This window comes from Eubalaena glacialis, chromosome 4, assembly GCF_028564815.1.
Source record: "Eubalaena glacialis isolate mEubGla1 chromosome 4, mEubGla1.1.hap2.+ XY, whole genome shotgun sequence".
Lineage (NCBI taxonomy): Eukaryota > Metazoa > Chordata > Mammalia > Artiodactyla > Balaenidae > Eubalaena > Eubalaena glacialis.
The window spans coordinates 186,756,081-186,823,203 of record NC_083719.1 but is presented as its reverse complement, the minus strand read 5'-3'; the positions used below and the strand labels follow the sequence as shown (position 1 = coordinate 186,823,203).

At 60.4% G+C, this 67,123-nt stretch overlaps 5 protein-coding genes across 8 annotated transcripts in view; 3 read left to right on the top strand and 2 right to left on the bottom strand.

Annotated features, from left to right (window-relative positions):
• Positions 1–2,883, top strand: part of FGF22 (fibroblast growth factor 22) — a 3,176-nt gene extending 293 nt beyond the window's left edge. Inside the window, 3 exon segments of the mRNA XM_061189084.1 lie at positions 1–125; positions 128–211; positions 2,279–2,883. The exon segment at positions 1–125 is cut by the window's left edge and continues 293 nt beyond it. Of these exon segments, the coding sequence (XP_061045067.1) occupies positions 1–125; positions 128–211; positions 2,279–2,703 (634 nt within the window). The 3' untranslated portion in view covers positions 2,704–2,883.
• Positions 2,884–3,919: 1,036 nt separating this feature from the next.
• Positions 3,920–13,715, bottom strand: RNF126 (ring finger protein 126). 3 transcript variants are annotated; one of them, XM_061190958.1, is made up of 9 exons: positions 13,571–13,715; positions 7,124–7,182; positions 6,816–6,879; positions 6,556–6,719; positions 5,625–5,693; positions 5,481–5,550; positions 4,930–5,023; positions 4,687–4,802; positions 3,920–4,606 (listed from the first exon to the last, which is right to left on the bottom strand). In XM_061190958.1, exons 1-9 carry the CDS (start codon positions 13,643–13,645, stop codon positions 4,460–4,462), a joined length of 858 nt encoding a protein of 285 aa, XP_061046941.1. In that variant the 5' UTR covers positions 13,646–13,715; the 3' UTR covers positions 3,920–4,459. The 3 variants fall into 3 exon arrangements, with proteins under 3 accessions (XP_061046941.1, XP_061046940.1, XP_061046939.1); XM_061190957.1 differs by having other exon boundaries at positions 6,475–6,686; XM_061190956.1 differs by having other exon boundaries at positions 6,475–6,719; positions 13,571–13,714.
• An 8,694-nt stretch (positions 13,716–22,409) lies between these two features.
• FSTL3 (follistatin like 3) lies at positions 22,410–28,622 on the top strand. 2 transcript variants are annotated; one of them, XM_061188917.1, is made up of 6 exons: positions 22,410–22,574; positions 23,941–24,126; positions 25,369–25,503; positions 26,309–26,524; positions 27,055–27,282; positions 27,373–28,622. In XM_061188917.1, exons 1-6 carry the CDS (start codon positions 22,472–22,474, stop codon positions 27,444–27,446), a joined length of 942 nt encoding a protein of 313 aa, XP_061044900.1. In that variant the 5' UTR covers positions 22,410–22,471; the 3' UTR covers positions 27,447–28,622. The 2 variants fall into 2 exon arrangements, with proteins under 2 accessions (XP_061044900.1, XP_061044901.1); XM_061188918.1 differs by lacking the exon at positions 25,369–25,503.
• A 1,006-nt stretch (positions 28,623–29,628) lies between these two features.
• PRSS57 (serine protease 57) lies at positions 29,629–33,324 on the bottom strand. The gene is made up of 5 exons (XM_061188916.1): positions 33,246–33,324; positions 32,759–32,912; positions 31,645–31,789; positions 31,001–31,255; positions 29,629–29,865 (listed from the first exon to the last, which is right to left on the bottom strand). Exons 1-5 carry the CDS (start codon positions 33,322–33,324, stop codon positions 29,653–29,655), a joined length of 846 nt encoding a protein of 281 aa, XP_061044899.1. The 3' UTR covers positions 29,629–29,652.
• Positions 33,325–40,309: 6,985 nt separating this feature from the next.
• Positions 40,310–66,637, top strand: PALM (paralemmin). The gene is given in 10 exon segments (XM_061190955.1): positions 40,310–40,381; positions 40,384–40,670; positions 52,793–52,844; positions 53,333–53,413; positions 53,612–53,742; positions 55,304–55,466; positions 57,126–57,147; positions 58,557–58,616; positions 61,030–61,161; positions 64,530–66,637. Coding segments are annotated over 10 exon segments (1,530 nt in total). The 3' UTR covers positions 65,060–66,637.
• The last annotated feature ends 486 nt before the right edge of the window (positions 66,638–67,123 follow it).

The window sequence follows — 67,123 nt, the reverse complement described above, 5'->3', positions numbered from 1 at the left end:
ACGCGGCCGCCTGTGGCTCGGCCTGGCGTGGCTACTGCTGGCACGGGCGCCCGGCGCCGCGGGGACCCGGAACAGTCCGCGGAGACCGCGCAGCTACACGCATCTGGAGGGCGACGTGCGCTGGCGGGCCTCTTCTCCTCCACCCACTTCTTCCTGTGTGTGGACCCCAGCGGCCGCGTGCAGGGCACCCGCTGGCGCGACAGCCCTGATAGTGAGTAGCCGGGGGCGCTCCGCGGGGGCAGGGGTACAGGGCAGATAGGCGGACAATAACAGCAAAGGCAGCAGTAGTAGCAGCAGTGAGCTGGGCCCTCTCTCACTTGAGGGAGGGTCCGGAGGCTTCTCTGGCTGCGTGGCGTCAGCCAAGTCATTTCCTGACTGGGGCCTCAGTTTCCTCAACTGTAAAATGGGGTCCAACCCACTTGGAAGGAGGGTTGGACAGTTGGGGTGAAGGTCACAGGGGAAGCTCCCAGCTCCGGGCCTGGCTCAGCAGAAGGGTCTTTGTGAGATAGTTGAGGTTGGGGTCACGGGGCCCATTTACAGAGGGGAAGCTGAGGCTCCCGGAAGTGCCCCCGTGGGCCCAGTACATAATGAGATGGGGGCAGAGCTGGGTCTGAACTCTGAACTCCCCACCCTGCAAAACAAAACTCAGGACCTGCCGGAGTTGGGGACCCCTCTATGTCTTCCTAGACACCCATTTGGCAGATGAGAAAACTGAGGCACAGAGAGGGCAAATGACCTGCCTGAGGTGGGAGGTGGGGGCATGGAGCTGGGGCTCCAAAGTGCCCAGAACCTCATCGAATTGGAGTCATATCCCTGCTGCCCTGCCCAGCAAACAGTAGGTGCTCAATATGTGTTTGTGGAATGTATGAGGCAAGAGGAGATGAAGGGACAAAGAAAGAGGAGGAGGTTGGTGATAAGTGGGAGACCAGGGTGGTCGGTGACCCCAGGCCTGTCTCAGTCTCCCCACATTTTTGAGGCCGGGCAGGGGAACGGGGGAGCCGAGCCATTGCCGGCCACTGCCTGAATCACCACCATTAGGGCAGATAATCACCCCTGCCCTTCCCACCTGCTTTCATCTGGGGCTCTCAAGGCTCTCATTAGGCTAACTGGATGAGGGCAAGGACAGGGGGAGTGGCTGGGCCGGTTGCTCAGTGGTGGGCCTGGCCAGGAAGGGTGGCCTCGGGCTGGGGGTGAGGTCTGGCTCTGCTGGGTGACCTGGGACAGTCACTGCTTCTCTCTGAGCCTCAGTTTCCCCATCTGGGCAGCGATAAGTGTGACAATGAGGAGGTGGGCTTGAGTTGAGCCTCATATAGAAAGAAGGAGCTGGCTGTGCACAGGAGGAGCTGAGTGCCTGACCCAGGAAATAGGAGGTGCAAATGTCCTATGGGACATGAGGTGAGCTGCCCGTCACCTGAGGCATCCAAGTCCAGACTGAACACCAGAGGGCAAGGCCTTGACTCCAGATTAGGCCCCAGTGCCTGGGTGTGGCTCAGAGAGTGTGGGCTGGGGCTTGTCCCCCAGCTCTGCTTCACTGGACAGGAAACATCAGCTCAAATGGGGCAGGGCTCGCCCAGGGTCATCCATCCACAGACAGGGCCCGAGGAACTGGCTCTGCCACTTCTCAGGCCTCAGTTTTCCCCTGTGGGAAGTGGGCACGGTCCACACCTCCCTCCTGGGGCTGCTGTGTGGGCTTGGTGGGATACAATGCCTGGCATACAGTTGGCACTCAAGCAGTGTTAGCGGGTATCACTGATCTGAACACACTGTGCTTTAAACACCCTGTGTCCCACCCCCAGGCCGTTGCCTGGGCCGTACCTCCTGTCTGGAATTGTCTCCCCCATAACCGGACACGGCCGCGGCTAGCCGAGCTGTCATAGTCACTGCCGGGGGTCTACATCTGATAGCAGCAGCTCACCTGGCAGGCACTCACCTCCTCTGGCTTGGTTTTCTCATCCCTGACTAACGGGGCCCTCCCCTGGGCTCCCCATTGCCCTCCAGAGAAAAGCCTGAGCCCTCCCCACTGACTTCCCCCGACCCATCAGGGCCAGTCCCGCCTCAGGCCTTCCCCCTGGCCTGGTGTCCTTCCTCCCCCGCCCCCGGCCTCGGGGCAGATGCGGGCAGGACCTGCGTGGTCCCTGGTGTGCGTCCCCACGCCCAGCACAGGGCCAGGAGCACGGTAGGTACTTGGGGAATGTTCTCCACACGAATGAATGAATGAAGAGCGGGGTGGGTGGGCGAGTGGGTGGTGGGCGGGCCCTGACACAGCCCCTCCCCGCAGGCGTCTTCTTCGAGTTGCGCTCTATCCGCGTGGGCGTCGTGGCGCTGAAGGCCGTGAACACCGGCTTTTACGTGGCCATGAACCGCCGCGGCCGCCTCTCCCGGTCGGTGAGTGCAAGTGCGCGGGGTGGGCTGGGGTACGTGGGGCGCGCCCGGCGGGGGCGTGTCCAGGGGCGTGCCCAGGGCCGCTTACAGCCCGCCCCGCAGCGGGTCTGCGCTAGGTTCCGGGAGCGCATCGAGGAGAACGGCTACAACACCTACGCGTCCGTGCGCTGGCGCCACCGCGGCCGGCCCATGTTGCTGGCGTTGGACGCGGGGGGGGCGGCGCGAGGGGGGCGGGGGGGCGGCGCGGGGGCCCCGAGGCGCGGGGTCCGCACGCAGCGACACCACCCGTCCACGCACTTCCTGCCCGTCCTGGTCTCCTGAGGCCCAGGATCCATGAGTGACGGCTGGACCGAGATTCCAGGAGGCGCGCGAGCCGGGCGGGCGGCTGAAGACCGAGGCTGGGGAAGGCCCGGTCCCGGCGAGCCCGTGTCTGGTTACTCACTGATTTCACATGCGTTGAGCGCCTGCTGTGCTGGGCACTGGGGACACCGCCGGACCCCACAAGACGTGGCCGGCCCTCAGGGAGCCTCTGAGTCTGAGGGGACAGTGAGCTGAGCAGGGGCCATAGGAGTCCAGTCACAAGCTGGGGGGCAGGGAGGCTTCGACAAAAGCACCTGCCAGGCTGGAGACGGGGCCTCGGCCACGTGGGGGCCAGGTCTGGGAGGGCACTCCAGGCCGGGCACAGCCAAGCAAAGGCTCGGACCTGGGAACTCACTGGGGTGCCTGAGGCAGCGAGGAGGTGAGGGAGGCTGGGGGACACCGACCCGCCATAGACTGGCAGGACCTGGTCCTGGGCCTCTGAGCTCGTGTCACCTCACAGGGCAGAGGGGACTTCGCAGGTGGAATTGTTAAGGCCCCTGAGACGGGGACGACCCTGGATTCCCCGAGGGGCCCAGCGTCATCCCAGGGTCCTTATAAGAGGGAGGCGGGAGGGTCAGAGGCAGAGAGACGGGAGATGCTGCGCTGCTGGCTGTGAGGATGCAGGAGGGGCCGTGAGCCAGGGATGCGGCGCCTCTAGAAGCTGGAAAAGGCGGAACCGATGCTGCCCTGGAGCCTCTGGAAGGACCTGCCCTGCCCACCCTGCATTTAGCCCCTAAGATGCAAACTGTGACCCCAGGACTGAGATGATAAGCGTGTTGTTTTAAGCCACCAAGTTTTGGTGACTTGTCACAGCTGACCTTGGTGACACGAACACAGAGCCCCTCAGATCCAGCAGGATGTACAGGCTGGGGTGGGGGTGGGGCACGATCAGCCTCCTAGGGGTTGATCTTCCTCTGAGGGGCAGGGGTGGAGCCAAGAGGGTGCAGGGGAGGCTCCCACCCCTCCCAGCAGCCACCTTCCACTTCAGAGACAGAAGACCAATATGGGGGGCACTTCCCAGGGCACAGGCTGGACACTCACTGGCTGAGGCAGCCATGTGACCCTGATGGGGGACAGCCTGTGGATGACATGCCAGCTGCGGGGGCTCGGCCGGCTCACCTCCCTGACCCGGGGCTGCGCCCCCCGACGCACACAAGTAACACGCCAACCACCTGCATTTCTTTCTAAGTAGATGTATTTTTAAATAGCTTTCAAGATACACATATTTTCTCCTTTAAAAAACGTCTGTCAGAGCAGTTTCGTCCTTGTTTTGCTGGTCATCCTGGTGGTCCCGGGCCCCCGAGCTTGGGGTGGGGCTCAACGGCCTGTCCACGCGGTTGGGACCCCAGCCGAGCGACTCCACCCTGTCTCTCCACAGATCATGCAGGCCCGCGAGTGAGCTCAAACGTCCATTTATTTCAAAGCAGTAATAATTTAAAATTATAAAAACCTTTCTGCCGCCGAACACGTAGAGGGTGAGGTCAGAGACAAACAGGAAGGGGGTCAGACGCCCCGGGCGGCATGTGCCCAGCCCGGCCCGGCCCGTCCCTGGGGAGGCCGGGCTCCCTCTGCAGCCGGGAGGGGCGGGTCCTCCAAGCCTGTGCCGCGGTGGGCCCGGCGGCACCACAGTCCGTGGGTGCAAGGGGTGCAGGGGGGCCGCGGCGTCCGCAGTCCCGGCCCGCGGCCCAGTGCTCGCCCTGGGGGCCGGCCGGGACGCTCAGGAGCTGCTGGCTGGGTTCTCGTTACCGGGCGAGCTGGAGGAGGAGGACGAGGAGGAGGAGAAGCTCACGCCCGCCAGGCCCGGGGGGTCAGTGGCCGTGTTCTGTCCTGTGAGGCTTTTTCGGCAGACGGGGCAGCTGTCGTGCTTTGCGGGGACAGAGGGGAGAGGGGAGCCGTTCAGAGGCGGGCAGGGCAGGGAGGGTCCCGGGCTGGCCCGCCGCTCACCTGCTCCAGCCAGGGCACGATGCAGCCGTCGTGGAAGAGGTGGTTGCAGGGCAGCTGCCGCACGCGCTCGCCCAACCCGTAGTCGTCCTTGCACACGGGGCACTCCAGCCCGGAGCCTGTGGGAGCGGGCGGGCCGCGGGGCTCTCAGGGGGGGCTTCTCTGCAGCCCCCGCCAAAGGTGTCCCAGGGGATGGAGGGCACACTGGCCTCAGGACCACCGAGAAAGCTGGGCGCGGGCGCGTACCTACGTGCTCCTCGGTCACGGGGATGGTGGGGAGGGCCTGGATTTTCTCTTTGTCTGCGGGCGGGGGACCCGTGTTTTCAAACTGATTGAGGAGCTGAAAGACAAGAGGCCAGAGTGCCAGGAGCTTGTTGGCGGGCGGGCAGGGCCCTCGCCCCACAGGGCTCTGAAATGCAAGGCTGGGTTACCTGCAAAAGCACCGAGGCCCCGTTTGTCCTGGCCCGACCCCCTCAGGGGTCAGAGGTCAGCTGCCCCCAGGAGGCCCAGCCCCGGGCTTCTGCCCACTCTTCTGCTCATCTAGTGAGCGTCACTTCACAGCCGGGGCCGGCGGGCACCTCCCAGGGCCGAGGCACCTCCCTGAATCCTCACGCGGCTACAACCAGGGGGCCGGTCGCCAGTGACAAAATACTCAGTGGAAGGCCCCAAGGTGGTCACGTCCCCACCTCACAAGTGCCACCAGGGACGTGGAGGTGGGAGACGACACCCCGTCCTCCAGGGAGCACGGGCCTGTAAAGTCGTCGTGCCCAGTACCAGCCCCAGGGAGGCCCCTGTACCTGCGTGATGATCGCATCCAGGCCGTTCGCCCCCCAGGCGTAGTCCATTGGGTTTGAATGCAGGACGCCCCTGGGCAAAGAAGTCTGGGGTTCAAGTGGCAGAGGGGCCAGACAGGGCGCAGGGGGACCCCCCCACCTACTCACCAGGGGCCCAGGCCCAGGTTGGGGATGGTGGCCGGGGTGATGATGCCGTTGACCAGCTGCTGGATGATCCTGGAACAGAGCAGCCAGGCCCAAGGTTAGCGCCCTCCCAGGGAGGGGCCAGCGTCAAGGGGCTGGCTTTTCAACTGGTAATAATAAGAACCAAACACGAAAGGCGCCCCAAGGCAGGGTCTCCTTGAGGCCTGCATGGCGCCTGTCAATGCACGACTGCATCCAACTCTCATTTTGCAACCTGGGGAAAGCACCGTGGGGGATCCCAGGGGCTTGAGGAACTGTGGGGTCAGCCCGGCTGTTCGCGGCAGCCCTGAAACGTGCCGGCTGAGGTCACAGTGAGCCAGGCTGTGTCCTGAGCTGGACAGGCCTCGGCCTACCTGCAGTCAAGTTCCATCTACAAAGACCCACGAAAGCTCAGCCCCATCTCCTGCAGGGCTGGGACGGGCCTACTGGGTCTTCCTGTCCTCACGACCCCGCACACCGGAGGGGGCAGGGACACCGGACACCGCACACCGCTGCTCGCCTGCACCCGGGATGGCTCGTCTGGGCGTGGACCAGCGCATCTCAGCAGATGAAGATGCCCACGGGGCGGAGGCCCCTCTGAGAAGGACGATGGGGGGCGGGGGGGGGGGGCAGGCAGGCGGTGGGCACACAGCTCCTCGGGCCAGCCGGACCCACCGGGGAACCGCCCTGCCCAGAGGACGGCCCCTGAGCCAGCACCCACACCTCCGTGCCCACAGAACCTCCTGGAAGGATAGCTGGCTGCTCTGCCTGAGCCGGGTGGGGCGGGCTCGAAGCCCCGAGCGTCCCGCCCGCGGCCGCCCCCAGGCCCCCTCACCCTTCCAGCGTGGGGACGCCTTCGTGCCGGCCGGTGGTCCGCCTCGCGGTGAGGCGGGCGCGGGGCTGCCGGGCGCCGTACCGGTGCCGGGAGTGCTGCTCTCTCTCCCGCCGGCTCTCGGGGTCCCTGCCATCGTCGGCCTGCGCCCCGGGGGGGAAGGTGGGAATCTCGAAGCTGTCGTCAAAGATGCCGAAAGCAAAGTGCCCGTAGCCCTGCGGCAGCGTGAACAGGGGCTGGTCCACGTTCTGCGGAGAGGAGGGCCGTGACCGCGTGGATGGGGACGCGGAGGGGGCGGGGGCGGGGGCGGGGAGGGAGGCCACCGCTCACCGCTCACCGCTCACCTCGAACGGCTGCCGGCTCTGGTCCGCGGGGGCTGTGGAGGGGGCCGAGCCGTTCTCTGCACTCCTGGGAGGACAGGCGCCGTCAGCAGCGGGGCAAAGGCGGGACCCCCGTACCCATGGGCCTCAGGCCGCCTTCCGCAGCCCCTGCCCAGGGCCCGAGGCAGGAGGCTAAGGAGCCTAAGGGCGGAGGTCCAGCCCACCCCCCACCCAGGTCCAGCCGCCGGCCCTCGTCACGGCCCCCCCATCCCCCCTAGCAGGTTCGGCCAGCGCACCCTCGGCCCGAGGGTCTGTGCCAGTGGCAGCCTTACCTGGTCTCTTCCGGAAGCTCCTCGATAAAGCCAGACTCGCATCTTGGGCAGATGTAATCCTGCAGGAGGAGAGGGCAGCAAGCATGATCTCTGGGCTGTGGTAGGGCCAGGATGGACATCATCTCAAGGCCCTGGGTATGAACCCGCCAGGTCCGGTCGGGCCGCCCCGGGCAGGGCTGGCGCACAGACACCCTTGCCCGTGGCTACAGCCTCCGACGCTCCCCTCGCAGGTGGGCTCCGAGCTCCCCGGTGGCCTCTTCGACCTCCCATGTCCCCGAGTCCATCAGCCTGTGCTCCCCACAGTGACAGAAGTCACAGTTTCGGGGCCTCCAGTCAGCCGCATCCGTCAACAGGCTAGTTGACATGGGTTCAGCGAACTCTCCCAACTTGGGGGACACGAGAATGTTCTGTGACACCCTCACCCACACATGCACATAAGGGAGGACTGGGAGAGTGACTAGCGGGGCTCCAGGACTATCTGGGCCTCGGAGCAGATCCGCTCCCAGGAAGGTGGCCGCCGAGGGGGGGAGGCACCACCCAGGCAGAGGGACCGGCCTGCGGAACATTTTGGCAGCCCCAGCACGCAGCCCATGACACCAAGCTGGAGCTCTACTCCATCCACACCGGCCACCTGCCCTCCCAGCCCTCACTTTCCCCAGGCCGGACAGCCAGCGGGCAGAGACCATGATGTTCCAAGGGAGCGGAGAGCGGGACCCGCCCCAGGGACGGCAAGATGTCTGAGCACCAAAGCCACCACTCAGGCCCAGAACCGGGCCCAGGCCCCACGTGTCCCAAAGCCATGCAAACAGGGAGCTGAGCCGCGAGCGTGAGGTGCTTCCACCCGAGGCCACCCGCGTACCCACGGGGAGAGGCGCGGTTCCCGGGAGCAGAGGGCACCGCTGGCCTTGCCACCCTCTGCGGGGAGCGACGCCGGGGTGTGGCGGGCACGGTCCACCCTGCGGACGGCGGGACCACCACGGTGCATACTGTGTCCCCCCACCTGCCCCGCTCCAGAAAGCAAAGCGAGGTCAAGGATCAGAGGACACTGTCTGAGCCACGGGGAGGGCGGCTGGAGCTGCACAGGTGATGGGGACTTGTATGCAGAATATCTACAGAACTCTCACAATTCAACAACAAAAAGACAAACGCCCTGGTTAAAAAACGGCCAGAGAGAATGGTAGTGTGATGAATTGGGAGATTGGGATTGACATACATACACTAATATGTATAAAATGGATAACTAATAAGAACCTGCTGCATAAAAAAAATAAATAAAATTCAAAACTTAAAAAAAAAAACAAAAAACGGACAGAGGATCAGAACAGATGTTTCTCCCAAGATAGACAAGTGGCAACAAGCCAAGAACAGACACACAACACAGGCAACAGGGAAACGCAACCCGAAACCAGTGGGACACACTTCACACCCGCCCGGATGGCTGGACCCACAAAGCCAGCAGAGACCAGTGTGGGGAGGAGGTGGAGAAATCGGAACCCCTACACGGCCGGTGGGGGTGTGAAACGGGGCAGCGTCCTTGGAAAACAGTCAGTCACCCCACGACCCTGATTCCACTGCCAGGCACCCACCAGGGGCAACGGAGACACACGTCCACAGCAGCCAAAGGTGGACACAACCTAAGTGTCCAGCAGCGGATGACGGATAAACACGACATGGTCCCTCCACACACAGGAACATCACTCAGCCACGTAAAGGGGTGAAACCTCGACGCTCACGACAATGTGGACGGACCCTGAGAACACGATGCTCAGTGAGAGAAGCAAGACACAGGACGGACAGTGTGTGATTCCATTGATGGGAAACGTCCAGGACAGGCAGATCCACAGACACAGAGAGTGGACTAGTGGTTATCAGGGGCTGGGGTGACAGCTGATGGGCACAGGGCTTCTGTTTGGGGTGACGGAATGTTCTGGACTTGGACAGAGGTGACTGCTGGCTTCAGGACTCTGAGTGGACTGAACACACCAACGTGTACGCTTTAAGTGGGTGGAGTGTATTGCAATAACGCTAGGCCAGAAACGACAGCGATGGCAGCACTCTGCCCTCCTGAGCAGGGGCGAGGGGCCCAGGGGAGGCTCCCCTACACAGTGAGTGGCCACGACAGTTGTCACTGGCGTGGGATTTCCAGGGCCGGCGGGGGCATCACTCAGGGGCTCCTCCTAAGGCCCCCCAGCCAGCTCTCAACCTGTTGTTTATTTCAACGTTTCACAGGGTGCAAAACGTGGCCACAGGAGGCTTTGTGGTGGGTGACGCGGTGACCAGGGTTCTCACCCACTCCGGGAGCCCCCGGGGGGAGGGCAATGGACACGGGCAAACGTGGCTGCAGGTGAGTCTGTGGTGACCAAGGTTAGGAAGCTGGGAACCAGACGGCTCCTGAACACAAGCTCACAGGCAAGCTGGGACTCTGGCCTGCCCACACCACCAGGGTCTGACCCGGGTCAGCAGGCAGGTCCAGAACCTCACTGGAGCCTGGCAGAACCCCCGTGAGAAGCGTCTCTCTCTCTCCTGGGGACCCTGCCTGCCCCAGGCCCGCACCCTGCCCCGGGGTGAGCCTGGAAGAGCCAGGGCGGGGCTGGCGCCACACCCTCCTGGAGATTGGGCACCCCCTCTTCCACTCTTGAGGCTCGCCACTGCTCCTGGGTGCCTGAGAGCCTGTCACCTCGCCATTCTCTGGGGTCCCTGTGTCTCCCTGAGCCCAAGTGCTCCCCACCTCACCTTGCAGCCCCAGAACAACCCAGCCCGGCCACGCCCACTCCCAGCTCCGCCCATCTCTGGGCCTCTGCCATCCCCTGTCCCCTGTGTCCCCTCGATCCGAGCAGATATCTACCTGGCTTGCTCCCTCTTGGAAGCTGGGTCTGCTCAAACATCACCTCCCGGCTGCAAGCCTCGGTCTCCCCATCTGCAAACGGAGGGTGGCCTCAACCCCAGGCTCTGGAATCCGGCAGCCGCGGCCGTCCTGCGGCTCAGTGCTGGCTGTGGTCAGGCCCTGCTCTGCGCCCTCCGTCCTCGGAGAGCCCCACGCCCTGAGACTGAGTGGCCTGGCTGAGCAGTGCTCGCTCCACACCCAGGGATTCAGGCAGGACCCCGGGCTCTGCTCGCAGGCAGTGGGGGAAGGCCCAGACCCTGGTCTTCCAATGCTCTCCTCCAAGGGCGTGTCCCTGAGATTTTTATTACATCACTGTGTAATAAAAGCGGTGGAAACCCTGGGATGGAGTGCTCGCCCCCCACAGGGCAGGGCCTGTCTCCCTCGGCAGGACCCTAGCTCGTGAGCACCTGTTCCTAGCCGAAGACTCCTCATCTTGAGGAGACGGCCGGCAAGGGGGCCATCCTGTCATCATCACCACAGCAACAGCGGCCGACCGGCAGACGGCGGCGAGAGAGCAAGCGCTACATTCACTGAGCGTTTGCTCCTGTGCTCGGCCAGCTGGGGCCCTCAGAGACAGGCCTCGCCCTTCACGCGCCCCTTCACACCACGTGCAGACCCAGGTTCCCCGGCCAGGCGCGTGTGGCGAAGCCGAGGACACTGAGGTGGGAGCTGGAGAGACGCTGGCCTCGGCAGGCCCAGGCCCCCCAGAAAGGGTTGGGGCGCAGAGCTGCCGGGGGTATGTGAGCTCAGGTCCAGACACAGACGTGACGAGACTCCCCACGCCCCTGCAGCCCCTCGTGCTCCCAGCCTGGGCTCACCAGCCCACAGACCCCAGGGGCAACCCTCCTCAGATGTTACTGGGCCCAGGGGCCCACCCAGACCCCGTGGGCAAGTGCCCCCACCCCGCAGCACTCTCTTCTGCGTCTTAGCAGCTGCCCCGCAAAGCGCATTCACGCCCCTCTGTCCCCCCACAGTGTCTGTGAGCCCCACGCATGCCGGGGTGCAGCACTGTCCCGGGGCCTCGCATCACCTGGGGCCCGCTGAGTGCCGGCAATCTCCCATCGACGTGACACATGGGCCCACCCTGCCGGGGGTGCGCCTCACTTCAGCCTCCAACGGCGCCGGGAGGCTCGGAGGTGCAGCCAGGGAGCCCCACGGTGTGGCTCTGTCTGGTGCCCCTCGTCCAGCCACCCCTCCGGGGCTCAGCCCCCTGCTGTCCCCCCAGACTCCCGCCCTGCGCCGCACCAGCTGTCTCTGGAGCAGCCGTCGGGTCGGCCCTGTGGGGCAGCCCTCATCTCTGGGCCCCTGGGTCTCAACTCCAGGCACGGGGCTGAGCCTGCCTGGGCCTCGGCAGCAGCGGGGGAAATGGGTGCCCTCGGCAGCTGCACAGCACGCCGCCGGGCGGGCGGGGGCCCAGCCTGCTCCCCAGCGGCTGTGTGGAGGACAAGGTGCAGGTGCGTAAGCCTGGGGACACACACGGGCCTTCTCTCCTCACCCTGATGGCCCTCCGAGGCAGCCGCCAGGTCCTGTCCCCGTCCTCCGACCCTGCTCAGGGACACTTCTGAGAGGAAGGCAGGGGCCATCCACAGGACAGCAGGCCTCAACAAGGCCACCCATGGTGGTGGGCCGAACCCCAAACGCCACCTGGTCCGCCCACCCGCGGGCCCCGCCCGCGGACGCCCCACATCCACCTCGTCCCCGGTGCTCCCGTTTCCTGGGGGAATCGAGTCTGGGCCTGCGCACCTGCGCAGAGGCCTCCAGGTCGGCCAGCCGGTCCGGTTCCTGCTCCCACACGCCCGCTCCAGGCAGGCACCGGCCCCTCCCCAGCTTCCCGGGCCTCCCCTGCCCACGCGCGCCCGTCAAGCACAGGGGTGCCCTCGCCAACCCGTCTGACAGGCGAGGAGACCGAGGCCCAGGGCGTCTGGGCTGCTGGGAGGAAGCCTGCGGGCAGAGTGCCGCGACAGCAAGTCAGGAGGAGCATCTCAACACCAGCCGGCGTCTCACTGCACACCAACCTCGGGGTCAGTTTCCCGTGAACAGAAGTCCGTGCTGGCGGGGGGCGGGGGGGGGGGGGCTGGCGGAGAGCGCAAGTGCTGGCGGGGACCTCCCCCTGTCACCACGTTAAGAGCCCACCTTCCTGCCCCCGAGAACACCAAGTGCGCCCCTTACTCATAAACAGACACCCACTCTACTGGGCCTCGTCGAATCCCGTCCCAAACCCCACGCTGGTCCCCTCCCTGCCATTATTTGCGCTTAACAGAATTTACCAACGTTCCCAATCAAATATTTGCCAATCGCTTGTTCAGCGTTGGCTCCCTATAAACTGGGAGGGCAAAGGTCATGGCTACCTTGTCACCACTGGATCCTGTGACTAGGAAGGACCTCGCTAGACCAGTGACAGTCGGAAAAGGTCAGGGTCCTTCTGGGCCAGGACCCGGGCCCCAGGCTGGCCCCGGGAAGGGAGGCCAGAACAGCTAGCAACACAGACTGCTCGGCCCCAAGCTTCCCGATGGCTCTGGACAGGCCACTCTGGGGTGAGCCTGAGACCCAGGGCCTGTCTGGGGCTCACAACAGTTGCGAGGGGCTGCGTGCAGCTCCTCCAGGCTGGGGGCTGTCCTGCGACCAGCCCCTTCCTGCCAGTCGAGAAAACCAGACCCATTGCTGGGGCGCGCAGGAAGCCGGAAGAGGCAGGAAGACTTCTTCCGGGACGCTGGAGTGAGGGAGTGGGGCAAGTCTCAGCTCCTCAAGTCTGCTCATGCACCCAGGGTTTCGATTTATGCCCCCCCGCCAAGCCCCTTGCCTCTGGAAGCCACATCACCTCTACCCTTTCTCTCCTCCTGGGCCCAGGCACTCCTCTCCGCTCCAAACCCTGACTCTAGCTCACTCTCCTCTGAAGCTAGGATAATGTCCACCAACTCCTTCTCCTGCCTCCCCCAGGGAAGCCCACAGCTGCAAAGGCAGGACTAAGAGTCTGGCTCTAAAATCAACCAGGTGACCAAGGAGAGCTGGTGCTCTATCAATCGTTGCCACCTGCAGCTCCTTCCCCTGGTCAACCGCACCGCCCGCTTCTTGCTCCCCGGGAGCTAGCCGAGCGGCAAATGCCGGGAGCGGGGCCGCCCTGGGGCGCCGTGCCTTCAGTCTTCCACCCGTGCAGCGGGGGAGGGTCGGTCGGGAGCGGGGGCACTGATACCATCCTGGACCTACCGACTCGGAACTTCCGGGCTAACGGGTCTGGAAACCGAGCCTTTCACGAGCAGCCCTCCCGCGGCCTCCACCCGGGCGAGAGCGCAGGGCCCACCTGGGTGCAGGCCCCCACCCCCGGGAGGCAGAAGAACGCAGGCTCGGGCCGCCGTCGGGCCCGAGAGAGCGGCGACTCCCTCCCACGAGGCGCCCGCGGCGCCGACCGCGCTCGGGGCCGGCCCCGTTCCCTCCCGGCCGCCGGCCCCGCTGCGCCACCAGGGCCGCCCGCTTCCGGGCTCTCCGCGAGAACCTCAGTTTCCCCGTCCGAGCCAGCTAGCCTCAGGCTGAGGTAAAGGCCCCCGCCCGCCCGGCCTGGGCCTCACCGGCAGGCGCGGCACGATCTCGACCGAGCAGCAGTGGCAGAAGTACCGTCCGGGCTGCGGTGACGCCTCGGCCATGGCCACCGCCGCCTCCTCCGCGCCGCCCGCCCCCCGCGCGGCACCCGCCGCCCGCCGCCGGCCGTTTGCAGCTCCTTCGCCGGCCGACGCTCCCGCGCACGCTCACGCAAGGCACGCAGGGCACGCACGGCGTGAGACAGGGAAGGGCGGCGGAAGCGGGGCAGGCGGCGCACGCGGCGGGCGGTGGCTCGGGCGACGGTGGCTGCCGAGGGGCAAACTAGAGGCGGGCGCAGGGCCGGGGCGGGGCCAGGCTGTGGGGATGGCAGAGGGGGGCGGGTCCTGAGGGGGCGAGGCCGAGTACCCTTGGCAAACCTGGATCAGGGCCCGGGGTGGGGTTGGGGGCGGGGCCGAAGGCTGTGGGGAAGCCCGAAGGCTGCGGGGAAGGCCGAAGGCGGGTCTTGGGCGGGGCCGAGCCCCTCCTCTTATACAAATCTACAAAGGTCCCCGCTTCCCTCGTTATTGCTCTTATTGCCAAGTCCCACCTTTCTCTCACCTTTCTGTCCTCACTGTTCCTGGGACGCTCCTGAGCGCTCTCACCTCCGGGCCTTTGCACTGGCTGTGCCCCTACCCGGTGCACCGTTCCCAAGACACCTGCGTGGCTTCCTAACCCACGCGTTTCAAGTCTTTGCTCAAATGTCCATCTGTTGAGGCGCCCTCCGCAATAGCACTTATTTCCGCCTGATAAACTGTAGGGTCAGCTCCACAACAGAAGAGATTTTTGTATCTTGTTCCCGGCTGGACTCAGAACAGTGCTTGGCACACAGGCAATCCATAAACATTCGTTGAATGCATACAGACAGGAGACCCATTCCTGGATCAAGGAGGGCTGCCCTCCCATGCCTCAGTGTGGCACATGGGATAAGAGAGTCTGAGGCCTGCCAGGTGTGGCCTTGTTTCCATGATGCCTTCGGGTGAGAAGAGGGCAGAAAACCTAAACCCCCCCAAAAATTAATCAGCAGGCCAGGGTCATTTCTGAGGTTAGTTCCAGGCCAATCATGCACTTATTTCTTTATCCACTCGACAAACTTGCATTGAGCTCCTGTAGTATGCCAGACCCTTTGCTGGGTGCAAGGACACAGCAGGGGCAATCACAGACTCAACAGGCAATAAAAGTGGTTTTCTGAAGTACTCCATGTCTGGAGGAGACAGAGCTGGTTGCAGCTACCCCCCAGCCCCGTGAGGTTGAGCCGGAGGATGAGTCCCTAGGGTAGCCTTGGTTCAGCCTGGGGAGACAGACAGGACTTCCCAGGGGAGAGGACATTGGAGCCAGGGCTTTGAAGAACGAATAGGAGTTGGTTGGAGTTGCGCTTCCTGCTGAAGGGAGCATTGGAGCACGAGTGTCAAGGAATTACAAATTGGAGCCTGTGTATAAAGGATCTTGAATGTCAAGAGACTAGGAACAGGGACTTGTCTGCCAGCCACCATTTTGTACCCCTCAAGGCTCAGTGATTCCAAGCCATTCCTGCTCTGACCACCAGAGAGCGCCCCAACCCTGTTGCTGGGAAACCAGGCAACACCCACCCACCCCCGCCCCGCCCCCCAGGATGGACCTTTTGCCTCAGGCCGTTAATGCCTAGCCCTGGGCTTGTTTCACACCAAAGACATATATTCATTCATTCATCCTGCAGAAGTTTGTTTTTGTTTTTTTGGTGTGGGTTTTTTTGTTTGTTTGTGTCTGTTTTGCCGCGCAGCTTGTGGGGTCTTAACTCCCCAACCAGGGATTGACCCCTGGGCCCTCGGCAGTGAGAGCACATAGTCCTAACCACTAGACTGCCAGGGAATTCCCCATCCTGCAGAAGTTTATGAGGTATTGCCCAAGAAGCCTTGGAGTCAGCGGGCATGCGTTCAAATCCCACCAAGTCACACTGGCTCTGTGGCCCTGGGCAACTCGCTTAACCTCTCTGGGCAGGTGGCAGAAACTGCCTCTCAGGGTTGTGAGATTGGATTAAGCTTGGGGCACCTGTGGGTACCCAAAACACCTCCTCACTGGGCCCTGCTGCCTGCCCTGAGTTTATCTGCCCCTCTCCCACCCCTCCCCAGCCCAGTCTCATTGGCCCCCATGGGTGGGCCAATCTGTATCCCACCTCAGGGCATTTGCCTGGTCATGCCCTCTGCTGGGAGTGCCATTCCTACCTTCCCTTCTCTTTCCCTGCTTCTCAGGAGGCTGCCGCGACCCTGTCCTGGGGGAGCCCACATCTCCTGCTGCACCCGGCTGCCCAGGGCCTTCTTCCCTCTCTCCCCACCACGGCCACCCCTGGATCCAGGAGTTATCAGTGGTGTCTCCCAATATGTGAAGCCAATACCCTGCATATAGTAGGTGCTCAATAGCACCTCAGCGCCAGGCCCGCGCAGGGTGCTGGGGATACAGTGGGAACAAGAATATGGGGTTTTGTATATTATAAAACTAAGAGCTCAGGATGTGCCAGGCCTGAAGTTTAATCCTCACACAAGCACCATGATGTGGGAAAAATGAAGACTCCCATTTTACAGATGAGGAGACTGAGGCTCAAACATGGTCATATAGCAGACTCCACCATTTGACCTCTGGGTCTGGGCTACTTGCCCCGCTGGTCACCCTGGGACTGGGGCATCTGAATTCAAGAAATCGGGCCACTGTCTGCATGTGATCCAGTGTTCCTGAGGTTCTCGGGCCTCAGGCATCCGTTTGTGACTGGTGGCCACCTTGCTGCTGTCACTGATGGGACAGACTTGTGAGGGGTGCCCTGGCCACCCCAGGGCTCTCTGCGGGGTGCAGCGAGACACAGGTGCCTCCTGATGGGTTCTCAGCATTTTCTTGAAAAGTCTTTGAAAGTGGATTATGAAGTAACCCCTCAGGACAGGACCATGTCACACACCCCCCCCAAGTCACTGACTTGGGTTCAAATCAAGCCTTTGGGAGGGAACTTTGGAGGCTTTGGAGCTGGAGAAAGCAGTGCTGTTACCCACCTTGCAGGCAGGCCACCGCCCCACCGGGCATTATTTCAACAGGTATGAGTACACTGCTATCTGCTCATGCATTTTTGGGTTTGCTTTTTATTCTTTTATTTAAATGTTTTCTTATGTCTTTTTTTTTCTTTTTATTTATATTTGTTGGTTTGTGTTTTTTATTTCTATTTTCTCATTTGCTTTTTTAAAATTAATTAATTTATTTTTGGCTGCATTGGGTCTTCGTTGCTGCGTGTGGGCTTTCTCTAGTTGTGGCGAGCGGGGGTACTCTTTGTTGCGGTGCGCAGGCTTCTCATTGCGGTGGCTTCTCTTGTTCCAGAGCACAGGCTCTAGGTGCGCGGGCTTCAGTAGTTGTGGCACGTGGGCTCAGTAGTTGTAGCTTGCAGGCTCTAGAGTGCAGGCTCAGTAGTTGTGGTGCACGGGCTTAGTTGGTCCGCGGCATGTGGGATCTTCCCAGACCAGGGCTCGAACCCGTGTTCCCTGCATTGGCAGGCGGATTCTTAACCACTGCGCCACCAGGGAAGCCCCATTTGCTTTTTTGTTTGTTTGTTTGTTTTTGATTTCTGTTGATACTTTTTGAGTTGTGCTTTTTCCTCTGTTTTTCACTTTTTAATTCATATGTTTTAGTTTGTGGAATGGGTTTGTTTTTTAACTTTGTTTTTGATTTGTTGGTTTGGAGATATAAACACACACAGTAACTCCTCAGAGTTCTGTTCAAATGGCCTGACGTGGACCCCTGAGTCACCCATACCCAGACCAGGACCCAGGATCCTGCAGCCCCAGAACATCCGATATTCCCCAAGCTATTCCCCAGGAGGGTAGTCACCATCATGTTAGATCAAACTTCCTTCATTTCTACCTGCTCAAAGAATCTTTCAGGAATAAGCTGTCAGAACAGGGACGGGGAAGCCAGTGGGGGAGATGGATGCCTCCATTCTCTCTCTCCTGATGAATGTCCCTTGAGTGCTGCTCAAAGCTGTTATTTTAAACAATTTCTAACTTGCAGAAAAGTTTCAAGAATAATACAAAGGGCCCCGCGCGTCCTTGACCCAGACGCCCCGGTGGTTAACATTTTTCGCTCTCTCTCTGTGTCTGTGTGGAATTTCAGGCAATGTTACTGCCCCCACGCCCCTTTATCCCAAACACGACCAGGCGTACTTCCAAAAGCAGGCCTCTCTCTTACCTGAACCAGTAGCACGTTTACCAAATTGGGTAATCAGCTTTCAGGGCTTTACCAAGGCTGCCCCACCCCCACCCCCACCCCCGTAAAAGTGGGTGGGGTCCCTCCACCTCTCAGCCTGGCAGGGAGAGAGACCACCATGCAATCCCTCAATCACAGATGCTGGTGGAGGATCGACTGTGTGCCAGGAGGAAGAACACAGCCGGGATGCAGCAACAAATGTCCGCGAAACGAGCCACGCACTCAACAGTACTGAGCGCCGTGATGCGCAGAATAAAGGCCCCCAAATACGTCTGATTTCAGCCCAGTAAGACTCCTGTCGGACTCCTGATCTCCAGAAGTAATAAATGTGTGCTATTTTCAGCAGCTAAATTTACGGCACTTTGTTAAAGCAGCAAACAGGAAACTCATACGTCAAGCTATACTGGGTCACCTCCAGACACAGTCCGCCTGGGCATTTGTGAGTTTCCTTGAAGCCCCACCCCCAACAGGCCATTGGCCAGGGCTGGATCACATGGTTGTGCCTGACAGCTCGTCAACTCTGTTCAACCAATCAGAATTCACCTCTGGGCTGAGGGCGGGCCCTATCTTCTGCAGCAAACGTGGCCGCCAGATTCCTGCGTAAAATCCCGTTGTCTCCTGTAGGGAAGGGGATGGGGTGGGGACATTCGGGAGTAACGTGGTAAAGTAGCTGCGGGAAGGGGCATGAATTGAGCAGGCTCAGAAGCAAGTGCTTCAAACCCAGGCCGGCAAGCCTGGACTACATCCAGGGGCTATGGGGAGCCATGGGTGGCGTTTGGAGCAGGGACCGTACGTACGATGGGGGCGTTATAATGCCCAGCTCTGTTCAGAGATCTCCCATGCTATCTGCCATGGCCGAGTCTTCAGTGCTGCCTTGGTTATCATCATATGCCCCATTAGGGAGCAAGCAAGGCCTTGCTTCCCACAGTCTGGAGCGTTTCACGTCTAGTCCAAGGGCTGCAGATGCTAAGTTCATGGGAGTCTATCACAAGCATTCTTCTGGCTTGAGTAATATGGGATCGGGTGACCCTGAGCGTTCCGGACCAGGCCATTACCTGCATCCTGGACGCAGTGGCACATCAGGGTGTGTGTGATTCCTACAGCCCCTGCAGAACCCGCTGCTCTGGATTCTAAAGGCTCCGCTTGAATAAAATGTAAACGGGCTTATTGTAAGCTGGTTTTGTCCGCAGCAAGTGACAGAAACGCCTCTTAAACCAGCTTTATCTTATTGGGGAGGCGGAGTTCAGGCACAGCTGGATCCAGGACCTCCAAAAACAACACAGGGCATTGCTGCTGCCTCTCTTGGCTCAGTGTCCCACTGCGCCGGCCTCTCCCTGGCCATTGGCAGGAGCCACCTGCAGCTCCAGGCTCACACCCCTCTAGCTCAGGCAAGAAGTGGGTGTCCCTTTCCCAGCAAAAGTCTCAGAGCTGACTCTTCCTGGTCTGCTGAATGTCCGATGATTCTAAGTGGTTGGGCCTTGGTTGGTGCCCACTCTTGGGGACATTTGAGCTGGGAGTGCAGGAGATGATCCCCCAAAGGAAAATCTGGTGCTGGAACCGGAGCAGGGATGCCAGCCACAACCTGGGGGCTCACCCTGATTGCTCGGGGCTCAGCACATGGGTCCTGGAACCTTGCTTACCTGGTACTAACTCCATTCCCGACCTTGCGGGGCTTTGTAATGCCCCCCCGCCGAAAGCCACTTTCCTTCCTCCAGCCTCAGTTTCCCCCTCTGTAAAATGGATGCCTGCCTCACAGCATTGTGGGGAATGGCAAAATACTTACCCATTCTTAATTAATAAGAATCTCTGCACCATGTCATGCCCCTACCATGCACCAGGCACTGTCCCTGGTGTCCTGGCTGAAATCTGCAGTACCGGGATCTGTGCCCATTTTACAGATGAGAGAATGGAGGCATGGAGATGTCACATGTGGCTTGGCCAGGGTGGCACAGACTGGACTGGGCTTCCACCAGATGCCTCCTTCTCCCTCCAGGCCTCAGTCACCTCCTCCGAAACCTTCCTGCTCCTAGGGTCTCTGTCCTGCGACCGTTTTCCACCAGTGCTCACGCCCTCGTTTGTCTTCAGCCAGGCAGGGACTATATCACTGCGACACTGAACCCCTTTGTATTAGCTGCTGTCACAAATCGACACAAACTTGGGGCCTTAAAACAACACAAATTTTTCTCTTCTAGTTCTGGAGGTCAGAAGTCCAACATGGGTTTCTCTGAGCTAAAATCAAGGTACTGACAGAGCTGCATTCCTTTCTGGAGACTCCAGGGGAGAATCTGTTCCTTGCCTTTTCCAGCTTCTAGAGGCTGCCCACATTCCTTGGCCGGAGGCCCCCTCCTCCCTCGTTAAAGCCAAAAACGGCAGATCAAGTCCTTCTCATGTTGCATCTCTCTAACCACAGTGGGGAAGGTCTCCACTTTCAAGGATCCTGTGATGACACTGGGCCCAAATGGATAACCCAGGATCATCTCCCATCCCAAGGGCCTCAACTTAATCCTATCTGCAAAGTCCTTTTGCCATGGGAGGTGACATATTCACAGGGTCCAGAGACCCACATGTCTCAGGAGGCTGTATTCAGGCTTTCTCTTACTTGTAGCACACACATCCCATGACTTCTTTTCCCATCCCCCCTTCCCTCCCCCACTGTTCAATCTAACAATGTAAATGTCCTTCTCTTCTGAGAAGTCTGCCTTGATCTCCCCAGGCTGGGTCAGGTACAGCATCCTCCATCACAGCTCTGTTTATGTTGGACTGTCACTGTCGGTTTCCCTGGGGTGGTGAACAGGGACCTTGGGGAGTCATGATGGATATGGCCTAGAGAGGAGCCTTATGGCAGGTGTCTGGGGTAGGAAGCAGGCTGCAGGCTGGGTCGGGGTGGTGAGGAGGGCACAAATGGGAGATACTCAGAAGAGGGCTCCCCAAAGAGGGCCATGACTTGTTTGAGGTCACCCAATGCAGAGCCTCTGGGTTGGGGAGACACGCCAGGCTGGGGAGCAGAAGGCCACTGGCCACTGGCCTCGGTTTCGAACCCACGCCAGGCCGACAATGGCCCTTTTATTTGCACAGCCCAGGATGGGGTGGCCGAGCCATGGCAGGGTCAGGTCTCGGCCAAGGTCACCCTGTCCAGCCCCCGCACACCCTTGCTGAGAACACAGGGTCTCATTCCTGCCCCATTTCCCAACCAGGGGAGAATCTCCTTGGACTGTCAGAGGCCAAGGCCAGGTCGGGACAGCTGGGTGCCCTCCCTCAGTGCTGCTAGGAAGTAATGTGGCCCTTGGCACTGGCTGGGGACACGGGTCAGGCTGGGCAGCTAAGGTGGAGTAAGTGGTCTGGGCATGGTGTCAGCCAGCAGCAGATCTCGTGCACGCAGAGGAAGGGCTGTGCCTTCAGGGATCCTGTTTCTACACCCGGGGTGGGGGCAGATGCAGGGATGGGGGGCAATGAGGCATAGGTGGCCCTGGGAGATAACCAATTGCTCTCAATCATTTTTGTTTTTTCCTAAAAGCATTTTCCACTCTTTAAAGTTATATATTAGTTTGTTTTTCTATGTATTTTCTTGTTTATGACTCCGACAAACCATGAGCTCAGCGAGGACGGGACTGGGTCTGCCTTGGTCAACCTGAGGCTCCAGCACCCCCCAAAGTTCCCTGCTGCCAGCAGATTGTCACTAATTATTTCCCAGAAGCACAAACACAGAGGTGCTGCACAGGACCCATGAGCCTGTTGGGGTGCCCTAACAATTTGGGAGGCCCCCAAGATCGAAGGGATCAGCTCCAAAATGGGAAAAGCATCCTGCTGCACTGAGGCCCCAGCGGACTCAGTGCTTCCCAGGCCCACGCTGATGTGGCCATCATAAATTGTGGGAAACCCAGGATTCCAGGGTGTCCCAGGACAGGGAGCACTGACCCTTGGAGGAGAGAAGCCAGCAAGTTGTTGATGTGGCCTGGGGGCACGGTTTGCAAAGGCCTGGGGTGTTTGGTGCAATCTCAGGTGTGAGGGGCAAAGGCCAGGCACAGTGGGCACTGTGGAAATCTTGTGGTATGATTATTGCTGTCAGCGATGTTGTTGGGACCATCGTGTCTCTGGGGTCTCTCTCTGCCACACCTCTTTGCCTCTGTTTCCCACCCCGCCAGCCTCCCCATCCCCCCACGCGCTCACACCCAGCCGTGCCCACCGGCTCCAGCGGCCAAGTGGCCAGGCGGGTGGCCGGGGGGTGTGATTAGGGAACTGGCTGGGGCTGAGGTCCCCGGGTGTGTGGGCGTGTAGGGACGGGGAGGACAGGCCAGGAGTCCAGAGCACACTGGGGCCACCCCAGCGACCACATGCAGACCACGAAGCGCACGGATCCGCAGACGCGCTCCCCTTGGGTCACCGGCCAGTCCCCCAAACGCACGGCGACACCTCGAATTCACAGCCACCAGCCAGGCTCCCGGGTCGTGCCCCCGCCCCCCACCAGCTGCCGCCCACATCGCGCGCGACACTGCCCCGCGCCCCGCCGTCCCCGCGCCCCGCCCCGGCCGGCCCGCCCCGCCCCGCCCCGCCCGCAGCCCGCGGGACCTTTATAGGGCGCGCCGGCCGCGCGCTGGAAGTGGTGCCGCCGCCGACCGCCCGCCCGCCCGCCCGCCGCCCGCGCGTCCGACGCGGGGGCCGCCGCCGTGTCTGCGTCCGCCATGCGTCCCGGGGCGCCGGGGCTACTGTGGCCGCTGCCCTGGGGGGCCCTGGCGTGGGCCGTGGGCTTCGTTGGCTCCGTGGGCTCGGGGGACCCCGCGCCCGGTGAGTGGGGCGGCCGGAAGGGGCGGGTGGGGCGGGCCACCCACGTGGGCCTGCCCGGAATGCGGGCCTGGGGGCGAGGCCGGGGGGCGCGGCGGCGGGGGCAGCTGGGGGCAGAGAGCGGTGACCCGTGGTGACCCGTGGTGACCCGTGGCCGCTGCAGGTTGAATCCGGGAGGGCTTGAGACTCCCCTCCCCCAGCCCCAAAAGGCCCAAAGGAGGGTCACCAGGAGGTCAGGAGAGAAGATGTGACTCCTTCACAATTTATTTATCAAGAATCTAGTCACAAGAGCTGCTGACAGTTATTGGGCGCCTAGTGTCTGCCTCTTCCGTCCTGGAATCCACGCAACAGCCCAGTAGTGTGGGCACTCTTCTGCCCGGTTTCCAGGTGGGGAAACTGAGGCACAGGGTCACACAGCTTGTAATTGGCAAAGCGGGGATTTGAACCTGGACCATCCGGGTCCCGATGCCCCAGAAAGGCAGGGCTGGGTGGCTGGACTCAGGACCTCCAGCTGGGGTCTCAGATTTTCCCTGGGTCTGGTTCAGGCAGACAGGTCATTGGAATCTCACACCTGCCACTTGCGGAGGTGCCGGGGAAGTCACACCCCCACTCCTGGCCTCAGTTTCCCCTTTTATACGGGGTGCCAATGTGCTGGGCTCCCAGAGCTGGTCCCTGGGAGGCGCTCAGCACAGAGCCTGGGAGCTCCATGGAATGGGGGCCGTGGCCACCCCCGCCCCCACTTAACGGTGCAGAAACCGAGGGCCATCTGCCCCCCACCCCACCCTGCAGCCCCACCCCAGCCCCGCAGTGAGGGGAGAGCCAAGCCCCCTCCCCGAAGGCCGCGTCCCCGGGGAGACAGTGAGCTCATGCGAGGGGAATGTTCCCGAGTTGGAGTGAGTAAGAGGCGGGCCAGGCGAGGGGGGGCTGCTGGGCGAGGGGGCTCCGCGTGCCCTCGGGCGCTGTCTAGACAGAGGGCAGAGGCGGGAGAGGCGGCTCCAGGGCCCGCTGACCCTGACACGTCCAGCTCCGGGTGTTTGCCTGCTCGGGCAGGATGCCAGGCCCGGGCTGGGGGCCTGGACCCTGGGGGGAGAGGTTCCCAGGAGGGGTTGGGGTGGGTGCTGCAGCAGTGTTGGGGCTGGAGCCCAGAGAGGAAGGGTCTCCAAAGAATCTGCAGCCAGGGTGGGGACACCTGTGCGGTTCTCTGCCCCTCCTTCCCAGGTCAGGGGCAGATTATCCTCTCCATAATTACTGAGCACCGACTGTATGCATCGCCATGGCCGGCAGCTGGCTGGAAGGCCAAGGCCTGGGTGTGGGGAGGGGCACTGGAGGGCACCTCTGGCCACGTGGGAACTGGCCCGCTTGTCCGCAGGTGGTGTCTGCTGGCTCCAGCAGGGCCGAGAGGCCACCTGCAGCCTGGTGCTGAGGACGGACGTGAGCCAGGCTGAGTGCTGTGCGTCTGGTAACATCGACACCGCCTGGTCCAACTTCACGCACCCGGGGAACAAGATCAGCCTCCTGGGCTTCCTGGGCCTCGTCCACTGCCTCCCCTGCAAAGGTGAGACCCTGGGTGTCGGCCGCAGACCAGGATCACTGTGGTCAGAGGCGGGACAGCCGAGAGTGAGCCCCCCGTCTTGGGGGCAGGCAGAAGCTTGAGGCTGCCGGCACGGGGATCCCAGGCTCAGAGAGGGGTTGTGGGCCTTCAGGCTCCCAGCTTAGCCTCCTGCAGGTGAGGATTCAGGAAGCTCCAAGGAGTCCCCAGTTTGGATTCCAGCCTCTAGGCCCTTGCTCACGAGGAGCCCTCTGCGAGGGTGGCCTTTCCCACCTGCACTGCACCTGGTGGATGTGCTCACACCTACCTCCTAGGAAGGTGGATTCTCCCTGACTGGCCAGTAGGGTTTGTGACCCCACACTCAGTGTTCCCAAACACTTATCTGCCCTTGACCCCGCAGATTCCAGGGTCTGGGGTTGGGCTTAGCTGTGGTTAAACAGCTTCATGTTTAACAAGCATGTGCCTCTGCACCATGCTCTGCAAAATGCTGCCTCCCCCATCAGACTAGGGGCTCTTTGAAGGCAGAATGAGTGAATGACTAAGTCAAGACATCGTCTCTGCCCTGGAGAAGGGGTTGGGGACCTTCCCAGCCCCCTGTGCAAGGCTGAAGCTGCAAGGACCCAGAGGGCACAGGGGAGCATGACTTGAAGGAGGTGGGCTCTAGAGCCAGGGTGCTGGCGGATGATTAGGAGTTCGCCAGCTGGAGAAAGCATAGGGGAGAGCATCAGCAGAGACCGTGGCCTGGGATCAGACCCTGGTGGGTGGGGTCAGGACAGGGGCACAGGGAGGAGGCTGGAGCTGAGGGCTGCAGACCTGCAGGCCAAACTGAGGAGCCTGACTGGCCGCTGGGATGTGATTAATCCCAGATCAGCCTGGCTGGGTGGTCCTAGACTCAACTGCCATGTGCCCTGGCTCCCTCCAGAAGCCCCTTTGGCTTCTGGGAGGAGGACAGACTTCAAAAAGTGCCTGGCCTGGGCATGACATGGTCCAGGACCCCCTCCCCCCCCACCTTGTCTGGCCTTGGGGACAGGAACTCAGCCCTGCCACTTCTGTTCTTGCTTGCGTGAAGCCACCCCGGGGAGCGTTTCCAGATGTGCGTGTGGGCGGGCAGCATGGGAGGCGCCCAGGTGCAGCCCACATGCCCTGGCAGGGGGACATGGGGGGCGCCAGCTAGTCTCTTAGGAGCATCCATCATTTTCTGCTCACCCTGTAAGGTGGGTTTCCCCATCAGCCCCACTTTACACACAGGGAAACTGAGGCTGAAACGTCAACTCGAGCTCAGAGACGGCCCTCCAGACCCACAAGCCACAGAGCTGGGGGGTCCATCGGGTCCGGCCTGGAGTTCTAACGCCGAAGTGCCCTGGCTGTCTCCAACTCACAGCTGTAACCGTTTGCCCCTTTTGTAAAATGACGACAAAACGGCACCACCTTGTGGGGGCAGATGGGAGGCTGCACTGGGCCTGGGAGGCCAGAAGCAGCCGTTAGCCGGGCCTGAGTGGGGGCGGGGATCTCAGAGAGGGACTTGTTTCCCTACCTGAGAAATGGGGCTGCGGGGGGCGGTAACCACTAGTTCGGAGGGCTCGGGCTGTGGGAGGCCCCCTCCTCAGGAAATGAGCCTCAGACCAGGCCGACGCCCCGCCCTCCCTGACACCTCCTCCGGGGAGGTCCTGGCAGGCACGGGGAACAGACGCTGCCCGTCCTCCCCATACCCGCGCCTGGACGGGGTGGAGCCCCCCGCCCCCCCCCCTCCCGCGGGCTGACGCAGCCGGTCCCCCGCCGGCCTTCCCAGAAACGCGCGTAAATCAGGGAACAGACGTCAGCCCGAGCGGGTGGCCCAGCTGCGGAGCGAGAGCTGGACCGGGGGCGGAAGCCCGTTCCTCCCGGACCCCCAGATTCCGGGCAGAGACCCCCCTCCCGCCCACACTGAGCCCCGCCCCCCGACAGAAGCCCGCCCCAGGAGCAGCGTCGAGTCCGGGTCCACCCGGGCCGTGGCTGAATCTCGCCCCTAACGGTCCCGCCCCCAGACCCCCAAATCAGTCCCCTCCCCCGTAGGCCCCGACTCCGGACCGCCCCTCACTCCGGCCCGGCCTCTATCCCTCGGAACAGGGGGCGAGGGCGCGGGGGGCTCTGAGGACCTCCGGCCTCGGCCACGCGCCCCAGCCCACACGTGTGTGTCCTCTGTCCACAGATTCGTGCGAGGGCGTGGAGTGCGGCCCAGGCAAGGCCTGCCGCATGCTGGGGGGCCGTCCGCGCTGCGAGTGCGCGCCCGACTGCTCGGGGCTTCCAGCGCGCCTTCAGGTCTGCGGCTCGGACGGCGCCACCTACCGCGACGAGTGCGAATTGCGCGCCGCGCGCTGCCGCGGCCACCCAGACCTGCGCGTCATGTACCGGGGCCGCTGCCGCAGTACGTAGGGGCGGGGCCTGAGGGAGGGGCGGGGCCACCGGGCCTGAGCATCCTGTAAGAGGCCGCTGCCGCAGCGCGTGGGGGCGGGGTCTGCAATCCAGGGTGTCCTATTATGTCTTACGGATTTGGGCGTGGCTTGTGCTAGGCGGGGCTTAGATGGGAGCTCGTGGGCGGGGCCTAGTGAAGGGAGTCTATTGTCCCGCGAGAGTGTCACTGGATTAGGTCTTTTGTGGGGTCATGAATGAGAAAGAGTTGGGTACAGGTTTGGAAAGGGGGGTTCTGGGGCTCATATGGGGTGAGAGATACGAGTGTGTGAGTCAGAGAAGCTTACTGGTGCAATCAAAGGGGGGAGGGATTGAGGGTGGATCTGGAGTGTGGGCGCGGTTCTTGGAAGGGCACGTGTGGCTTCTGGTGCAACAAGGGGGCCGCGTCTGAGGGTGGGACCCTGAGGGCGGGCTCGCGGCGGGGGCGGGGCCCGTGGCCCAGGTTAGGAGGAGCGCCCCTGACCCTCCCCGACGCCCGACCTGCAGAATCGTGCGCGCACGTTGTGTGCCTGCGGCCGCAGTCATGCGTGGTGGACCAGACCGGCAGCGCGCACTGCGTGGTGTGCCGCGCGGCGCCCTGCCCCGCGCCCTCTAGCCCCGGCCAGGAGCTCTGTGGCAACAACAACGTCACCTACATGTCCTCGTGCCACCTCCGCCAGGCTACCTGCTTCCTGGGCCGCTCCATCGGCGTGCGCCACCCGGGCAGTTGTGCAGGTGCGGCGAGGGGCGGGGAGCAGCGGCGGGGTCTAGCCCCCAGCCCCTCTCCGCGCCCGCATTTCTCTTTTGGTCCCTCCCGCTCTGCAGGCACCCCCGAGCCGTTAGATGCTGAGTCGGAGGAGGACGAGGAGGAGGAGGAGGAGGAGGAGAACTTTGTGTGAGCCTGAGGGACCGGCCTGGGCCTGGCGTTCAAGGCTTCCCCGTTTTATTTATTGCCGCAGCAGAGTCTAATTTATGTCCCACGGACACTCCTCAGAGCCTGAACCGGGACCATTTTGGGAGCCCTGTTGCCCCCCGACGATATCTTGGAAGGACTGGGGGAAGGAGGCCTGGGAGCAGGGCTGGTGGGTGGGGTGCCACCCCAGGCCTAGGTACCTTACTGCCCAGGAGGACCCCATGCTTCTGCTTCCTCGGGGATAACTCTATTAATTGTCGCTGCCACCGAGAGGGCTGGGGATTTCCTGCCAGCAATTAATGAAGAGGCACCCTGGCCTCTATTGATAGAACAGGGACCATGGGGTGAGAGGGGGTCCACGGCCTGGGTGTGTATAGATGAGCCTCAGAACATGCCCAGACCCCAGACAGGCCAAGGAAGCAACCAGTGTCCCCCACCAGCCCCAGGGTAACCAAGGGGCTTACCTTCCCTCTCCCTCCAGCTTCCAGTGTGTTCTGTGAAGGCCCCTGAGAAAAGCCCAGCTTGTCCCCAGGGGCAGGGTGCCATCTGGGCCTCTGGACACAGGACTTGGGCATGGAGAGGCCGTATCTGCCCAGAACAGGGCACTATGTCCAGTGGTGCCCAGTCCACTTAGGGTGGGACCTGGTGGGATCCCTGCTCACCCACTGGCCCAGGATGGAGTATAGACACCAAGACCCACTGCACACCTGGCATCCTGGAGCCGTGTGTCTGAGGGGCACCCCAGTGCCTGCTGCCCCGTGCACAGGTGAGGTCCAGACCCGGGACCCTCTGTCCCCCGCATCCTGCCTTGGCCACGCCTCTAGGCCCAGTTCCCAGCTGAACCCTCCCTGCCTGCCAGCTGGGTTCCCTCCATCTTCCTGGGCTGTTGCTCTTTGTCACCTTCCTGTGCCTGTGTGTAGACTGGAGGTTCAGACCAGGGTGGAGGCCCAGCGGGGCAGGAGCCCAGCTCCCCGAGTTTGGAGCGAGGAGCACAGGGCAGTGGTGCTCGTCCGTGTCCTTCCCAGCCTCCAGGAAGTGCCTTACCTGTGACACCTGGAAAAGTGTCCTTGAGCAGTGGGTTCGCCCGAGCCCCCGACAAGGCAACCTCCCCCGCCCTGGGGTCCTGCCTCGCCTGCCAAAGAAATAAACACTGAAAAAGCCACTTTGGATGTCCAGGCCTTGGTTTGCCCGCCACCTCTCTGAGCCTCTGTGCCTCCACTTTGGTAGGGGGTTACCAGCCTGGGTCCTGGGGTGCTGTGATGCTGGTGCATAGGGTGTTCTGGAAGCATCCGGAGCAGAGACACAGGTGTATGTCCTTGGGGCGGCCGCTGCCTGACTCGGGGCCTCAGTGTCCACCTTCAGGCAGTGGGCGGCAGCCGAGGTAGAACTGGGGCAGGTGGGGTGAGGGTGGGTGGGAGAGTCTTGGCCTTTATGGGGCAGGGGAGGGGAAGAGGGGGGTCAAGATGGCTTAGGGCAGCCCCAAGAGGCCACCTGGTTTAGGGTCCAGAAACGGAGGCCTGGCCTGGAAGGGTTGGAGGTACCATAGTGACACTAACACGATTAGTAAAAGTACCAGCTGGGACTCGCCCAGCCTTGCCGCCAGCCGGGCACCATTCGCTCAAAGCGCTTTTCAGAGGGTGAGGACAGGCTTCACTTTTCAGAGGGTGAGCCAGGCCAACCTGAGACCCCACCCTGAGGACCAGAGACCCTACCCTCTCCCGGCCTAGGTTTCCCCATCTGGGGGTGGGGTTGGCTGGAGGGCAGAGGAGTGGCGGTTCAGGTAGGGGCCAAGGCGGGGAGGCCGTCCCAAGCTCGGGCTGTGAGGCGGGGTGGGAAACTCCAGAGGGGTCAGCACGGTGAGGGTGTGGGAGGGTGGAGAGGGGCCCAGGTCATATGGCTCAAGGTCCCTCCAGAAGGGAGTGGTGGAACTGGACCCCCCGCCACGCTGAGGCCAAGGAGAAGCTCAAAGACGTGGGTGGGCCCTGGAGGCAGACCATGGTGTCTGGTGAGCCAGTTAACACTTTATTGTGTTATTTTGCCCTTTTTGTTCGGAACTGATGCCCCCCTACCCCACCTGCCACCCCACACACACCAGGCTTCCTGGGGTTTGGGGGCCCATGGACCCTCTGCCCCAGCCACGGAATTTTCCAGGCCGGAGCTAACCTCATCTTGTGCACCGGCGCTGCTGTGGTTCAGGCAACTCCTGCAGGGCCCCCAGTGGTCCTGGGTGGGGGGCTGGGCTGGGGGCCGTGCGGGCCCCGCCGAACCACGTCCCAGATCCAGGTCACGAAGGCGGACACCAGTGTGTACACGTCGGGGGTCTTGGGGTCGCCACACCAGACGCCAGAGAAGGAGACGAGGCCATGGGCCCGATTTCTGCAAACCAGGGGCCCCCCAGAGTCTGCCTGGAGGTGGAGGCAAAGGTGAGGCCAGGGGTCCCTCTCTGGGCCTCACTTTCCTTAAAGGAGCTCATACGGGTGAATCTGAGAAGGACCCTCCCTGCCTCAAAATCCTTCCATGGCTCCCTAGAGCTTTTACAGCAAAGACTAAGCTCCTCACCTCAGCCTTTAAGGCCTGGAGGATCCAGCCCCCACCCACCTGTCTGCCCTCCTCTCGCCCGACTCACTTGGTTCCAGCCATGCCAGCCTGCCTTGCTCTTCCTGCAGCAAACCAAGCTCCAACCTCTAGGCTTTTGCATATTCTTGAGACCCGTTACTGCCCCCTGCTGGACACTGCTTGTATAAATACACAAGTCTAACCTTGTGCAGTGCACGACTTGCGCAGCTGTACACAGCAGCCCTGTGACTGGTCTCTTTGCCTGGCATGCCTCCCCTCAGATCTTCTCAAGGCCCCTCCAACTCTCAAAAGTACTTTCCTCAGAGAGACCTCCCGGAATACTCACCCTAAAACTCCTGCTTCCTCCTCTCCCCTCACCTCCCCAGACCTATCACCCTAATTGTCACCTGGAATCAGCTCTGACCCTAAGAAGTAGGTCCTATTTGTGTGACAGTTTTACAGATGGAGAAAGTGAGGTCCCGAGAAGTGAGGTGACTTTTCCAAGACCACACATCTGGGAAGTGGCTCAGTCTGGACGTGGACCCAGGCAGTTGGGCTCCAGAATCTGAACCACTGCACTCTCGTGGCTGGAACAAAAGACACCGCCCCCCCCCCCCCCACACACACCTGGGCTGAGTTTCTTCCTTGGCACCGGGGCCAAATTTGCCATTAATCCATACAAGGGCTTAGGAGCAGGAGCTTCTTCCTTGAGATCTGGACCCTGCTTTTTTTTTTTTTTTTTCCTGACACTGCTTTTAAAGACACAAATCTGTAGCTCTTTGTGCAGTGTGCAACCTGCACAGCCATACATGGCAGCCCTGTGACCCTGGGCGACTCCGTGCCCTTCCAGGGCCTTAGGCGAGGCCCATCTGGTCAAAGGTGAGCTGGGACTTAGTTCCCAAGGCTCTGCCCAGCTCTGACCCTCTCTATGGGCCTCAGTTTCCCCACGTGGTAAGCAGGCAGGACAGAGACTGAGTGTCTCACCGAGCAGAAGCCACGTCGCTGGCGGTCCCCACTGCAGGTGCAGAGCATGGCAGGGCTCAGCTGCCCCCTCCAGGAGCTGTTGCAGACGTCCAGGCCCAGCACGCGGACCTCGGCCTCCATCAACACAGGCGGCAGCTCCTCGAAGTCGGACACGGAGCCCCAGCCGGCCACCTTGCACCGTGCCCCGGCCCTGGGTGGCCTCCGTGGCAGCCCCAGCAGCCCCACTGCAGGACCCAGGATGGCAGAGCTGTTCAGCTGCAAGGGGAGCACTGAGGTTAGACCCCCCCACCGCAGCCACCCACCACTGCTCCTGCCTGTTTACCTTTCTGAGTTTCTTCTTGGCCTCATGGAGAGAAGTCAGTGGCAGCCGTCATTAGGCTGTCAGAAGGCCCTGCCGTTTTCACCACCACGCACCACCACCCATCAGGCCTCAACTGCCTCAGACCAGGACTCTGGTCTTCCCCAGCCTCCAGGCCTCCAGTCTCACCTCCTCAGCTGCCCAAAGGGTCTTTCGAACGAGCCTCTCCTTCCCTGCTCTGAGCACTGGTGCTCACAGGATCCCAACAGCTGATTTTAAACAAATCAGGCCATCGTGGGGGGCCGGGGACCCGCGTCTGGTCCTCGTCCCCCACGCAGCGTCTCACCTGCAGCAGACAGATGTCACTGGTGTGGGTGGTCGGATGGTAGTCGGGGTGCATGAAGACAGCCGAGATGCTGAACACCTGCTGCGTGGCCTCTGCGGTGTGCAGGTCGTGGGCCCCTAGCACCACCAGGCCCGTTCGGGGGTCTCTGCGGGTTGGGGAGGGCGGTTGTGAGCAAGGCTAGGGTGAGGGCCGCCCGGCACGGGGCTGGGTCTCTCCCCACCTGCCAAGCAAATCCATGTCATCCTCACACCAGCCCGTGATAATAAGTGTCACATTTATTACCGTTCCACCTCAATTATGGTATTAACTCCAATCGCAGCAATATTAATTTAATTTAATTTTTTTTTGGCCACACCGCGTGACCTGCAGGATCCTAGTTCCCTGACCAGGGATTGAACTCGCTCCCCCTACAGAGAGAGCATGAAGTCCTAACGACTGGACCGCCAGGGAATTCCCGCTGCAGTACTTTTTTAAAAAAATTTATTTTTTTTATTTATTTATTTTTGGCTGCATTGGGTCTTCGTTGCTGCGTTCGGGCTTTCTCTAGTTTCGGCAAGCAGGGGCTACACTTCGTTGCAGTGCCCGCGGGCTTCTCATTGCGGTGGCTTCTCTTGTTGCGGAGCACGGGCTCTAGGCACGCGGGCTCAGTAATTGTGGCTCGCGGGCTCTAGAGCGCAGGCTCAGTTGTGGCGCACGGGCTTAGTTGCTCCGCGGCATGTGGGATCTTCCCGGACCAGGGCTTGAACCCGTGTCCCCTGCATTGGCGGGCGGATTCTTAACCACTGCACCACCAGGGAAGCCCCTGCAATATTAATTTTAATACTTTTTATAAAAATATACTTAGAATGAGTATAATACTCATTATATTTATTCTAATTCCCACCTCGATTATAGTATTGCCTCCAATAATTTCAATATGAATGTTAGTAATCGTTATAACAATATACTCAGGACAAACATAACGGTTATAACATTGGCTTATGGCCACGGCTGCTGCTCCTTCCCTACTTCTCCTGCCGCCCCCCCCTTCCCTGGTAAACTCCCCCAGCTGAGAGGCCTGTCTGCACGAGCCCTCGCCCCGCCCACACCAGGGCACCCCCTCATCCTGGCTCACCTGTCGCTGAAGCAGTGGGCGGCCGACACAACCCAGCGGGTCCGCAGCAGGAAGCCCCCGCAGTGGTGCTGGCCCTGGAAACTCACAGACGCCATGTAGGGCCGGGAGTGGGGGGTCACCTTGTGGCCCCCGATGATGCGGGACGCCCAGGAGCCTGCAGGCAGCGTGGGCAGCGGGTCAGGGAAGGGGCAAGATGGGGTAGGGGTCAGGCTGGGCGGGGAAAGAGGCAGAGATAGACAGAGAGACACAGAGATGCCCAGAGAAGGCCGTGGAGTTTGCCGGGAGAGGGGTCGGGTGCACTAAAACCTGGGCCCGGGCCTGGCCGAGACCCCAGCTGGGCCTCCTGCCCACCTCCCAGCTGAGGCCCGAGAGGAACAGCCATGCAGGGGGCTGAGTAACTGACCACGGGGCACTACCTGGAGCTTCCGGGGTGGGGCCCCTGTATGGGGCTCTGATGGGCTTGGCTGGGCTACTCGGGGGTCCTCACCTGGGGGCCTCATGGGCAGCATCAGGATGGCGGTCACAGTCAGCAGCAGGCAGTCCCAGCTCCCCTCCCCGGGCCTCATGGCTGCTGCAGGTCGGCCTCTCCCTGGAGAGCTCTGCAGGCCGTGGTCCACCCACCACTCAGCGGCCCGGAAACGGGGAACTGGGCTGTGGCCTGTGGTCAGAGGCCCCGCCAGCCCCAGTTCTGAGCCAGTGCTTCGGAAAGCCTGATGATTCTCCTGCATCGGGGTTGTTGATGATAATCATAATGGCATGGGAAGCCAGGAGCCAGGGCAGTGGAGTGGGCACGGGGGCTCTGGGGAGCTCCTGGCTCTGCCAAGACATGTGACCCCAGAGGTCCCTTATGCGTGCCATGCCCCGGTTTACCCAGCATCTCCCAGGTACGCAGTCGGCAGCACGACAGCCCTCGCTGCCCCTCAGGGCCGGGGACCAGCTCTCCAGCTGAAGGGGGTCCGGGCCCAGCCCTGCCCGTCACTGCCTCAAACCTCAGTTTCCCCATCTGCAACCCCAGCCTCCGGAAAGCCTTGTGACTGCTGCTGCCTTTGTTACATGTATTGAGGTATTGAGTGCCTACGGTATTACCAGCCTCCGGTAAGTGCTGGAGATGGAGCGCGATGTGACAAAGGCACCCACCCTCACGGTGCTGGCGTTTCTCAGGGTTGGGGGTATAGATGAGGTGATCTGGGTTCATGGCTGAAGCACAGGCTCTGGTGGCCAGAGAACAGCGAGCTTGTCAGGTCAGTTCAGGGCCTTGAACGCAGGGGCTTCTCCTGTGGGTACCGGGGAGCCATGGAGGCTTCAGAGCAGGGAAGAGGCAGCAGGGCCTTGGTGAGGGGCCACACACAGGGGACACACAGGTCAGAGGCCCTGTGCTGCCTTACGGAGGCTTTGCTGAGACCCCGCACCCGCCCGCCATCAGTCACTAAGATGGAGACGCAGAGGGACATCTGGGAGGCAGGGGACCCCGCACAGCATGGAGGAGAGCGATTGGGGCTGGGGGTAGCCCTGCGCAGAGAGGGGGCCAGTGTCATGGGAGGGGGAACAGAGGTTCAGTGGCCACTGCTCACAGTAGGCTCACCCTGCGCACGCCTCGGAGGCACAGAGGGCCCCTCACCAGAACGCAGTGCCCAGCCCGGAGGACCAGGGTGGCCTCCATCAGTGCCAGGCGGGGGGAGGGTGGTCCTCCCAGCCCGTCACTCAGCATTGCGACAAGGGTGTGAGGGCATGGGGTGGACGGAGAGGGTGAGGTGGAGCTGGAGGTGGGAGAGACCCAGTGGCAGAGACACGGAAGAGAGACAGAGACAGAGAGATAGACACAGAGATAGACACAGAGACAGAGGGAGACAGAGAGATAGAGGCAGGACAGGACTCCAACATGGGTCTGTCTCATGGAGCTAAAGCCAGGCCTGGGCAGGGCTGGTCCTTCCGGAGGCTCCAGAGGAGCATCGGTTCCCGCCTTTTCCAGCTTCTAGAGGTGCCGCATCCCTGGCTCGCGGCCCCTCCTGCATCCTCACAGCCAGCAGCGCAGCATCTCCCGTCTCTCTCTGCCTCTGACCCTCCCACCTCCCGCTGGGCCCCCAGGAATCCAGTCATCCCCATCTCTCTTAACTCAATCCCACCTGCAAAGTCCCTTCTGCCCCATCAGGTGACATGCCTACAGGTCCCAGGACCAGGACGGGGAGGTTGTGGGGCCGTATTTAGCCAACCTCAGTCCCCTGTGTTAATTAGTTTGCTGTGTTGTTATCACACCCATTTCACAGACAAGGAAACTGAGGCACAGCCTTGAAAGTGGCAGGGTGGGGTTAGAACCAGCTGGTTTGGAAGGAACCAGCCATGCTGGCATGCAGACTCCTAGATCTCAGCCCGGCGAGGCCCACTGATCAGGTAAGAGAACGTCATTCTAAGCCACTAAGTTTGCAGTGATGTATTACTGCAGCTGCAGGAAACCATCAGGCCCTGAACATGGAGGAAAGTGGGAAACGTCCATGCGAAAGTCGTTTCCAGGGTCTCGGCCAGAGCTGGACCCCGCATTTCCCTCGGAAGTCAGTACAGGCGGTAGCAGATGATTCTTTGGGAGACTTTGGTGGCTCCTGTCCACTCTGGCTCCCTGGGGCTGTCCTGTCTCGTCTGCGCCCCGAGGCCTCAGTCACTTCCCCCAGCCACACGCCCCTGGGGGTTGGTATTGCCCGAAGCTGCAGATGTGTGGAACTCATGCAGTCCTAGAGCAAACCAAGGCTGTCGGTACTGTTTCTGTCCCCATATTACTCATGGGGAAACAGAGGCACAGAAAGTTTAAGTACCTTGACTAAGGCTGCACAGCGAGGGAGAAATGGGGCCTGGGTTGCAGCCTCAGGCCAGCTCCTGTTGCCTCTGCCGGGGGCCGATTCTTCCCACAGCCTGTTGCATTTCCTTCTTGTCTGGTGAGCAGTTGTGAAACCAGCAACTGTCCTTCAAGGATCCAAATAACCAAGTCCTGAGGAACGGACTGTGTGGAGCTCAGTGTTTCCACTTCCAAACTGAAGCCCAGAGAGGGGAGCTTGGCTGGTCTGGGGCTGCACAGCAGATGGTCTTGAACCCAGAACTCCGGGACTGTCATCCTTGAAGGGTCTTTCCATGGAGGATTTGGGTGGCTTTCCAAGTCAGAGCAACTCAACAATAATAATGCTGCTGCTGCTGCTGATGATAATAATAGCTCCCTTTACTGAACTCTTACTTTTGTTATTGATTTGTTGGAGCGCTTTACATATTGAGGAGATTAGCTCACAGTCAGTTCCTGAGCATCTGAGTGGGGTATGCATGCAGTCGGTGCTCATCACCCAGCCCTGAGTGGGGCATGCAGTCGGCGCTCAGTAAGTGCACAGCCTTTTCCCTAGCCCAAAGCAGCAGCAGAGGTTCAAGAAGTCAGGAGAGGTATGGGGCTTGGTCAGGAGCCCCTGAGAATTTGAGCAAAGCTCAAAATCTTCCCAGGAAACCCCCCAGACTCAGTGTTGGAGCCCAGGGACCCCACCCCACTTGGCCCCTGTGTGCCTCAGTTTCCTCATTTGTGAATAGGGTTGGTCCTTGGAATGGGGCACAGGCCCGGCAGGTGTCAGCTGGTGACGCTTTCCCTTACACCCCACACTTTACTTTTTAACCTCGTTAACTCACATTCCAAGGAAATCACTTCTTCTTTCTTTCTTTCTTTTATTTTTTATTTTTTATTATTTTTTGGCTGCGCTGCACAGCATGCGTGATCTTAGTTCCCCGACCAGGTATCAAACCCGTGCCCCCTGCAATGGAAGCACAGAGTCTTAACCACTGGACCGCCAGGGAAGTCCCAGCTTCTTATTTCTTGAGTGGATGGCACTGCCTTAAGAGTAAACAGTCCGGGACTTCCCTGATGGCATAGTGGTTAAGAATCCGCCTGCCATACGTATAGCTGATTCACTTTGTTACACAGCAGAAACTAACACAACATTGTAAAGCAATTATACTCCAATAAAGATGTTAAAAAAAAAAAAAAAAGAATCCGCTTGCCAATGCAGGGAACACGGGTTTGATCCCTGGTGCAGGAAGATCCCACATGCCGCGGAGCAACTAAGCCTGTGCGCCACAACTACTGAGCCTGCGTGACTAGAGCCCGTGCTCTGCAACAAGAGAAGCCATTGCAATGGGAAACCCACGCACCGCAACAAAGAGTACCCCCGCTCGCCACAGCTAGAGAAAGCTCACATGCAGCAACGAAGACCCAACGCAGCCAAAAATTAAAAAAAACAAAAACCAAACCAAAAAAAACCAAAAACAAAGGAAGCAAATAAATCTCTAAAAAAAAAAGAATAAACAGCCCAATCCAACAGCATCCTGCATCCCAGCCAGGTTCCCTCTGGATGCCAGCCCTGGCCAGTGTGGGGTAGTGACAGACACCACTGCCCTTCACAGACTTTCTCCTGGACCCGCATCCAAAGGCCTGGCAGAGAATGGAGGAAGAGACAAGTAGGTGTGAGTGGCTGGCACGTGGGGGCCCTGAGCAAGCCCATTCCACGGATGGGTGAACTGAGGTGGCGGGCAGAGCGTCACCACTGCTGTCTACCTCCTCTGCCCTTGCAGCCTCCAGGATTTCCGCAGGGGGAGGATGGGTGTGGGGATGCGGCTTGGCCACTGTTGTCTGGGCCTCGGTCTCCTCCTCTGGGAAACAGGTGACCCCAGAGCATCTCTGAGGGTGTGGCGAGAGCTCAGCGTGGGGCTGGGTGCCCTGGGCGCCCCTTGTCTGCAAACTGGACGCCAGCGCCACTCTTCCTGCGGGGAACGTCAAAGGAGATGGAGGGAGGTATGCAGCCCTTCATTCCATGAGTGTTTATTGAGTGCCTGCTGTGTGCGGGCACTGCATGCGTGCAGGGGGGGGCAGGGGACACAGCAGCAGGAGGACACAGACCACTGCCCTGGCGGAGAGACAGTGAGTTGACATCGTCTGCAGCAGAATTAAGTGGGGAAAGAGTGACCGGAGTCGGCAAGAAGCATAGGGAGGGGGTAGGATTTTAGGGCAAGAAGGAAACCCAGGAACCCTGGGAGAGTGAGGAGGGGAATCCAGGAGGAGCGCCCAGCGGGTGGGTGCGGAGAAGGTGTGTGGACTGCCCAGCGGGGTGTGCGGCAGGGGCAGGGGAAGGAAGGGTGCTTCCAGTGTTCACCTGGGCCTCGAGAGCCAGACTGCAGAGCACTGGGGAGCCACAGAAGGTGCTTGAGCAGGGCAGGTGGGGGTGGATCCTCTGGTGAGAGTGGAGAGGAGAGAGGAGGTGGGGACATGGGGAGGCTGTGGTTGAGCTGGGGTGGGGGACACAAGGCCTGAGCTAGAGTCAGGGCTGGGAGAGGTGAGGGGGTTTCCGACTCAGGGACAAGGGAGGAGTGGGCTCTTGGGGCCCACACAGAGTCCAGTGTGAGACCCCCCTGGAGTCCAAGCTCCCAGACGATGTCCGGGAGCAGCCGGAGCTGCTGTAAATAAAGGTTTTTTGTTTTTTTTTTAAATAAATTTTATTTATTTATTTTATATTTACTTTTGACTGCATTGGGTCTTCGTTGCTGCGTGCGGGCTTTCTCTAGTTGCAGTGAGCAGGGGCTACTCTTCGTTGCGGTGCGCGGGCTTCTCATTGCGGTGGCTTCTCTTGTTGCAGAGCACGGGCTCTAGGCACGCGGGTTTCAGTGGTTGCAGCACGCGGGCTCAGTAGTTGTGGCTTGCGGGCTCTAGAGCGCAGGCTCAGTAGTTGTGGCGCACAGGCTTAGTTGCTCCGCGGCATGTGGGATCTTCCTGCACCAGGGATCGAACCGGTGTCTCCTACATTGGCAGGCGGATTCTTAACCACTGCGCCACCAGGGAAGTCCCTATAACTAAAGTTTTATTGCACATGGCCACACGATGTGGCCACCTTCTGCCTCTGGCCGCTTTTGCGCTGCAGTGGCAGAGCTGAGTCCTTGCCACAGAGAGCGGCTGGCCCGCGATGTTGAAAATATTTACTATCTGGCCCTTTACAGAAAAAGTTTGCCAACCCCTGAGCGAGTGTGTGCTGGGCCCTGTTTCAAGTCCTTCGTGTATGTTCGCTCCATCGACCCTTCCAGCAGCCCTAGGAGGTAGGGAAGTGAGGCTCAGAGAGGTTAAGAAACAGACCCAGCGTCACACAGCACCTACAGAGCTGAGCTGGAACTGGAACCCAGGCCCCCTGATGTTTCTGAGTCTTTTTCTTTGTTCTGTTTGCTAATTTATCTCATCATTTTCTTGCTAAATGGGTACATGTTCATTGTAAAAGGAGGGTGCAAAGGCCTGTGAGAGGAAAGGCAGCCATGCCCTCCCCCCAGTCTGGGGTGCATCGTGCCCCATCTTTCTCCAGAGCTCATCCAAGCCTCTTTCCCTTTACACACCCATTTACTGAGCACCAGCTGAGCAGAACAGTTTTACAAAAACCCTAAGGGCTTTGGAAGAACCTCCCTCTCTGCACCCCCCCCCCCTTGGATTAAGTTTGTTTGGGACCCGGTGGCTAGTGTCCTTCTAAGAACACGGTGGTGGGGACAGATCCTGCCTCCCTCCTGCTCTGTGGGGTCTGCACAGATGAAGGATCCAAGATGGACTACAGGGAATCGAGGGGACGGCAGGGGAGCGAGTCGGCTCTTTCTGCTGCCTGCACCTGCTCCCCACCCTGGGGAGCCCCCCCTCTAGCCCAGGCTGGGCCTCACCCCAAACTCCAACCTGGGCATCCAGCTGCCCGACCAAGGCCCCCCTGTCATCTCCCAGGCCCCGTTCATGTCTGCATGTCCTTCTAGGAGCTCAGGCTGGAGAGAGGAACCCCGATGCCTGTCATCCCTCATCCCACCCCGTAGCAATCCTGCATCCTCCCCCTTCAAGATCCATGCAGAATCCACCTGGTTTTCACCCTGGTCCAGCCTCTGCCATGTCCCTGGGGGCCCCAGTTCAGCCTTTTCTGACCCCCAAGCCCCCCCCCGGCCCCCTTAGCCCCTTTTCATCCACTCCCCACCTGGCAGTCCGAGCGGCCTTCACAAACATAAACCGGGGTGACCCCTCTCCTGCTCTAAACTCTGCTGTGGCTCCCCAGTGCCCTCAAGACAAAGTCTAAGTTCTCCCTGCCCCCTCTACGGACCCCTCTCACTCTGAGCACGCAGGCCTGTTTGCCCCGTGGGAGCAGATTCAATTCCTTAACCCTCATCCAACTGTAGGGCCATCCCCAGAGCCCAGCCAGTGCTCAGAAGACCAGCAATTGCTCTGTTATGACTATTTCTCCTCAAACGGGCCTGGCTCTGTCCCACCGCCGGCCTTTTGCGCTTGCAGTGCCCGCTACCCGGATGCTCTTCCCCAGATACTGCCGCAGACAGTCTGCGGGACCTTCCGCCCGCAGCAGGGCCGTGGTCCTCGGAGCGGCCTCCTGGACTTCCCCCGGGCTATTTGTCCCCATTCGCTCCCCCTCCGGACCAGGAGCCGGGGAGGGGTGGGATGGATGGCGGCCAGGCTGCGTCCCAGGCCGACTCTGGACTGGCTCGGCCGGAGAATCAGCCCCGCGCCCAGATGGAATGAATGGGTCGGAGCGGCCGGAGGTTGCGGCGGGCCGGGCGGGATGGCGCCTGGCGACCGGGGCGCGGCGGCGGCGGCGGCCGGCAGGAGGCGCAGGCGAGCGGCGGCGGGAGGCGGGAGCCGGCGGGAGGGGGCGCGAGCGAAACGCGGCGGCGGCGGCGCGCGCGCCCAGCCCGCCCCCCGCGCCCGCCGCCGCGCGGACAATAAACAGCAGCGCGCGGGGCGATGCCCGCGCCGGTGCCGCCGCCCCCGCGCCGTTCTGCACAGGCCGCCAGGCCTTAGCCCGCCGGCCCGCCGGCCCTCCCCGCGCGCCCCCGCCGCCCGGCCTCGCGGACCCACGGACCTCGGCGGGGAGATGGAGTGAGTAGCGCGCTCGGGCCGGGGGCGCCGGGGAGGCTGAGGCCCCCACTCCCGCCCCCACCGCGCGGGCAGGGAGGTGGCACGGGGCTTCCGGGATCCCCGCTCAGCCCGGGAGGGACTCGGGCTGGGCCGTGCCCGCCCCAGGCCTCCCCACGATTCGGCCCCGGCGGCCCACGGGTTCCTGGGGACTCGGGCGGCAGCGGCTGGGGGCGGCCCGGGACGCGCGCGCGGGTGGGGAGGGGATGCGCTGTGTCTCCGCCCGCGCTCGGCCCGCGCCCCCGGGGCAGGCCCTCGTCCACTTGGGGCGATGGGGCGACCCCTCCCCACTGCCCCGGCCGGCCGTGAGCTCACTCCCCCACCCCCAGCCTGAGCTCGCTGTGCCCTGCACCCTGGATGCGCACCGGCCGGTCCTCCCTCGCCTGGCTGCCCTCCCCAAGGGCCTCAAGTGCTGTCCGGAGCCCCTGCTAAGGCGGGGATCCACCCGCCCGAAGTCCCGGCTTGTAGGGGGCTTTTCTCCAGGCTTCCGGGTCTGGGATGTGTGTGAGACCAGAGGTCCAGGTGCTTTCCAACAGGGGAGCTTGGGTCTCATGTCTTCCTGGGGAAAGTGTCCCCCGAGGTGGGGCCCCAAATGATGTAGCCAAGAGCCCGCTGGCCCGGGTGCGAATGGGGTGGGCAGCCTGGGTCTGGGGGCTTGGGTGAGGAGCTGCCGGGCAGCCGGTCCTGCACCAGCAGGTGCCCAGTGAGTGTGCCTCGCTTCCCACGCAGGTCCTCTCTTCCTGGCGTCAGGGCATCCCCCCACACCCCCACTCCCACAGGTGGATGCACGGGGGTTGTGGGGTGCGTTTACGTGAGCAGGGGGCTGGGAAGGGGGTGTCTGGTGTCCCGCAGCCCACCTACCCTGTCCCAGGGCCAGCAGCTGCCCCACTGTGGGCCAGGTCCCCACCCTGCCTGGGGCCGGACATGGAGGTCCAGCCAGCCCACCTGGCCCGGCTCCTCTGCCCTTCCCACTGGGTGTGTTTTCTGAGCCTGCAACTTTCCTCCAGGGATTCACCCGTGACCCACCACACCCTCAGCTGGGTGGGAGCCGCCGCCTCCTGCCCGCCCCCCTCCCAGGAAGGCGACACCCTATGTCCTCTGCTTTTGAAAACCCAGACAAAGGCCCAGCCCGGCCCCGGGAGCCCAGCCAGGGGCTCAGGGGAGCCGGGGCCCAGACCAGTCTGCTGCGTTCCCCTCACTTGTTTATCTGCTCTTGGGGCCCAAGGGGAGCCTGTGGGCCTGCCCACAGCAGGCCCTAGGCAGGGTGTGGCCCCGGGGAGGGGGCTGCCTGGGGGAGGAGGGGTGAAGAGGGAGGAAACGCCCACTCAGAGCAGAGGAGTGAGATATTCCGGATGGACCCCATTGTTTCCTTTCCAACCCCCCCTTTCATTCTCGATGAGGTTATGGAGGCCCAGAGAGGGGCAGCCCCTGGCCCACGGTCACACAGCACACGGAGGGCCCCCGGGTGCTTGCTGCCCTGCCCCCAGGCCTTCTTGGTCATGGGTCAGATATGGTGCTGTGGGTCCTCCAATAGGCGGAACACTGGCTTTTCTGGGTGCAGGCATGGGACAGGACTTGGCGTTAACCGCCTCAATAGCCGTGCGAGATCGCCTGTCCCTGGCACTTGGGGTGACGATGGGTGGGGAGAGGCTCCATCTGGTGCCGCCCTATGTGAACACCTGCCCAGGCTCTTCGTCCTTCTCCACGAGGGCAGAGCAGGCTCCAGGCACGGAGGCAGCAGCCGCTAGGACGTAATTGTCCACCTCCTTCCGTTTCCATGGATTTTGCCATCACGGGAGATGGTGGCAGCTTATGGTGGTGCTGGAAAGTTTCTTTTAAAAAGACATTTACGACTTTGACAGTTTTTCGTTAATTTAAGGATTAAACGAATTTTCATTAACTTAAGAATGAAAGGATTCTTACGAGGCGGTGTGGGCGCTGGGTGGTGCTCTGAAGGTGGGACAAGGGTGGGGCCTGAGTGGGGGGATCCGGAGGTGGGTGCATCGTGCTATGGGGAGGATTTTCTGTGTGGCCCCAGGTGAGGGTGAGTTGCTGCTCCTCTGGGACCCTCAGGCCCCGGCTGGTAAAATAAAGATATTTTAGCTGGGAGCAGCCATCTCAGATGTCCAAACCCCTCTCCTGGGTGAGGGGAAGGCTCGGACCCCGGAGAGCAGAGTTGGGTCGGGACCTTCCAGAGCCCTGCCCGCCCTGAGGCCTGGACAGTTTCAAGGAGAACGTCTCAGTTGGGTGCTAAGTGGGTTCTTAACGCTGCTTTCACACTTGCTCACACTTGCGAGTCTCCCTTTAATGAGCGGCAGAACCAGTTAAAAGGCAGCAGTATCCAGTGATAATTGAACTTAATAACAAGTTTTTATTTTCATCGTATCTTTTTTTTTTTTTTTTAATGTTTTCACTCTGACGTGTGTGGCAGTGGCTTCTGGTTTTTTCAGTCTGGGTAACGATGTAACTTTGTTTCCTTTGAAAACAAAGAGGTTGGATTTAAACAGTGAGTGGATTTGAAGGGAAGGGACAAGCAGCTAATACTAGAGGTGGTGGCAGGAATGCGGGAAGGTGGTCTGAGAAGTGCAGCTGTGATTTATTTACTTAACAGTCATTGAGCACTTGCTGTATACCAGGCCCTGTTCTGAGTGCTTTGTCCACGTGGACGCACTTGGTCCTTATAGCAGCCCTGTGAGGTGGGGAAACTGAGGCACAGAGAGGTGACACGACATGCCTGAGGCCACACAGCCGGAAAGGGGTGATGTTGGCATTTGCTACTGGGCCATCCTCTTAGGTGCCAGGGAAGGCTGGGGAGGGGGTCTTTGCACGTTCCTGTATCCAGGGGCTGTGGGCTAGGGGGCTCCTAGGTATCCTGACATCGGCTTTTCAGCCTGGTTGGCTGGCTGGGCTACACGGAAGGTGGCCTTTGTTGTGGTCTGGGCTCCTGGGGCCATCTGCCCTTGCATCCACCCCAGGGACCCCTTCTGTGACTGCTGACTTGGGAGTGGGGCATGGAGAGGGGGTTTCTCACCCCCCCATGGGGCCTCGGTTGTACCACCCCCCTTCTCTGGGCCTCACTTTTCTCATCTGGTGAATGGAGACACGAGCCCACCCAGGCCCCTCCTGGGCGGGGTGCAGCTAGGGGAGGGTGGGTGCTGTAGGGATTGGGCCCTGTAAGGACCACTCACAGCTCTGTCCCAGCCCCATAGGGAGGGCCCATCTTCAAGGGCTTCAGGTTTTTTGTTTTTGTTTTTAAAAGGTCCCACATCAGGACCAAAGCCAGTTTTTTTTTTTTTTTAATTTTATTTATTTATTTTTATTTATTTATGGCTGTGTTGGGTCTTCGTTTCTGTGCGAGGGCTTTCTCTAGTTGCGGCAAGTGGGGGCCACTCTTCATCGCGGTGTGCGGGCCTCTCACTATCGCGGTCTCTCTTGCTGCGGAGCACAGGCTCCAGATGCGCAGGCTCAGCAATTGTGGCTCACGGGCCTAGTCGCTCCGTGGCATGTGGGATCTTCCCAGACCAGGGCTCGAACCCGTGTCCCCTGCATTGGCAGGCAGATTCTCAACGACTGCGCCACCAGGGAAGCCCCAAGGGCTTCAGGTTTTGATGCAGGAAAATGGGTTGATTTTCTTAAAGAGTATCACATCACCTTTTTCCAAGTCTGGGACCCTATTGCCTCCATCCTATCTCTACCCAGGAAGCCTGTCATCTGTTTTGGGTTTTTGTTTGTTTGTTTGGTTTTGGCCACAACATGCAGCTTGCAGGATCTTAGCTCCTCGACCAGGGATCAAACCTGGGGCCCAGCAGTGAAAGGGCCGAGTCCTCACCACTGTCCCACAAGGGAATTTCCTCATCTGTTCATTTAAGAAACACTCCCTGCTGATCACCCTAGCCCTGTGCAGGATCAGAGGGGTCTGGGTCTGGAGGAGCCCATGGAGGGTCTTCTCTGAGGTGTGGGGCAGGTTTCCTGTGCATTTTGTCATGGACCTTTTCTGAGAAATATATTTAAGGGCTTACCCAGGCAGGCAGAAGCTTGTTCCTGGTGGAGAGACTGGTCTGTGCAAAGGACCAGACGTGGGAACGTGCCTTGGGAGGAGGCAGTGTTCTTTGGTTTGTGCTCTTGGGGCTAGGTCCTCCTGGGCCTACAGTGCCCAGCTGGGGAGCCACAAGGAGCTATGGATGGTATCTGAGCAGGGGAGGAGTGAGGTTCTTACCCAGGCACCAGAAAGAGGCTCTGGCAGCAGAGGGGCCAGAGCAGGGAGAAGCAAGTCAGGACTCAGCCTGGACAGGGACAGTGGGAGCAGCTTGGGGAGAAAAGCCAGAGCCGGGGAGCGGGTGGCAGGACCTGATGTCTGGGTCGGCGTAGACTGGCTTCAGAACTTTGCGGTGGTCAGAGCTGCCTACAGGGACGGTGGCCTAGTCAGGGCAAGATGGCCCAGCCCCTGTATGTGCTGGGAGGCTAGAGTGCACCCTGGCCATGCTTCAGAGGGGTCTCCATGCAGCACGAGATGGCTGAGTGGAGGTCATGGTGTCTGAGGAGTGGAGAACTGGGCTGTGCTATCTGTCTCCTGCCTGACGGGTTTGAAGCTGAAACTCAGGGCAAGTCAGAGTCCATCACTGGAACAGTCCGGACTGGGCCAGGTATTGGGAGGCGAAGCCCAAGCCAGGCCCCGTGGTGGGCAAGACACATGAGGACCAGAGTGAGGGCAGGCCTGGGAGCCCAGCCTGGGTGGTGGGGGGAGGGCAGCTGGCTTGGCGGGAGGCTTCTAGTAACACTTGTCAGGGAGCGGGCAGGTGATGACCAGGTCAGTTTGTGTTCAGATCCTTCTGACCCTGGAGAACCTCAGGGCATGGCTGGCAGGGCCTTACAATGCCCCATGGGGTGGGCAGGACCCCAGGTCTGGCCCCAGCAAGGCCCTTGGTGAGAGGGCCAGCATTTTTGCTGTATCTATGTATATTTTAATTCTTACCAGCTTTTTTGAGATATCATTCACACACCACACAATCCACCTATTTAAAGTGTACAATTCAGTGTTTTTCAGTACATTCACAGAGTTGTACAGCCATCACTGCTAATTCCAGAACGTTCCATCACCCCCAGAAAACCCCATCCCCATCAGCAGTCACTCCCCACCCCCTCCCCAGCCCCTGACAACCACGAATCCACTCTGTGTCTGTGGATCTGCCTGTTCTGGACGTTTCCCATCAATGGAATCACACACTGTCTGTCCTTCTGTGTCTGGCTTCTCTCACTGAGCATCGTGTTCTCAAGGTCCATCACGTGTAGTGAGTGTCAGGGCTTCACCCGTTTTCAGGGCTGAGTGATGCTCCCGTGTGTGGAGGGACCACATTGTGTTTATCCATCATCCGTTGATGGGCATTTGGGTCGCTTTATATGTTAATTTGTAAGTCACGTCCGAGGTGGTTGGGGCTTGTCCTCTGTCCTTTCTTGGATGTGAGGCGCCCAGGTCCTGCTTTAGATAAATGTAAGATGTGACAGTGAGTTTCTTTAAAAAAAGGAAGTGATCACAGGACAGATGGTTCCCGGGGGTGGCAGGAGTGTGACAAGGGTGGGGAACCCCTAGGTGGGGGCCTCCACTGGAAATGGAAGGACCCTAATTGATGCGCTGGCCCAGTGGACATTTATTGAGTACCTGTGTACCAACTGCTGGGGACACGGCAGGGACAAAAGAGACAGTCACTGTCATTGTGGGGAAATCAACAAAATAAGTTAAATGATTAGGTGTTTCCTGATGGTGAGGGCTGGGGGGCGGTGTTGGGAGGTGCTGGGGTTAATTAGGGTCAGAGGAGGCCTGTGAGGAGGTGACATCTGAAGACAGGCCCGAGGGAGTCAGTGAGCCCCTTGGAGACCTGGCAGAGAAGTGCCCCAGGCCCGGGGACACGGTCAGTGCAAAGGCCCTGAGGTGGGATCGCGCCTGGAATGTTTGAGGTGGTGGGAGCAGCGGAGTGAGGGGTGGGAGGGACCTTGGGTCTTTGGGGCTGGTCTCTGCCGCTGGATTTGCCTGAAGCCGGAGAAGGGCCCGCATTCATTCCCTGCTGCCCCATCCTGTTGTGAGGGCCCAGGGCAGGGTCCAGCTCCCCGCTCCCCATCCCATCCCAGGTTAATAGGCAACAGATTTGCCCCCCTGGGTCTGGGACCTGCTCTGGCCTTGGTCTCCACCATGGGGGTGGAGATGTCTCTCTGCCTTGAAGCGTCTAGAAAGCCCATGCCTCATGGGCTGTTCACCTCACCAATGACAGCAGTGGTCCCGGGGGCCCACCTGTGCTGAGTGCCGAGAGGCTTCGAGAAGGGGAATTCCTTCCTGATGAGGGGAGAGACCTAGGAAGGCTTCCTGAAAGAGGCAGCTGTGTTTGAGCTGAGATTGGAGGTGGAGGAGAGAAAGGGGAAGGCAGGGAACTGGGGAAGGGTGAGGGACAAACACAGGGGCTTGAACTGCGTGCTGAGAGGCTGAGGTTCACTCAGGGTGACAGGACTGCGGGAGGGTCTGGAGCGAGGAAGGTGCTGGCACTTAGGAGGAACCCAGGCTGGGGCTGGGAACCAGCCTCCCCCCACTCCATCCCCCACCCAATGGGGGAAGGGGCCGCTGGGTTCCCTCTCACCCCCCACCCCTGGCACCGCGTGACTCTGCCTCCCCCCCACCCCCCCACCTGTGGCCAAGGTCGTTGTCAGCTGTTTCCTTTCAGTCAGCACAGGAATGTTCCAGCGCTGGGCTCCTCGCCTGCCTGGGCTGGGACCCCCTCATTCCCGCTGGAGCTGCCCAGGAGTGGGCTCTGGAAAGACAAGTGTGACCCACACACACACCGGCCTCCCACCTCCCACCCCGGTCCCTCCTGCCCGCTGGGTGACCTTGAGCCGGTTGTGTAACCTCTCTGGGCCTTTAAAAAATAAACGCCCGCAAAGCTGAGGCCTCTGCCTGGCTCGCTGGGTTTGGGTCTCATTAGCTCATCTCCTGGAGCAGGATTATCTCACGCGCTCCCAGCCGACGCCCTCGCCGAGTCCTGAGCCGCCCACAAGGCTGCTCGAGCCCAGAATTTTCTCCATGCGCCATAAAAATAATCGCGCAAGGACCAGACACCTGCACGCGCTGATGGTGGGCGTCCTGACGGAGGGCATGTCCCTCCACCAGCAGCTGCGAGCTGTGGCCCATCGCCCAGAGGAGCCAGTGGAGGCTCAGAGACGCTCGTGACTTGCCCCGGGTCACACAGCCAGCGGAGGCAGCCGCCATGCTGCTCTAAACCCTCCACATGGCGTTTTAGCCAAAACTCAGCTTCTGCCCCCAGCTTGTAAAATCTTTTGTAATCTGGCCTCTGCTTCCCTCACTGAGCCCAAGTGAGCATCTCAACCATCCCACTGACCAACCCTACCGCCGCCAGACCTCAGGGAGACCCTGCGCTCCGTGTGCCCGACCCTGCCTGGGTCCAGGTCCCCACTTCACCATTTAGATGCTTTAGTCCATTCATTGATAAAACAGCCATAATTATCCCACGTGCCTCACAGGATCTTCAGGAGATTGGACGCTTAGCAAATGTGTACAGACCCCGCTCCTCCCCAGACTCAGTTTCCCCTTCTGTAGAGTGGGGCTGAGACCTGCCCGCGGAAGATGGTCAGCGCTGGGGAAAGTGTTCCTATTGTATTGCTGTTTTATTAGGGTTCCATCGTCCTATTTTGTTTTATTTTTCGGATTTATGATGCTGAGTATTATCTTCGCTTGACCTTGGCTGCCTCATGCCGAGGGCGGGTTCAGACCCTTCCCGGGTAGAAGCCCCTCCCTGGGCAGATGCCCCGAAAACCAGAACGGGGAGCCCTCCCCCCTGCAGCAGGGGAAGGGTAGACCCTGTTAACCCATCCAAGTCCCACCCTGTTTAGGCAGCCCCTGACGCCCAAGGCCGGAAGCCCCTCAGCCCCCCAGCGCTGGGCTGGGGACGGGAGATGCTTGGCGCCGGGCCCACCCCCGCGCGCCTGCAGGCCTCCACGTTGCCATGGGGATGGCGCGGTTGCCAGGGCGACCGCCTCCCGTGGGCCCCGCCATCCATCACCCGAGGCGGCGGCCACGCCCGGGGCGGCTCTGGCGTCCCCAGGCCTGGGGAAGGGCACCTGAGTGGGGCTCACAGCCTGCGTCCCTCGGGCTGTCTGGGCTGAGACAGCCACGCGGATGGGGAGGGATAGAAATTCTCTGCCTGGTCCGGTGCCTCTTCTTAGTGTGCCCGCCTGACCTTCCCCTGCCCTGGCTTGGCCCGGCAGGGACTGGCCGCCCTAGTGAGGACACTGCCCGCCTTGTCTCCAGCCTGGAGAGCTGGCCTTACAGCCATCCCTGTGTCCCTGTGTCTGGCCTGAATGGCCACCTGCCTGTCAGGGTGGGGACCTGGCATTAGGCGGCTTGGTCTCTCTGCCTGACACGGCCCTATTTGCACTGGGGTCTCAGCTGCTATGCCCCCTCCCCCAACTCTGCCTCCTGCTTGAGTGGGTCCCTGGAGGCCGCTCTGGGGCTAGGAAAGGGGAAGCCCTGTGGTGTGGCCTGGAGCTGGGCAGTTGTATTTCGAATCCCAGCTCTCACTTCCTAGCTGTGTGACTTTGGGCAAGTGACTCGCCCTCTGTGGGCCTCAGTTTCCAGCTATGGGAAGAGTATAGCAGGCAGAGGGATCATCAAGTGCAAAGGCCCTGAGGTAGGGATGAACTTGGTGCAGGGCAGGCACAGCCAGCAGGTCCTGGTGGCTGCAACAGAGTGAGGAGGAGGGAGAGTGGAGGGCGCCAGGGCAGGGAAGTGGGTGCGGGCTGGGCCTTGTGGTGTTTTGCAAAGGGTGGTGGGAGCCTGGGGGAGTTGAGAGCAGGAGAGCTACTGGTTTGGATTCTCGTTTGGAGAAGCTGCCTCTGGCTGTGGGATGTCAGGGGACAGGGAGGTGGCAGGTGTTGGTGGAGGCCTGGGCTGGGGTGGGAAGTGTGGCCTCTGCAAGAATTGAGGAAACAGGCCTGTGTGGGGAGCTCAGGGGGTGGCACCCTGCCGGCGTCACACAGGGTGAAGAGGCAAACCCAGAAATCCAGCTGGTCTGGCCCTTCAGGAAGGGCATCTGAGCCAGATAGCTGGATCAAGCCTTTCTTGAACTCCACCCAGCTGAACCCAGCCTCCCTGAGGAAGGATGGGGGAAGCTGCAGAGGGTGCAGCTGGTGCTGCTGGGCCCCTGGGAGGGGAGGAGGTGCCGCCTCGGGAGGGAAGAGCTGGGTGGGGTCACCTGGCTGGGGCGTGGGAGCCCGATGACTTCACCTGTCTCAGCAAGGCCAGGAAACCACCAAACCCCGAGTGGGGCGGGCAGCTGGGCACTGCAGCCCGGGATGGATGTCCACCGGGCAGCTGCCTGGGGGGGCGGGGGCGGGGGCTTGGGTCGGGGTAGACCCCGAGCGCTCTGCGACTTGGGGCCTGTTTCCCTTCCGAGCCACAGGGGGCGGGGGACATGCAGGAGCGTCCGGAGCTGGGGTGTGCAGATGGAGAAACCGAGGCCCAGACCCACAGGGTCTGTGGAGGCCTCAGGGTGGCCCTGATACAAGGCCAAGGAGCGGGCGGGGCCCAAAGCACGGTCTGTAATTTCAGTGCCCGTGAAGATAAGGGGCTCGGGGCAAATGGGGGGACAGGTGGGGGGTTGTGGCTCCCACTGCGCAGAACCCCTTCGTGCCCGCCAGGCCCTCCCCCATGAGAAGGGGCCTCCCGTCGGTGCTTCCAAGAGTGGCCCTGTGGTCATTGGGGATTTGAGGCAGACGGTCCCAAAGCCCCCCGCTTGGGCTCGAGACGCTCCGCCCCCCACCCCCTTTTGCATTGTCACAGCGGCCCTGGAAGCGTGAGGTTATTCTGAGGCCCGTTGTAGAGGATGTTCTGGGCTTCAGTGGTCCGAGCATTTCACTGCACCTGCTGTGTGCAGCTTCCAGACCGGAGACTGGGAAGGGAGGTGTCAGGTTCTGAAAGCTCCTCTTCCCCCACCAGGTGGGGAGGGGGGATGCAGGAGAGCAGGGAGGAGGGGCAGGGATGACTCATCCTCCAGGTCCTGGGCCTCCTGCTGGCCCCGTGCCCCCACAGAAGGCCCCAGATCCTCAACAGCGTGAAGTCCTGTCCCTTTAAGAGCACCTGGCAACACTGACATTTATCCAGCTCCTACTGCATACCAGTTTAAGGCTACAACTGCACTGGATGGGCTGTCAGAAAACATGGATGGGGCAATTCCCTGGTGGTCCGGTGGTTAGGACTCAGCACTTTCACTGCCAGGGTCCAGGTTCAATTCATGGTCAGGGAACTAAGATCCCGCGAGCTGTGTGGCGCGGCAAAAAATCAAACAAACGAAACATGGATGGGATGAGAAGGGAGTCTGGGGTTGAATTTCAGCTTTGCTACTTTTTTGCTGTGTGTTCTTGGGAGGCTCACAGCTCTCTCTGGGCCTTTGGGGTCCTGGGAGACTCCAGGCGAGGCGAGTGTGAGAAGCACCAGGAATCCCAGGACAGCTTCGAGGACTTTGCCAGCCAAGGGTTGTGGGGTGGGGCTTCAGGGTCCTTCCTCCCCCAAGTGTCCCTCCCAGGGTTGGAGAATGCTGAGGCTGAGGAGGGGGCGGTCTTGGTCAGGCTCTCCGTCTAGGCAGAAAGGTGATACAGCTCTTCCTGAGACACTCTTCTCCAGGCTTTGACTCCCAGGGAACTCCTATGAATCCTCAGAAGCCCAGCTTCAATGCCTTCTCCTTCTCAAGCCCTTCCTAGGTCTCTAGACTGGGCCTCACTCCTCCTGTCCCTTGGCCCTACCCCGAGGGGTGGCAGGAGGGTTTGTTGGGAGAATTAATGTGGGAATAAGGCTGCTTGGAGGGGACTTCCCTGGTGGTCCGGTGGTTGGGACTCCCTCTTCCAATTGATAAGTGGAATATTTATAAATGGAATATTTCCTGCCATATCAATAAACAAAGGATGTCACAGTCATCAATGATTGCAACCCTCCAACGTGAGCCGGTGAGCCCTCAGGAAACTCAGGGCTAAAAAGAATACCTGCCATCTAGCAGCCATCAGACTGCAGCCATTCCCTGCAGTGAGCCCTGAGGAAACTCAGGATGTGTCAGGATACTGGCCCCAGATAGCTGAGGTGCATATCAAAGGCATGATTTCAGTGAGCCCAGACTCTTGCATCTTCCCATACATGGAAAAGCGCTAAATTCCTTAACTTGAGATACCTGGTTTTCTTTATTTTTTATGTTTTTAAAGGTTATTTTATGACATATAGGTTTTTTTTTAATTAATTTATTTTTGGCTGCGTTGGGTCTTCGTTGCTGCGTGCAGACTTTCTCTAGTTGCGGTGCGCGGGCTTCTCATTGCGGTGCCTTCTCTTGTTGCGGAGCACGGGCTCTAGGTGCGCGGGCTCAGTAGTTCTGGCTTGTGGGCTCTGGAGCGCAGGCTCAGTAGTTGTGGTGCACAGGCTAAGTTGTTCCGCGGCATGTGGGATCTTCCCGGACCAGGGCTTGAACCCGTGACCCCTGCATTGGCAGGTGGGTTCTTAACCACTGTGTCACCAGGGAAGTCCTGGTTTTCTGTAATTAACTATAATCTTTTGACGTTCCCAACTACCTGCCCTTTGTTGCAAAACTCCTATATGTCCTGGCTCCCCCCTCGCCTCCTCGGAGCCGTTTCTCAGAGTTATCTGAAGCGCTGTCTCCCGGGCTGCAGTCCTTATTTTGCCCCAAATAAAACTTAAGTCGCAATTCTCAAGTTGTGCATATATATTTTTTTAAGTCAACACGATGCAGGGGGTGAGGGTTCCATCCCTGGTTGGGGAACTAAGATCCCACATGCCTCCTGGCCAAAAAACCAAAACATAAAACAGAAGCATTATTGTAACAAATTCAATAAAGACTTAAAAAAAAAAAAAAAGGCTGCAGGGAGAGGAGGCTGGTGCCTCTGAGGGGGGTGGGGAATGGCCCCACGCCGCAGATGGGAAACTCTGGCTCACCCAGCAGGAAGACACAGGGTGGGGATTGGAACTGGATCTGCCGAAAGCAGGGCTGGGGTGGACCCCCTCCCTCACTTGACCTTTTCTGTCCCCCCAGGGTCCTGGCGGCAGAGACCACGTCCCAGCAGGAGCGGCTCCAGGCCATTGCAGTGAGTTTTTCCTGGTCCCGAGGATGGTGTGGCCAGTGGGGGGAGGCTGGGAGGACCTGGGGTCTCAGGGGCTCCCCACACCAGCCTGGGGCTCCAGGACGCAGAACCCCAGCATGGAGTGGGAAGCTTGAGTGCCTGCCGGCACTTCCCCACAAAATGAAAATGTCGAGATCCCCTTAGTCCTCAGAATGTGGACTCTTAGGCCGAGAGCCCTCTCAGCGCCCCTGGGCAGCCCACCTGCAGGGGGGAGACCGAGCTGACATGTGGTAGGACCTCAACCTTATGCCAAGGCCGGGGGGGGGAAGGTGGGGGGACAAGCTGGGGGGAGGTGGAGGGGGACAGGAGGGGGGCAGGTACAGGCTGGGGCATAGGTGGGGGGCCAGTGGGGTGCCATTTACAGAAAAAGCGGGATCCGTGTGGGCAAAGCCTGGGCACTTGTGGGGTCTCCGCGCCCCACGCCCATCCTGACCGCGTGGTCCGTCCGGCAGGAGAAGCGGCGGAGGCAGGCGGAGATCGAGAACAGGCGCCGGCAGCTGGAGGACGACCGGCGGCAGCTGCAGCACCTGAAGGTGCGGGCGGAGCCTCGGCCAGGGAGGGGGCGGCAGCGTCCAGGGACCCCGGCCTCGGCCGGAGCAGGGGGGCAGGAAGGCTGAGGTGACCCCGACCCTGATCCCAGCCCTGACTCAGACCCTAACCTGACCCTGACCCCCACCTCCACCTGACCCCAGCCCCGACCCTGACTTTGACCTTGGTCCCCACTGTCCCAGTCCAAGGCGCTGCGGGAACGCTGGCTGCTGGCGGGGACGCCGTCCTCAGCCTCGGAAGGGGACGAGGACATGAGGAGACAGATGCAGGAGGACGAGCAAAAGGCGCGGCTGCTGGAGGAATCCATCTCCAGGTGGGTGGGGCCGCGGCAGCCGCGGGGGGGCTAGGTGAGAGGCCCGAGGAGTGGGATCCACCCGCGTGCCCCTGTGCCTGGGGGGAGGGGCGCTGGGGGTGGAGCCTCCCGCCCAGGCTCGGGGAGGGGGGGTGCTGCCCGTGTGACCCCTCCTCCTCTCCACCCCGCAGCGGGCAAGTGTGAGAGGCGTGCGGAGGCAGGGCGATGGTGCGTCTCTGAGCGTGGGAGATGCGGCCTCCCCGGGGGCTTCCTGGCGCCAGCCCAGCTGGCTCTTCCCGGCGCTGTTGGAGCCATGGAGGCACCGCAGCTGGGCCTGCAGGAAGCCGGGGGAGGGGGCAGGCCGGGGAAAGTGACCATCGCCCTGGGCTGGGACAAAAGGCCCGGAGGAGTTTCCGGGCAGGCGGGCGGGAGGCCCAGGCTCAGCTCCCGGAGCAGCGGGGTCAGGCGGAGGGAAGTGACGGCCAAAATTCCAGTGGCCAAAATTCCAGTGTCCGCTGGGCCAGGGAAGGCCCTAGAGGATGGGCCAGCCCGCCAGCCAGCAGACGCTGAGGCAGGCCCCACAGTGGGGACCTCGGGATCCTGTCTGGATGTGTTTGATTTGGAAGAAAGTGGGAGAGTATTGGCTGGGATTCCCCTCCCCAGGCCTCAGTTTTCCCACCTGTGACCTGTGTGCCCAGATGGAGGCGGGGCTGAAATGGGCCCGGGAGAGATGGTAGGGACTGAGCAGGCCGAAGGCACTTGTGGGTGGGATGGAAGGTCGATGGGAATCACCGGCCACCGGGGGCTGGGCCAGGTGGGCTCCTGCTCCTCCCACCCTGCTGGGTACAGCCCTGTGCCAGGGGAGGGCCTCCCCTTGAGCCCCACTGTGTGGCTGGCTTTCGGGGGCCTTGGCTTTCTTCCTGCCAGGGCAACCCACTCCTCAGGTGGTTCCATCACCTGCATTTTGCCCGCTCAGTGTCCCCACTGGACACCTCCTCCCGGAAGCCCTCCAGGCTGACCCCAGCTGTGTCCAGCCTGCCAACCTGGGCTCACTTTGTTAGGGGGCTGCAGACTCACCCGCGGTCTGTCCTGAGTCTTCAAGGAGAACGTGTCCCCGGGTGCTGAGTGCCTTTAACGTCTGCAGCCCAAAGGCTCAGGCAGGTGACTCTTCAGGCAGGATTGAATATGCCTGTTTTGTTTTTACTGGGTTTATGTGCACCATTATCTTCTAATACTTGGAAAGTGACATGGTTTTTCCAGTTTCCCTGGAGAGATGAAGATTCCTGTAAAAATAAATGTATTTGAGTGGAAAAAAGGAGAGTCTGTTGGAAGCAAAGAGAGGAGTAACCAGTGGCACGGGCGGTGCAGGGATCCGGGGACCGGCCGGCCCCTGGGTTCGGGTCCCCGCTCTGCGGCCTGCTGGCACTGCTCCAGGCCTCCATTTCCCCTCCTATGCACGGGAAGAACACCTCTCAGGGTCGTTAGAAAACATCCAAGTTAAGGAAGCCCTCCTGGGCCATGCCGGGCTGTGCTGGGCACCGTAAGTGCCCGGCAGGGTGGTCACCTCGTGCGCCCTCCCCAGGCTGGAGCAGGAGATCGAGGAGCTGGAGAATGCGGATGCGCTGCCGGCCGCTGCCAAGGAGAGCCGGGCAGCCCCGAGCCCTGCCCGCTCCCCCACCCCTGCCCCGGCCCCACGCCTCGCCCAGGAGGACCAGAGGGCCGAGGCTGTGCTGAATTCTCAGCAGGTAAGAGGTTCCCGGGGTGCCGCCCTGCTGGCCCAGATCCAGACGCCCTCACCACCTCCAGGGCTGTGGCCAGTGGCGCATCCAAATCCCAGCCTGGCCACTTCCCAGCTGTGTGACCTGCATGCTTTGCTTTGCCTCCCTGGGCCTCGGTTTCCCCACCGTGCAGGGGCATCATGGGGGGTCAGTGAGTCAGTGCAAAACCAGTGTTTCACGGGTAAAGGGTCTTTCCCTGCTTGTCATCCTTCTCACGTTCATGAGCACAGCAGGCATCAGCTGTCTAATCCCCACAACAGCCCTTTCAGGTGCGAGCAGCGTCCCCATTAGATGGAAGACAAAGACTGAGGCCCAGGGAATTCCCTGGCGGTCCAGTGCAGCGCTTCCACTGCATGGGGCACGGGTTCGATCCCTGGTCAGGGAACTAAGATCCCGCATGCCACGTGGTGCAGCCAAAAAAAAATAAAATAAAAAAATAAAAGACTGAGGCCCAGAGGGTTTGAGAGACTGGCTCAAGGCCGCACAGCTGAGGAGTGGTCTTCACTGGGCTCAGCCATTGATTCTAGGGTGTGACCTCCAACCAGGTTCAGGTGAAACCAGACCCTGGAACTCTGGACCGCGAGCTCGTGGTTGCCACAGTATGTTAAGGCAAATGCAGAAGTCTCCCAACAACCTTTGTTGTCTTCAGGACTCAGGGGGCTGTGGGACACGCCTCCTCTCCCCCCATCCACCCTTGTCACCCCCACCCCAGATGAGCTGCAGCTGGGGAGACATCCCTGCTGTGTGCCCCAGTCCTTCTCCAGCTGCTGCTCTGATAACTTCAGCCTGGAGCCTACAGACCTGCCCTCACTGCTTCCCAAGGCTTGGTTGGGGCAGACCAAGAGGCTGTAGACCCAGGCCCTGGCTTCCCTGAGCTGTTGCTGAGTGGGCAGATGGGCATGATCAGGCAACTGCAAACACAGGAAGGTGGTCGGACCTATTGTGGGGGAGCGTGGAGTGCTGTGGAGTCCCCAGTGAGGTGTCTGATTCATGGGAGGGCTGGGCAGGCTTCCCAGAGATGGGTTTTGAAAGTTGAGTAGGAGTTCTCCAGGCTCGGACTCAAGTGGAGAGGGGGCTTTCCGTGAGGTTGATTGAGCACAGACTGCGTGCTGGAGTGGTCTCTGCCCTCACGATGCCCACCTCCTGGCTAGGTAAGTAACATGGTAACCTGAGGGACAGTCCAGGATGGGGGTGGGGAGCCACCTTTAGGTTGGGTGGTCAGGGGGCTGAGCAAGCAGCCAGCCAAGTGGAAATCTGGGAAGGGCCTTCGAAGCGGAGGGACACGGCTAATGGAACAGCGAGGAGGCCAGGGAGGCTGGCCAGGGATGGGAGGAGGCAGGAGAGGCCAGTAGGTAGGTCTCCACCGGCACAAGCCCTGGGGCTCACCAGGAAGGGTTGGACTTTGTTCTGGGAGCTCTGGGAGCCCCAGGAGGCTTCTGAGCAGGCTGGGACCTTTCTGGCTGTCACAGGCTAGGGCAGGGTGGGGGATCTGTCCAGGAGGAGACAGCCCCTCTGATGGGGTCACCGCTCAGCCAGGCCCTCCCCAGGCCCTGGCCTCGGCGGGTGGGACCCTGGTCATGTGGGAGGGGGCGCCGGCACCCCTGACCTCTCTGTTCTTTCTTGCAGGCCCCGGTGGGCACGCCCAAAGGTACGTCTTCGGGAAGGGGCAGGCCGGGCCCCGGCGCCCTCTGCTGGCCAGATGGGGGATGGCAGGCAGGGGAGGGTGACTTTAAGGTGCTATTGCTGCTAAAAAGTAAAAATAATAGCACAATGACTCGCATTGTCATTGTTCTCAGCGAGCCCCGACTTTGAGCCGGCCCAGTGCCCCTTAATATCATTTCATCGAATTTTCACAACATCCCTGGGTGGGGCTGCTGCAGCACCCGTATTACAGGTGAGGAAGCTGGGTTTGCCGGGGCGTGTCTGGCTGAGGTCTTAGCCCTGTGGTGGGTCCATCCTGTCCCTGGCCTTGGCCGGCCCTGCCCCTGTTCCACACCCACTTGCTCTGGGCTCCAGGGCAGGTGGGCGGGCTTCAGTTTTCGCATCTGTAAAACAGGATTGGTGGGGCTGAGACATCAAGGTCCTGGCTGTCCTGGAGATAGTGCACTACTTAAAAGGACAAGGGTCCTGGGACTTCCCTGGCGGTCCAGTGGTTAGGACTCGGCACTTTCGCTGATGGAGCCCGGGTTCAGTCCCTGGTCAGGGAACTAAGATCCTGCAAGCTGCGTGGCACAGCCTTAAAAAAAATAAAATAAAATAGAATGTAAAATAAAATAAAAAGACAAGGGTCCCACACACACAGATGCAGAAGACTGCCGTCCAGGAAACAAAGAAAAAAGCCCAAAGTTTGAACTCTGGCACCCATTTTATTCCCCCACCCCCCGATTTATTATAGTGTACACATTTACAAACACTTCACACATACACATGACATTTAAATATATACAGTTAGCTGTAACAGTTTATTAACTATATTACTAAGTATATTAAATTTCTTTAACATGTTATATTTTAAAATATATATTGAGCGTCTCTATTTCTATGTGTAAAGCATGGAAAGAGCGCCACCAGCCAGGATTGGAGGTGGTAGCCAGAAGTGTCTTTGGCCTGATTTGTCATGAGTTAATTATTCATGAGGAGAGAATGTCTCCTTGTCTTACTGTGGAATTAAAAATTAATAATTTAAAAAAAAAAATCCATGCAGGCCTCTCAGGGATTTTGTGAAAATCATTTGGGTCAAGAGATGGGCAACGGACTGTGGGGCTGAAGTGTGTTTTCTTTTGGGGGAGCGATTCCATGTGTGTTCGGGGGTTCTGGGCACGCACACGTGTGCGGAGGGGTCCAGGTGCATGCATGTGTTAGGGGGAGGATCCAGGTATCTGGGCGAGTGTGTGGGAGGGCGGTCTAAGTGTCAGGGTGTCTCCACATGCCTGAGGGTGTCCATGTGCCTGGGGGGAGTCCATGTATCTGGGGGGTGTCCACATGTCTTGGGGGGGGAAATCTGTGTGTTTTCTCATCTGAATCTGTCTCTCTCTCTCTCCTTTGCCCCCCGAGCAGAGAAGCGAATCTCCAACACCCCCCTGAGAATGGTTGATGGCTCCACCATGATGAAGGCAGGTGGGTTGGCCCCAGGCTCAGACCCATGTCCAGCCACTGTCCTGGGCTGAGTGTCAGCCCTGTGGGGCCTGGGGGGCCTGGGGGGCCAGGTCAAGGGGCCAGCTTGGATGCGGACGCGCCCTCAGCAGTACCTGGTGGGGGCTGTGGTTATGGGGGGGGCGGCTGGACCAAGGCTGCAGCTCTGAGCCTGGGTGGGGCCGGGCGCCCCCTCTGCTTTGGCACGTCCGTCACAAGCCAGCTCAGCTTCCCCGAGAAGATGGGCCCCCTCGCATGGCGTTTCTAACCTGACGCCCCTCCTGGCTTCCATCCCCCAACCTTGCCGCTCGCTCCTGGGGCCCGGGAGTGGGGAGGCGGGCACAGGCTCGCACGCTCACTGCAAACCTTCCCTCCATCATCCTTGGGCCACCTTGGGAGAGGGAGTGAGCACCCTGTCCCTGGAAGTAACCAATCAGGGCAGAGTCAGAATTAGTGCTCAGCGCTCTACAAGGTCAGGTTCACATCCCTGCTTGATCACGTGACGGCTGGCACCGGGTTGCGGGGGGATTGTAGTGACCTCGTGCCCAGGACCCAGCACAAACCCAGTCCCAAGAGTGACCAGAAGTCACGATGAACGGCAGAACCTTGTTGCTGCTGTCCCCGAAGTTAGTTTGGAGGCACAGAACCAAGGGGCGCAGTGGAGACCAGGGCGTGACGACACTGGGGGCGGCCGACAGAAGGGGGGGGTGCCTTCAGGGCCCCCGTGCCAGTTAGAGCAGCCCTGCCCAAGCGCAAAGCCAGAGGCCCCCAGCCGGTGACCTTGAGCAGTGCACAACCTGCCCAACTGTATGTCTGATGGTGGGGTGTCAGGCTTCAGAGGGATGTGGGGTTACAGAGCATCCTTCACTCACTTACTCATTCTACGGTGCTCGCTGAGCACCTGCTGTGAGCCAGGCAGGAGAGACGCAGCCAGGAGAGCAGGGGTTCTGATGGGAGTGAGAGCCTGTATGGTTAACTTACAGAGAGGATACGGCAGAGCACGGGGAGCTGGAGAGGGGACAATTTGAATTAAAGGGCTCAGGGGAGGCCTAACTTAGGAGGTGACATTTGAACAAGGACTCGAAGTGAGGGGGCGGGGCATGCAGGTGGGGCGGAGGTCACACCAGGAGGGGGCACCGCCAGTGCAAAGGCCCTGGGACAGCACTGCGCCTGGCGGGTGGGAGGGACCGCGGGGAGGCCAGTGCTGGTTGGAGCAGCATGAGTGAGGTGGGGAGGGAGAGGAGATGAGGGCGAGGAGGGGACGGGGCGGGTCAGGGCAGAGCAGGGACGCGTCCCGCTGGGTTCTCACAGGCGCCCCCTGGCGGCTTCGGGGAGAACAGGTCGCGGGCGGCGGCGGGAGACACGGCGGAGGGGACGGCGGGGGTCCGGGCGGGGTGGGGGGGCGTGAAGGTGGGGCGTAAATGGTGGAGGATGGCGGGTTATTGTGTGGGGGATGGGAGATGATGGCGAGGGATGGTGGGGGGAAATGGTAGGGGTCGGGGGAGGAGGAAGGGGGGTGGGGGGATGAAGGGGGAAATGGGGCAGACGGTCCAGGAGGACGGTGGGGGCATGCTGTGGGGGACAGTGGGGAGATGGGGGAGGGCTGGGGAATGGTGGTGTGGAGGTGGTGAGGAATAGTGCGGGCGGATGCAGTCCCCCCCCCTCCCGCGCTGGCAGGGGCTGCGGAGGCACGAGCAGTGGGCGGTTTCTGAGAGTCCTGAAGGCAGCACCTGGGAATTTGCAGATGGACCGAGGAGGGGGTGTGGGAGTGGTGAGAGAGGGAGGAGGGAGAACGGAGGTGTCCTTGTGAGAAATGGGAAGACCCGGGAGGAGCAGGTCGGGAGGGGTCTTGGCCGTGGTGATGTGGGACCCTCCATGGAGGAGGGCTGGGGACCCCAGGCAGACGATGTCTGCAGAACGGGGGCAGATGCTGGCTGTTGAGCGATGGCCTTAACGGGTTGTGACTGCATTCATTTCCAGAGGGAATCATCCCCTCTACACAGTGGAGCAGATGGGAATATCGATATAACAGTAGCCGACTTAAGACGTGCAGCACAGAGAACGCGGCAGTCCAGAACACTGGGGGGCGCGAGCTTGCTCACCCGCGTTCCAGTCCTGGCTGGAGTGGGCCAGGGACGCCTTTGAGTCACTGGGACAGTTCAAGGTTTTGCAGACGGGGCGGGGTGGCCGGGGTGTCCTCGGATCCCGAGCACAGGAATTCAGACCCCTCGTCCACGGGACTGGGGAGCTAGGGAAGGATGCTGAGCTGGGGGGGGCCGCGTCGAGGGCACCCGCTGCTTGGCTCTGCGCTGCCGGCTCCCCTCCCTGGCTTGGCTGCAGCCCGGCGGGGGGCACATGGGCAGGTGGGCCGCGGCATGACCCGTGCCTCTCGTGCCAGCCATGTACTCGGTGGAGATCACGGTGGAGAAGGACAAGGTGACGGGGGAGACCCGGGTGCTGTCCAGCACCACCGTGCTCCCCCGGGAGCGCCTCCCTCAGGGCATCAAGGTCTACGAGGACGAGACCAAAGGTACGCGCCCCTCCCCCGCCCCGCCACCGCCCCACCAGAGCCTGCGACCCAGTCCTCCCGCCATCCAAGAACCCACCTGGAGGCGTGGCCAGTGCCAGGCTGGACTGGGGAGGCGAATCCTGAGTGGCGCCTGCTGTCCTGGGTGCTTCCCAGCCAGAGGGCCCAGCCCTTCAACCCCGATTTCACAGATAACTCATTTAAATAATTACTAGTGTAATAAAGGCTACAAAAAAAACCCCAGAGATGTAGAGGGGGCCGAGTGAGGGTCCAGCAGTGCGGGGAGGGGGCAGAGGAGGTGAGAAGGTGCACAGTGGGCGTGGGGGAGCAGCGCGCCTGGTGAGGACACAGCATGTGCAAAGGCCCTGAGGTGGGCTGGAGTTTGCTGGGCTGGGGAATCGAGAGGAGCCCATGCGGCTGATGCGGAGTGTGGGGGGGATGGTGAGCCTTGGTGGAGGTGGCAGGGGCCACGGCGCTGAGATCTGGTTTGGTGTTTAGGGTTCCCTCTAGCGGCTGGGAGGGGAGCAGGCTGTGGGAAATACCCACAAGGAAGCTGGGAACGGCAGGAGAGGGCAGCCTTCCGCAAAAGCTCCTGAGTGCCTGCCTCTCTCTATATATAGTTGACAGAACGTAAAATTCACTTTTTTTTTTTTTTTAACTAAGGAAAACTTTCCTTTAAACTGTGAAATATGTCAGAATTTAGACAGCCATCTCATAAACATCTTGGCATTTAAACTTTTGTTCATTTTCGGCATGACCTGACTGGGGAGGGGAAATTTGGGTCAACATTTGCTATGATGCCAGGAATAGAAGCAAACCTACCTTAGTAAAGATAACATTTTAAGAAGATGTTAAAAGTACATTTGAAGTCAAGGCAAACATTTGCTTTCTTCAGGACATGGGGTCCCCAGAGCTGATCCCTTGAGTCAAGTATAAAATTAGCACAGCTCAGCCTCAGGGTCCATTAGCGAGTCTGTAAATGCTGCCCTCATGAGAATATGGAATTTGGAGACAGAGGATGCAGGACACCCATACAATTCAGTGTACAACTCAGTGGGTTTTGGAATATTCACCATGTTGTACACCCTCACTAGCTGATTCCAGAACATTTCTGTTCCCCAAATAGAAACCCCATCCCTGCCCCATCCCCACCATGGCAACCACAAATCCACTCTCCATCTATAGATTTGCCTGTTCTGGACGTTTCCCATCTATGGAATCACACACTGTGTGGCCTTTTGTGTCTGGCTTCTCTTATTGAGCATCACGTTTTCAGGGTTCATCCATGTTTATATTTTATGACCGAGTAATATTCCAGCGTATGGATGGACCCCATTTTGTTTATCCAGTCATCAGTTGATGGACGTTTGGAATGTTTCCACCTTTTGGTTTTATGCTATACAAGTTTTTTTTTTTTTTTTTTTTTTTTTTTTTTTGCTATACAAGTTTTTGTGTGGGCGTATGTTTTCACTTCTCTTGGGTGATACCTAGGCGTGGAATTGCTGAGTCATGTGGGGACTCTAGGTTTAACCATTTGAGGAACTGCTGGGGTGTTTTCCACAGTGGCTGCACCATTTTACTTTCCCACCAGCCGTGCATTAGGGTTCCAATTTCTCCACATCCTCAACAACCCTTATTATTGACCATTTTTAAATTGTTATTATTGCCATCCTGGTGGGTGTGAAGTGGTATCTCACTGTGGTTTTGATTCCCAAAGCCTCGTGTTCTTAGAGGTTCAGGCCTCTGGGACATCCAGGATGCAATTAAAGGGGTCTTGTCACAGCCCAGCTCTGCTGTAATTTGGGGGCATCGACCCAAGTGGAATCCCAGCTCCAGTTCTCACGAGCTGTGTGGTTCTGGGCATGTCCCAGCTGCCCCATTTCCTGGACAAGGATGAGACCACACAGGGCCAAGGGGCAGAGATGTCTGTGCTCACAGAAGGTCCTCACCTTGGCCACTGAGCCCTGCCTGGCCCAACCCCTGGGGATTCAGGACCCGCCAGACTGGACTCTGGTTGCTTAGCAATTGGAAGGTGATCCATTTCCATGGCAGCCAAGGGCTCGGATTCCTACCTTGGGGCAGTGGCCAGTGGGAAATACCTAGCTTGGGTCTGTGTGACCTGGGCACACCCCACCCTCTGGGCCTCCAGCCCAAAGTCACTGCAAGGCCTTGATGCATGGACGCCCCTCCTCAGGGATTTGGAAACTGAGAGTGGAAAGCACTTTCCTTCTGGCCAGAAGCCAGAAACTGGCCAACCCTGACCCTTGGCCCGGGAGGAGGCCCGGGAGGAGGCCCGGGAGGAGGCGAGTCCCTGGGGTGTCCAGTGTGTCCCTCCCTCCATGCTAAGCAGCTGGGCAGCTGTGTTTCTAGAAGGGCTGTGATCTGGGGCTGGCGTCAGACCACAGCTGGGACTCCTCCCGGGTGCTGAAGTCCGGTCCTTAGAGACTGTAACACAGGTTAGAAAATGACACATCAGAGGGACACGGATAACAAAAGCTGGAGAGATTGGAAAATACACTTAACAAGCTTGACTGCACATATAAAACTCTACCCAATGGAGAATACACATTCTTTTCAGACAAGGGTGGAGCATTTTCAGAAAGTGACCATGTCCTGTTACAAGGTTGTATCTTACACTCTGTTTTCCTGGACCACAGTCCCCCACTCCCCCAAATTTAAAAACACTCTTCTAAATAAATCTTGGCTTAAAGAGGCAATCAATCAAAATGGAAATTATAAGATATTTACACTTGAAACAGAATGACATAATGTAATCCATGAACTACAGCCGAAACAGAACTCAGAGGAAAATGTATGGCCTTTGGGGCATTTACTAGAAAACAAGAAAGATGGGTGAATGAACTAAACTTTAATTCAAGATCATCCACATGAGCTCAAGGAAGGAGGAAATCAGAATCCCTGCAAATCCTCATGAAAGGAATGCCTAGACTGGGAGAAAGAGCAGGGTCCAGCCGCAGCCAGCTGTGTGACCTTGGGCTAGTTAACTTCCCTTCTCTGAACTCCATTTTCTCCGTCTTTGCAATGGAAAAAAACAGACCTACTTTGCAAGGTAATCACCTGGGAGCAAGTTGACTGGGGAATATGGAAATGCTTCAAACTGCGAGACAATAAAATCCCAATTCATTTATTCTTTCTTGGTTTCTAACACATGCTTTTGTGCCTATAAATTTTCCTCTGTGCACCAATTTGCCTGTGCCCACAGATTCCCATAGGAGCTTTCATTGTCAATTGGTTCTAAAGGTGTAATTTAGTTTATGATTCCCCTTTAGCCTAGAGGTGGCTCTTAGCCTTGCCAGGCCTCCCCTCCTGTCTGGGAACCAACTCACTCTCTCTCTCTCCCCCCATGCCAGTGGTCCACGCCGTGGACGGCACGGCGGAGAATGGGATTCACCCGCTGAGCTCCTCTGAGGTGGACGAACTCATCCACAAGGCGGACGAGGTCACACTGAGTGAGGCAGGGTCTGTGGCCGGGTCAGCAGAGCCCCGGGGGCCGTCGGAGGAGGCCGTCCGGACCACGCCGTCCAGGCGGGAGATCACTGGAGTTCAGGCCCAGCCCGGCGAGGCCACGTCAGGCCCTCCCGGCATCCAGCCGGGCCAGGAGCCCCCAGTCACCATGATCTTCATGGGCTACCAGAATGTGGAGGATGAGGCCGAGACCCAGAAGGTGCTGGGCTTGCAGGACACCATCACCGCAGAGCTGGTGGTCATCGAGGACGCGGCCGAGCCCAAGGAGCCTGCCCCGCCCAACGGCAGTGCGGCTGAGCCCCCTGCCACCGAGGGCTCCAGGGAAGAGAACCAGGTGGGGCTCGAGGCCCCTGCCAGCGACCCCCAGGACCTCGACATGAAGAAGCAGCGCTGTAAATGCTGCTCCATCATGTGACCCACCCGGCCCCCCAGACCCCGGCCCCACCCTCCATACCAGACACCCACACAGCCCGGCCCTCCTGGTGCCCGTCCACCCTCCACCCACAATCACGGGGCCAGGACATGCTGTGTTTTCACACGTTCCTTCTGAGTTTTCTTTCACCGGAAAGAGAGGGACAGGGGTTCCCCCCTCCCGTCACCCCCCCACACACCCTAAACCACTGAGCCGTGTACCCACGCCTGGTAGGAGAGACACGGACACACCCGCTTCTCCCCAAACGAGGGCCCCCCATGTCACGGCAGCTCCACAGATGCGGCTCTTGCCCACAGCGGTCCTGGCTGGTGTGACCTGGAGCCTCAAAGCAGCCCCAGGCCAGCCCACCTCCCTCTGGGCCTCCTGCCTGTGCCTTCCTGCCACCTCCAATGAGGTCCCTGAGGGGACACCCTGCCGGAGAGGGGTCCCGGGAGCCAGGGGTTCTGGGGGTCTGCTCTGTCTCCACTCAGCCTCTGGAAGGGGGGGTTCCCTGGCCAAGGCGCTGGGTCCAGATCTCGGGCAGTTAGGGTGAGGCTGTGCCTCTTTGGGGAGCCCAAGCTCGAGGTCTTGGAATGGAGTACGGGGCCCCGCTGGACACCCCAGCCTGATGTGCCCCTCCCCCCAATGCTCTATGTGGGCGCAGCCAGTGGACGATGCAACCTGGGAAGGGGGAGCCCTGAGGATATGCCACCCACTCAGGAGGGGCGTGACCGCTGTGCTGTCTTCTGGCCGGGCTGGGCCGGGGGTCTTCGAGCTGCCTCCTGCACAAGGCAGGGCCACGTGAGCCCCTTTACGTCCTGAGCTCCCACCCCCTCTGGGCCCTCCTTCCTCCTGGTGCTAATTCAGGGACCCTGGGGGACTGCCCCTGGCCTGGCCCCTTCTCCAGCCTGCTTGGACCAGGGTCCTGGGTCTCCACACCCATACCCCAGAGATCAGGCCCACTGCCAGCTCTGCTGGGCTTGGCTCATTCTGGGCAGTGGAGGGGGGCACACCACCTGGGACAGGGAGCTTCCCCTGGGTTGCAGCTGGAGACCCCGATTTGCTGCCCAGCCTGATGGGCGCTTGCCCCCCTCTCACTGGAAGGGGTGAGGGGTGAGGGGCTCCCCCCCTGGGGGCAGCTGACACCTAGATGTACAGACACATCTCCCTGGTTGCAGCCACACTCGTCCCCAGAGGCACATTAGTGCACATGCTCACAGGCCCTCTCGTGTGGGCTGTGGATGACCAGGCCCCATCTCGGCCCCTCCCCTAGGGGCCTGCAGCCTGGTGCCCAGGGCCCAGGCCGCCCCCCACCTCAGCAGGGTGGGTGCAGGGGCCGCCCTGGACCGCAGCCTGGGTCACCGTCTCGGCTCTGCCCCTGGGTGGCTGGGATGAGAGGTCCTCTCTGAGGTGACCCTGAGCAGTGGCCATGGAACCCCCCCTTCCTCCTCGAGTCCACCTGAGTCCTCGAGCTGTGAGCCTCCGCTGAAGTGCCCTTGCTGCCCGCTCTGCTTTCGATGTGTGATGAGGCCCCAATGTTCTTGACTTTCCCAGAGACGCAAATAAACAGTGTGAACAGCCCTAGGGCCTGGAGTTCTTGGATTTCACCTGCGTGGGGAGGGTACGGCGAGGCCAGGGGGTGGGGCGCCACTGGGGTAAGGCTCACAGAGCCCAGGGAGCCGGTTTCTCCCGTCTGCGGCCCGCGCATCCCTCAGACTCACCCCAGTGCTGTGGGTGAGGGAGTTGGTGGAGTCCCCACCTGCACCTGTGGGCATCTGAGCTGCACCTGGGCAAGTAAGGCCTGGAGGTAAGGGGGCAGCTTCCGGTGGCAGGCCTTCCTTTCTGTTTCCTGTGGAGCCCTCGGGTTCCACACCTGGTCCACCCCATCCTTTGACTGTGAGGCTGCCCCGTGCTGGGCTCACAGCCCCCGGGGGACAGACACCCCTAAGCTCTGCCGAGAAGTCAGTCCCTGGGAAATGGGTGGGGACACGGGGAGGAAGCATTTATGGGGGCTGCCACCCCTGCTTCTGTCTCGCTATGTGATCTGTGTGGGAGGAGTGGCTGCTC

Excerpts from the sequence above, each read along its gene's own strand:
- RNF126 (XM_061190956.1), bottom strand. The coding sequence starts at position 13,645 with ATGGCCGAGGCGTCACCGCAGCCCGGACGGTACTTCTGCCACTGCTGC. Across the intron at positions 6,880-7,123 it reads GAGCTTCCGGAAGAGACCAG|GAGTGCAGAGAACGGCTCGG; the intron begins GTAAGGCTGCCA and ends CTGTCCTCCCAG. Across the intron at positions 5,551-5,624 it reads AACCTGGGCCTGGGCCCCTG|GGGCGTCCTGCATTCAAACC; the intron begins GTGAGTAGGTGG and ends TTCTTTGCCCAG.
- FSTL3 (XM_061188917.1), top strand. The coding sequence starts at position 22,472 with ATGCGTCCCGGGGCGCCGGGGCTACTGTGGCCGCTGCCCTGGGGGGCC. Across the intron at positions 24,127-25,368 it reads CCACTGCCTCCCCTGCAAAG|GGAAACTGAGGCTGAAACGT; the intron begins GTGAGACCCTGG and ends CTTTACACACAG. Across the intron at positions 25,504-26,308 it reads GCTGTCTCCAACTCACAGCT|ATTCGTGCGAGGGCGTGGAG; the intron begins GTAACCGTTTGC and ends CTCTGTCCACAG.
- PRSS57 (XM_061188916.1), bottom strand. The coding sequence starts at position 33,324 with ATGAGGCCCGGGGAGGGGAGCTGGGACTGCCTGCTGCTGACTGTGACC. Across the intron at positions 32,913-33,245 it reads GCTGCCCATGAGGCCCCCAG|GCTCCTGGGCGTCCCGCATC; the intron begins GTGAGGACCCCC and ends CGCTGCCTGCAG. Across the intron at positions 29,866-31,000 it reads AGCGACGTGGCTTCTGCTCG|GCAGACTCTGGGGGGCCCCT; the intron begins GTGAGACACTCA and ends CTCCACCTCCAG.